Source organism: Citrus clementina, unplaced genomic scaffold (genome assembly GCF_000493195.1).
Source record: "Citrus clementina cultivar Clemenules unplaced genomic scaffold, Citrus_clementina_v1.0 scaffold_8, whole genome shotgun sequence".
Taxonomy (NCBI): Eukaryota; Viridiplantae; Streptophyta; class Magnoliopsida; order Sapindales; family Rutaceae; genus Citrus; species Citrus x clementina.
In genome coordinates this window covers 3358489-3430577 of record NW_006262022.1, presented here as the reverse complement: position 1 = coordinate 3430577, position 72089 = coordinate 3358489, and the positions used below count along the sequence as shown (strand labels likewise).

The 72089-nt window shown below is 33.5% G+C and overlaps 4 protein-coding genes and 5 pseudogenes across 4 annotated transcripts; 3 read left to right on the top strand and 6 right to left on the bottom strand.

The window, feature by feature from the left end:
- Positions 1-1785, bottom strand: part of LOC112096191 — a 6148-nt pseudogene extending 4363 nt beyond the window's left edge.
- Positions 1786-5693: 3908 nt separating this feature from the next.
- LOC112096151 (probable carboxylesterase 2) lies at positions 5694-6062 on the top strand. Its single transcript, XM_024179084.1, has one exon. It carries the CDS (start codon positions 5694-5696, stop codon positions 6060-6062), a length of 369 nt encoding a protein of 122 aa, XP_024034852.1.
- A 906-nt stretch (positions 6063-6968) lies between these two features.
- Positions 6969-7905, top strand: LOC18033738 (60S ribosomal protein L14-1). The gene is made up of 3 exons (XM_024179438.1): positions 6969-7015; positions 7152-7253; positions 7510-7905. The coding sequence occupies exons 1-3, from the start codon at positions 7013-7015 to the stop codon at positions 7765-7767; spliced, it is 363 nt and encodes a 120-aa protein (XP_024035206.1). The 5' UTR covers positions 6969-7012; the 3' UTR covers positions 7768-7905.
- A 7763-nt stretch (positions 7906-15668) lies between these two features.
- Positions 15669-16865, top strand: LOC112096187 (probable carboxylesterase 5). The gene has a single exon (XM_024179304.1). The coding sequence runs from the start codon at positions 15843-15845 to the stop codon at positions 16758-16760; it is 918 nt and encodes a 305-aa protein (XP_024035072.1). The 5' UTR covers positions 15669-15842; the 3' UTR covers positions 16761-16865.
- Positions 16866-33227: 16362 nt separating this feature from the next.
- Positions 33228-34354, bottom strand: LOC112096491 (annotated as a pseudogene).
- Positions 34355-35484: 1130 nt separating this feature from the next.
- LOC112096490 (probable carboxylesterase 12) lies at positions 35485-36854 on the bottom strand. The gene has a single exon (XM_024179962.1). It carries the CDS (start codon positions 36789-36791, stop codon positions 35826-35828), a length of 966 nt encoding a protein of 321 aa, XP_024035730.1. The 5' UTR covers positions 36792-36854; the 3' UTR covers positions 35485-35825.
- Positions 36855-47074: 10220 nt separating this feature from the next.
- On the bottom strand, positions 47075-47982 carry LOC112096250 (annotated as a pseudogene).
- A 6997-nt stretch (positions 47983-54979) lies between these two features.
- LOC112096150 lies at positions 54980-55943 on the bottom strand (annotated as a pseudogene).
- A 15323-nt stretch (positions 55944-71266) lies between these two features.
- Positions 71267-72089, bottom strand: part of LOC112096149 — a 1149-nt pseudogene continuing 326 nt past the window's right edge.

Here is a 72089-nt window from a genome sequence, read left to right as displayed (position 1 = left end):
TCATCAGACACATGGAGTTGATTACACAGAAACATTCAGTCCAGTTGTTAAAGCATCCACAGTCAGAGTTATTTTAAGTTTGGTAGTCATGAATAAATGGCAGCTCAGACAAGTGGATGTGAATAATACTTTTTTGAATGGCATATTAGTTGAAGATGTGTATATGAGACAACCAGAGGGTTTCATTGATCCATCTCGACCTCTTCATGTCTATAAGTTGAAGAAAACACTCTATGGTTTAAAACAAGCCCCCAAGGCTTGGTTTGAGAGACTGAAAGATGCTTGGTTATGCAATGGGGATTCCACAATTCAAGGTCAGACAACTCTCTCTTCTACAAATGGACAGGTGGTCATGCAATCTTTGTTCTTGTCTATGTAGATGATATAATCATCATAGGCTCAAGTGATCAACTGGTGCAACAAGTGGTTACAAATATGCAAAATGCTTTTGCTTTGAAAGATCTGGGCAAACTGAGTTATTTCCTTGGGATAGAAGTTACCAAAACAACATCAGGAATGTATCTCTCGCAATCAAAATACATAGCTGATCTTCTAGCCAAGCACAATATGGCTGACAGCAGTCCAGTTCCTACTCCCATGTCAACTGGTCACTATCTAACAAAATGGTCAGGCAATGTTATTTCAAATGCTTCAAAATATAGAAGTGCAGTTGGAGCTTTACAATATGTGACCCTCACTAGGCCAGAAATAGCTTTCTCTGTAAATAAACTTAGTCAGTTTCTAGCTTCACCAACAACAGAGCATTGGGAGGCTTGTAAGAGGCTTCTTAGATATTTGAAAGGAACAATTCACTTTGGATTACACTTTTATCATTACGGCACTATGCAGATAAATTGTTTTAGTGACTCAGATTGGGCATGTGATAAGGATGATCGCAAATCAGTGGCTGGTTATGCTGTTTATCTTGGTTCAAGTTTGGTTTCCTGGTCATCTAAGAAACAGGCAGTAGTTTCCAGATCGAGCACTGAAGCTGAATACAGAGCTTTGGCTCAAGCTACAGCTGAGGTCACTTGGATTCAGTCCTTATTGAAAGAGCTACATATTCATCTTGTCACAGCCCCCATAATGTGGCGTGATAATCAAAGTGCCATAGCTTTAGCTCACAATCCTGTTTATCATGCTAAAACTAAGCATGTTGATTTTGATATTCATTTCATCAGGGACAAAGTAACAGCTAAGCAAATTACAGTTCAGTTCATTCCCAGTGAAGATCAAAATGCCGATGTTCTTACCAAAGCTTTAACTTTCAATCAATTTCACTACCTAAGAAGCAAGCTGAATGTCCATCCAGGTCAGTTCAGCTTGAATAGGGATGTTACAGAGTATGATAATATGGTACAGATGAGAGCATCTGATTAAATGGAGCTGCTGATAATGCTTACGTGTGTTAGTTAGTTATCTAGCTCAGCAGCAAAGATAACGAACTGTATTGCATGCATATTAGATCCAACAAACTGTCAAGCTACGAGATTCCTCTGATCATTACTATAAATAACAAGTTGTAATCATTAGTTATATATAATAATAAGATGATCTTTTTCAGAGCTTTCGTTTATGATTTTCTTTTATTTTCTTGTTAGTTTCTCTTAAGCCAAACACTGTCAACAAACTCTTTCAGGAATCAACGCTTGTTTTTGGATCAAAGGATGGGGGAACTATCTCCTTGCCTATAAGCCTCTCCACTATGCCGTCTTCGTATATTTTAAACATGGGAGACACGTCCTGGGCTACTTCAGCTGCTGGCTTTGAGTTTGAGGAATCCATAGGAAAGATTAAATTGAGCTGAAAAAAGATAATAATAATATAGGGAGGCTTTTGTACTGTGACCTATATGGTAGTAAAGAGAGAAAGGAAGATGCTGTATTTTGGAAAAAAATAATGTCAACTGTTGATACTAGATTTTTTTCCAGTTTGGGGTCGAACTAAGTACAATAAATAAAGGTGGTAGGCAATCCATATCGGTGGAAGATTATTTGCTTATAAGTTAACGTCAGTCTTTATAAAGGATGAGGGACATACATATGCCGTTGTCATTGATGCATGTTTACCAAGTAGCATGACTGACGAGGGACATCACATGCCATTGTCATTCATGCATGAGTGATGAAACAAATAATTCATTAACTAAAATGGAACAGCATGGTTTGATGCATGCTAGACGACGAAGACGTCACCTATATATCCAATCCACGAATGATTTTTAAAGATTAATACGTTAAGAGGAAAAAATTGACCTTTTGGCGGGTGGGCGCGGGGGGATGGTGGGTGGGCGCGCGGGGGAAGGTGGGTGGATTTGGATTCAGTGCGTAATTACACAGCCACATATGCTTGCGTGATCAAAATTATGAAAAGCCAATAGTACAGGCATGGCGGTGGATTCTGCACTTGGCTTTTCAATAAAATGCATTTGGCTTTTCATAAAATGCCGTTACAATGCATTTTAATTTATCAAAATTGTGAAAAACCAAACGCATTCAATAACCGAGAGTAAAATATTAATAACCAAAAAATAATTTTCGACATAAATAGATTAAATTGAGATTCAAGAAATATAAAGTAAAAAATACAAAGAAGAGAAAAGAAAAAAATTGATATTTACTCCACTAATAAACTGTCTTAATCGTAATAAGTTAAATCTTTTAAGATGATTTATATAATAAATCAATGAAATTATTCGCAAATACTAGCAAGATGTGCTTTCATAATCAACCATCCATTTCTCAGCCATCCTCATCAAGTCACACGGCTTAGACCCACCAAGAAGAAAACACATGCATGATCGCACACATTCTTATCATGATACAATAAATTAAAATTGTATAAATTTCAAGATGGGTGGTGGTCAGAGATGGGGCAAAATATCTAGTAACAAGCATATATTTGTTATTTGTTTAATTAAACCAAAATGAGATTGTGAAGAAGCAATAAGACAATCTCAAAATGATAGCATATACTTCATGACTAAGATTACAGTTCTTTCACGTTCTTGACTTACATATTGCATTCATTCAAAATCCTGATAGCAGCTCTATCAATATTTCGCCTTCTTAACTTACATGTTGCATTCATTCAAAGGACCTGTTTTGGGATTACTTTTGAGAGATTTAAAAGTTATTTTGAAAGATTAAAAATTAATTTTGGTGTTTATTAAATTTTTTCACAAATCACTTTTGACAAAATCAACACATCTTATAAGAGATTTTAAAAGAAGGGAAAGAGTGCTTTTCAAAATCTAATTTTGAAAATTAATTTTATACTTAATATAGTTCATGTATATCCTTATATATATATTATAAAAATCTAAAATTATCCTAATCAATTGGAAAATAAAATTGTTAACTTTAAAGAGATCATCATCATCATCATCATCATCATCATTATTTCTATAGCATATCCAACAACAATAATTTTAAAAAATACAATATTACCAACCTGGCCCAAAGTCCTAGTATCAACTCGATTTAAACGCAATAACCCATGAAGGAATACCTAATATTTCAGTTTTCTGACAATAAGCATGTTTTAATGAACCGATTATTTACGTTATTATGTAATATATATGCTCTGCAATTCTTTTTTTTTTCATATTATAATAATATGGAAGCAACAAAATTAATGAACCAATTATTTATGTTACGATGTAATATATATGCTGTGCAATTCGTTTTATTTTATTTTTCATGTTATAATAACATGGAAACAACAAACTTTATTAATGCAGCTGACAATACGTGAGAACTACGAAATTGAGGGGGTAAAAAATAAAATTTACCTAGCGAGTAATTTTTAGGGACCTACCCTGAGGTTTTGCGTATTAACATTGAGATGGAATGTATTGATGTAATTACAGGTAGCTCCCTTGTCGTTAGTTTCTCATTACATTGACTGTTAGTAGACTGTTTAAATTACTAAAATACCCTTCCTGCCAAAATGATAAATTATTAAACAAAGCTTTGAGAACCAATGACAATAAGATTACTTGGAATCACAAAATGTTTAATAGACCAACATAGTCCTCCATGTAAAGCAATTGATATCGCCTATTAAATAAAAAAATTTCTAAAATGCAGTTATTTCACTTAAGAGAATTTCATAATATTGAATCACAACTCAGTAAAGAACCAACAAGACAATTTAGAAATCATATTTCTTTTTCTTTTTCTCACATAATGAACATGCACGTCACCTAGATCAGATCCCAATTTCAAGTACATCTAAACAAACCTTACAAACCCACCCCAAAAAAAAAGAAAAGAAAAACAAAACGTCTTCATCTAGTAAAATTAAAAGCCTAAATCACTAACTAAACAAATCATATAGCACCAAAATCTACTGACAAATGCAGCAAATTTCATTTAGAAAGAAGCAAACTTAATAATAGCCTTGGTACCCTTGGCCAGCTCACCAAGAAGTAAACGTCTCACAATATGGTCTGAATTTCCCGAGATGTAATCGTCGGCTTCTTCTTGTACCTCACCAGCCTTGAAGCTTCCTAAGCAAGCTTATCAAAAATATCGTTGATGAAACTGTTCATGATTCCCATGGCCTTGCTTGAGATTCCGATATCAAGATAGATTTGGTTTGGGACTTTGAAGATTTAGATCGTGTACGTCTTGATGCTCTTCTTCTCGCACTTCTTTTTCTTGTCGCCAGTGGCAAATTCCTCCGGGATTTCTTCCCAGCCTTCCACTTCTTCTCGGCCAGCGGCATTATGGAAGACTTGAGCCAACACAAAAATTGAAGGTAAAATCTTTTTTAAACTTGATTTCTTCACAACTTTAGAAAAAAAAGATCGGGAATGGTATTGGGTTTTTGCTTCTGTGAAATAGAAAGATAAGTGGATGTTTGGCTTTTGCTTATGGTATTGAGTTTTTGCTTATGTGAAAGAGAAAGATAAGTGCATTGGTGGCTCTCTTTTGTCTGCTGGTTATTTTCAAGATATGGTTAATAAGGTGTAACATTTAAGATTTCTCAACATCGAGCTTCACTTTAAATTATTTTTTAAATTTAAGTATGTATTTACATGTTTATCCTTTTATACTAACGCCATACATATTTTATATTAACGAGGAGGGAAGTATCTGTAATTAAATCAATACATTTTATTTGAGTGTTAATATGCAAAACCTTAGGGGATGTCCCTAAAAATTACCAAAAGAAAATAATAATAATAGTGAATGAAAGAGAAGACTTGGGTTTGTTTATGGAAATTTGCTATTTTACTTTTCTAATTTAAGAAATAGATTTTCTAAAACGATTTTCACTTGTCTCAAGAATTTCAAAAAATTTAAGAAAAAAATGAGATTAGAAGAAGATCCGAATTCAAATTGATAAAAAACAACCATCTCCGTACATAGGCTAAATCACAGTATTTAAACTACAATGTGGTGTTGAATTATATTTATAAAGTAGCGGATTTTCTACTTCCCCCGCATAGCCAGACTTAATATCTATTGGAGGTAAATCTAGTTTACTTAGACGAATTTGATTTTCCTCAAATAATTTTATTTAATTTTAGATTTAACATACACATTTAAAATAATTTTGGTGAAGAAAATATAAGAACTTATTTTTTCATTGGTGGGGACAGTGCAGGAGGGAACATCGCACACACTCTGGCGTTCCGGGTCGGATCAATCGGGCTACCCGGTGTGAACTTGGTTGGGGTGACGATGGTACACCCATTTTTTGGCCGTACGGAGGACGATGAGATGTGGTTGTACATGTGTGTAAGTAATGATGGGCCGCAGGATCCTAGGATGAAACCGCCCGCAGAGGATCTGGCTAGGTTTGGGTGTGAGAGGGTTTTGATATTTGTGGCTGAGAGAGACTACTTGTGTCCCGCTGGGAAAAATTACTACGAGGAGTTGAAGAGTGAATGGAAAAGGAGAGTGGAGCTCGTTGAGCATCTCGATGAGAAGCATGTCTTTTATTTGAGAAACCCTACATGTACAAATGCTTTGGAGTTGACCAATAAATTCATCTCCTTCATCAAGCAAAATAATGGTTCCCTCAGAAATAGTATTGAAAGCAAATATTAATTGTCAATTGTGGTTGTTTTATTACTTTTCATGTCGCCATACTTGTGATTGAATTGGTATTGATATAACATAATTAACTGATTAACAATTCAATATTGAAGAGTTATAGAGAGTCGTTGAATCGAAATCCTGAAATATAAATTCCAATATCTGATTCCAGTTTGCAACATATATAAAGTATTTAAATTCATTTCTTTCCCATTACATAGTATTTTACTACGGGGTGTGTGGCTTACCATGAGATTTTGTCTAAAAAAGTACAATTGTGTCTCCCATTGTTTTCACTTTTCACATGTTCAACAGAAATTTCCTTCCCAAATTAAAAAAAAAAAAAGATTAAGACTTTTGACACTCCTCAAAATTCCTAATAAACTCCCCTTTTTAGTTAAAATTACTTAAATAATTAAATACAAATTAGTTCATTTCTTATTTTAAATGAAAGTTCATACTACTAGAAAAATAGTCTTTACTAATACTTGTCTTCTGATACTTTATTTAAAAGTATCAGTATATACATATATTTGGATCAGTTTCCGCGTTTAACAGATATGTATCACTAATTACTAATACTGAAGTATCAATAGCTTTAGTAATAGCGATCAATGACGCTTTGGTATCAGCAATTAAAAATTATCATTTTAATTTTGTTTTAGTCTGAATTCGAACCCAAGACCTCTTAAACCTAAAGCTTCTACATTGAATCAAAAGACCACTAGGCTACGAATTATTTTTAATTTTTTTAGAGTTGTGCTTTTTGAGTGGATAAAAACAAAACAACAAATGGATCTTATCCAAAATATAACTTTTCAACCCCCTCTACCAAAGTATTTGTTCCCTCCTAAGCTCCCCAGATCTGAAAACTCCCTAACATCCAAATTGTCAAAAAGTGGCCTCTTGCCTCATTCATTCATCTCCTTGCTCCTCCGGCAGAGCCTTGAATATCTTCGAAAATGGTAACCTCTTCGCCACTAATGGGTCCTTCTCAGATCACGAATTAACCAACACAGTGATTAATTAACTTGAATCTGTCGTAGTTTTATGTTTTTCAACAAGTAGTTGATAATTGAAAGTTTATGACCTTGAGTGTAGCCGTTCAAGAGGTACGTGGAGATAGGAAGAGTTGCTCTCGTTAATTACGACAAGGACTATGGGAAGCTTGTGGTCATCGTCGATGTCCTTGATCAAAACAGGGTACCTTTATTCACTTTATGCTTATGCTTTATTTGAGTTGAATCTTATAAAATTGTCACAAGAATTCTGAATATTTTGGTTTAGTTGATGATAACTGGGTACCCCTTCTTTATTTTTCTGTACAAAAATAGCAAATTAGAAAGTTGATGTGCTTTTGTAAACAGAGTGATTTTAGCTTGGATTTCTTTGAATTTTGAACTGTTTCGTTTATTTTTTAGTTGTATACAATTGTTATTATTTTTGTGATGCTTTATAGGCTCTTGTTGATGCCCATGATATGGTGAGGAGCCAAATGAAGAGGCTTTCTCTCACGGATATTAAGATTGACATCAATCGAGTTCCCAGGAAGAAGTCTTTGATTGAAGCCATGGAGAAGGCTGATGTGAAGAACAAATGGGAAAACAGCTCCTGGGGCAAGAAGCTGATTGTCCAAAAAAGGAGAGCGGCACTGAATGATTTTGATAGGTTCAAGGTCATGTTTGCAAAGATCAAGAAGGGTGGACTTGTTCGATAGGAGCTTGCAAAACTCAAGAAGGAGAATACAGCATAGAATTTCTCTCTTGTGTTCCCCTTTCTGGTTTTTAGTTCTTACAGCTTCAATTTGATTCTATTAATGTATTGATTAATATGAGAAAACATCAGCTTGGCGTTTTTGGGTTAAAAAAAATTGTCAAAAAGTGCTCAACCATGATCCTGTCAAACCGGTGGCACAGGTTCACCATTTGCCTTTAAAATCCTAACTTCTTATTTCTTTTCTTATTTTATGATTTCGGGTCTCTCTTATTGTCATTAGATCTTGAGTTTTTTTTTGTTTTAATTGTTCTTTTAGGTTTAAATAAGTGATTTGGAGAAGAGCTTCTATGTTTCTTTGGCTACTTGGAAGAAACTAGAAGGTATTGTTTCTTTGGCTACTTGGAAGAAACAAGAAGGTAAAGATTTAGCTTTTATTGTGTTTTTTTCTTTGCTACTTTCTTCTCTTTTATTGGCACCAAATAACCTTCATTATATCTACTTTGGAAAAATATTGTGTTTACCATATATTTGAAAGAATTAAAGTTAAATGTATATGTTTCAGTTCTGGAAATTTTGTAATGATGAATTGGGTCTATAACTGATTTTTAATCGATTTTTCAAAATGGTTGGTTGCTGTCCAATCTTTCATAAATTACTCATGTATCATCTTTGGTGGTACAAAACGATAGTCTAAACATATCTGAATGAGCTGAAATTCGGAGAAACTAAAGTTCTATATGCATATTTCAAATATGAAAATTTTTATGTTGATTGAACTTGCAAGTTATTTTTAATGATTTTTTTAAACTCTGCTGCTCTGCAGCAAGTTCTTTTGACATAATTATTTATTAACTTTTGATCTTACAAAACACCAGCATAATAATATCAGAATAACCTCAAATTTTAGTATGTTGTTCATTCATATGTGTTGTTAAAAACTGAAAAATATCATTCCAATGTATTAAGTATCTTAAATTTTATAAGATTCATGGCCAAAATCATAAGACTTGTTTATAAGTAATGATTTTGGAATGAACTCTCAAAGTATTGAAATATTTTGTCCAAACTTTACCATATGTTTGAAATAATTAAAGTCAAATGTGTATGTTTCAGTTCAGGAAATTTTGGAATGAATTGGGTTTATAACTGATTTTTAATCGATTTTTCAAAATGGTTGGTTGCTGTCCAATCTTTCATAAATTACTCATGTATCATGTTTGGTGGTGCAAAACAATAGTCTAAACATGTCTGAATGAGCTGAAATTCAGAGAAACTAAAGTTCTATATGCATACTTCAAATCTGAAAAAGTTTATGTTGATTGAACTTGTAGGTTATTTTTAATGATTTTTTGAACTCTGCTGCTCTGCAGCAAGTTCTTTTGACATAACTATTTATTAACTGTTGATCTTACAAAACACCAACATAATAATATCAGAATAATCTCAAATTTTAATATGTTGTTCATTCATATGTGTTGTTAAAAACTGAAAAATATCAATCCAATGTATTAAGTATCTTAAAATTTATAAATATGTATTTAAGTACCAATTACTATTGTAATTGGAGCCCAAAAATGAATGGTTTTAGGACCAGCCGGGTGGTTCGAGAAAGCTAGGAGCTTGTTAGCTATTCTTTTTAATTGAACTAATTTAACTTAAATATTAGCCCGATTATTGATTTGTATGATTTGCGATTGATTTGAGTTTGACATTCTTGTTTTGTGTTGGTTTGAGTTTGACATCCTAGTTTAAGACTTTGAAGGCTTCCAATAAATGATTTTGGATGATGAGCATATGAGTAATAGTTTGAAAATTAATTTACTGTATCAAATATATACTTAGTGTAGCATATTAATTTTAAGAACTATGGATTATTCTATGAATATTCTAGTAAATGGTCTTGTTATATATGCATGTCTTAATATATAATAATTATATTTTAAAGTTTGTTTTTTTTCCCTTTCTAGGTTTAGGAAAAATGTTTAAAGTGATTTTGGGTTATGATGTCAATCAAGTTAAAGCAACATTACTTGTGAGTGGAAATATATAATGATTATATTTTTATTCTACTTTTTTTTATCTTCTTAAAGTTTTATAATTAGGCCAAATTAATGAATACTTAATTACAATTTAGGGTGATAATCTTTAATGGTTCATATGAATAGATTTAAGTAGTATAATAAATCTCATACTCACTTTATAAAGGCTTAACTAAGTTTGCAAATATTATTTCTTTTAGTAGTAATAATTTTGGATCGAACTCTCAAATTATTGAAATATTTTATGTCCAAACTTTATTATGCCTAATATAAATATGAAGATTCATAGTTATTTTATGCCCAGTTTAAGGAAACTGCAGTTTGAGAACTTATTTTTTGCCTTGTTAAATAAGCTTTTAGAATGAATAAATTGAGGAAATGAGTGGTGATTTATTTATAATAGAGCATTTGTGATAGCTTTTAACTATGCACAAAATTCATTTGGTATATGTAGATAGAGTAACATACTTGTGTTGAAAGTAGATATTACATTAAAAACTTCTTGTCTGTTATAGTTTGCTATATATATAACCTTTACCAAAAGAGAATAATTGAATTTATTTATAAATAGCTTATGAGTATTTTTTTCTTTAGAACAAAATAATTTTATTTCTGTTAATTGTTGTTTCTCTAATGGCTGGATATTGGCAGCTATTTTTTTTTCTTTTCCATGTATTCATATGCAGATTTGATCAATGTATTTGAAGTGTTTATTCCTCAACTTCACTTATATCCTAACCCATACAGTCTATTGAATGGAGAAGCTGCTGGTGTGATAACACAATTATACTACTCATATTCAAAGAGTGAAAGGCAGTCATCCTTCTCAATTTAGCTTCTAGATTTATTAAATTTAGCCACAAGTAGTAGGCATTTGATTGGATGGTAGAAATTTTTATGTATTGAATTTGGATTATTTAGCTATGAGAGTAGGATATCTCATATTTTTGTTATTGAAGTTTTTGAATTTGTAATATATACTAATAATATTTAAATGTGAAATGAAAGATTTTGTGATATAAATCAATTTCTTTTTGTTATTGTGTGGTGCCTTTTAATTTTACCAATAAATCAATAGGCAATGATCCAATTCAATTTTTTATTTTTTTAAAATAAATTAACTAGTGATACCATGTAACAGTAATCATAGACACTAATAAAATATCAATAACTACTAATACTATGGTGTCATAATATCGGTGATACTGTAGTAATAATAATTACTGACACTACTTGCAAGTGTCATTATTTTTCTGACTCCCAGATTATTGACACAATTAACAAGTGTCATTGAAAGTAATTTATGACATTATTCTAAAGTCAATAAAGACCATTTTTCTAGTAGTGTCAATTAAACAATTAAATGAGATTTTCTTTTAACAAAATTTTTACACCCATCCCATTTCATAATTTACACTTATATTTTAGATTTTTGTTGGAAAAATATTTATTTTCAAAAACTGAAAATATAATAATTCACTTAATGTCTGTTGATATTTACAAATCTTTACATGTGTACGTTGGCTATGTTAAAACTGAAGAGAAGACGTTGACCGAACGTGCCCATACGGCCATACCTATTCCATTATTGGTGGCAATCGTGCTCCTCCAACACATACGGTATGGACTTTTAATCAATCTCTTAGATATCTACGTTAGAATGAAATGTGTGCTTTCAAATATAGGAGGGAGGAGGGAGAAGGGAGGAGAACAATTTTGACTTTTACTTAGCAGCATAATCGTGGCAGTCTATGTGACAGCGGTATTCGTTTTCATGCTCCACTAACTATGTTGCTTTATTTTCCTTTTAAGTAGCCGCACAAATTTTGAAAAAAAATCAAATAATGATTATCAATCTATCTATACATATATATAAAGCTGGAACTTGAGGAGGTGATGTGACATCATCATTTTTCATCTTTGTATATTCTCTATTATCTAATAAATAGAGAAATTTTCTTTTAGATTTGGCTTTTCATCTTCTCATAATTAATTTGATTGTTATTACACAATAACAATTATGTAAAGATTTTAATGAGGTATATTCTTTGTAATGAACATCTAAGGGGAAGTGTTATAAATTTATTAAAATAAATGTAGATGTTCATAACATATATCTCTTAGTCTCCCCACTATCTCCCATTAGCAACCTTTAGCTTCCCTATAACTCCCACTATCTCACAAAGAATTATGATCCATAATTTTTCATTAATTTCATGGAGTGATTATGTAACTATAAAAGGAGAGCTCATCTTTTTGTTTTGTACACACACAATTGAAATGAATAAAATCAATCTATAATATATTCTCTCATTTTATTCTTTATCTTGCGTTGTTTCTTTATTTGTATTGCTTGCTAATAGTTTTTTTTTATAAGGTTGCCTCATCTTAAAAAAAATTAATTCATATTTTTTATCCGTTTCATCAAGTGTAAAGTAAAAAAAAAGAATAATATTAAATTCTTTTTTCAAAGTCGCTTGAAGCGCGGTTCTATTTTCTAGTCCTATAATAAAGATGGAGCAAGTCAAGTCTCTTAAAAAAATATTCTTAATTTATACTCAATTAATATTCGATTTATTTAAGATAAATTGATGATAGAATTTATTTAAGATAAATATTAAAAATATTTAATCCCTCATTCTCTGTTTTATTCTTTTATGAGCCGTTTCTCTCTCTGAATTCATCTCGCTAAATGTTTGAAAGCATAAAAGATTTAGTATATTGTTGTACTTATATATATATATATATATATATATATATATATATATATATATATATATATATATTTTATGGGCTGTAAATTTTCCCGAAGGAGGCAACTGCTCACAATTCCTTTAAATTCAAAAGGTGGTTGCAGGGCTTCAAAAAGAGGTTGATTCCCTGTTCTTCATTCTTTCTACATTTTGGCTGACTAATCTAATTCATGTGTATTCATTTATGAGGGGTAAAACTAAAATTAACTGTAGAAAACAAAATTCAAAAAATTATAAAAATATGACAACATATCAAATCTTGAGAGAGTAAAGAATTTTTTGTGATTGAGAAAAAAAATCAAACCAAAGTGAGGGATTAAAAAGCTAAGAGAAGAGAAGATAGAAAGAGAGTGCAATGGCAAATAAAAAAAAAAAAAGAGGAGAGAAAAAAAATATGAGGTCGGGTCTATATATAAAAATAAAATATTAAAATTTTTAAATGTTTAATTTTAATAAATTACATTATTGATATATCTTAAATTCTTAATATGTATAAAATTAAAGATATTTTTAAGAGGACTGTTCTTGATCTGCTTCCGCTGCAAATATGGATATAGACTTGATGTCAGTGATGACGACATAATTAATAGAATGATGCTCTATTAGCGCAATGTTTTAGTCTAGAAAAGTGACATGGTGGCGTAAATTTCAAAACTCATTGATTTGGGTTACTTAGATTTGTTGTCCATTGTGAGTTGATGCCTTCCACATATGCAACCACTGATTACTTTCTTTTTCCTTTTATACCGGAAAAATAGCGTCATCAAAATTATTATTTCTGTTTGAAAGCTGCAAGCCTTCAGCTTTGTTAAAGATATACTGAATCATGATAATGATGCGTGGAGCCGCTTTTTAAAATTCTTTTTAGAAGTAAATAAATTTTATATAAAAGCATATATTATCATGATAAAAGAGAATTAAGAAGGTGTAGGAGATAAGAATTTTCTACATTTACAATGAGCTCTCGCATGCCCTAATTCTGCAAAACTTACTCTAGCTCCTTACGACGACTAAAAGGTTCGAAAGAGTGATGAACTTAGTGGCGGCTTCATGAAAACAATTTATCAGAGGTTAAATTACATACTGATAAAATATAAAAACTAAAATTTTATAGATTAGTGAGTTTGTAAAGGTTATTTTAATAAATTTAATGGGCTTAAATTAAATAATAGTAAAACCTGTTGAAAATTCCTTAATTGTGTCAATAAAGTGTTTTTTTGTGGTCCTAGTCTTTTGGAAGTTTAGTAGTGTTATTTGCAAAATTATGTTTACCTTGTCTTTAGGTTATTCTTACTGGAGAGTTGCTGCAATATTTGGTGGATAATGGCTCTTATTATTTTCTTAAGTTTGTTCATGTAATGCCTAAAAAAGGCAACTTCAATATGAATAAAGTATGCAGTATTTTCATCCATTTATCTTTGCTTTGGGTGTGCTATTTCTAATTCACTTATAAAACACCCATGTGAGGGATTGTAGGGGCGGATGCAGCTTGTGGCCCCCACTGGCAAAAAAAAATTTTAAAAATAAAAGAGAAAAATATTTTAGCTTTTTAATTAGCCCCATTAAATTTATTAAAATAGTCACTATAAATTATAAACCCCATAAAATTTAAACTTTAACTTTTAAGAATTATAAAAATCTATATCTTAATTAAAAATAATGATAGCCCACCACCCAAAATATTTTCTATTCTAAAAAATAGTATTAATTCTTCCAGTTTCTATAATAATAGTAAAGCGAATGTTTTCAATAATGAAACTCATAATGAATCATCTTTGGAATCAGATAGAATAAATGATAGTTTGGTTACTTATATAGGAAACAATCAATTTAATAATATTGATAATGAGTCTATTGCATAACATTTTTAAAATATGAAAATGCATAGAGAATAATTATAAATGTATTAGCAAATATTTTATATATTCAAAATCTTAGTTTTTTATATTTTAATATTATCTAATTTAGCCCCCCGTAAATTATTTTTCTAGATCCGCCATTGAGCGATTGTCTCTTTTATTTTTAATTAAAGTGTGGATTTTTATTTTTTCAAAGTTAAATTTAAATTTTGGATAAGGTTTTCTCCTGATTTGATCTTTTATTTGAGCAAATATATTTTATATGATTAGTGGTAAATAAATGAGAATATAATAATTAAGTAAACTTTGACCATACATAAATAATAATGTATAAATGTTAAAAGATTCTTGAATGTTCAGATATGATCATATCATGAGAGGATCTTTATCCTTAAATTAATTGGGCTTATAAGTTTATGGGGTTATTTTTTTTAAAATTTAATAGGGATAATTAGTAACTCAAGTAATTGTTTTAATTTTTTTTGAAATTATTGTCTCTAATGGGGGTTTAAACCACCACGGGTTATGAGGTGGATTCATTGCCGGTGATTTTAGTGTGTGAAAAAAAAAGAAAGATTTTCTAACTCCAATAAAATAAAGACAGAGATCGGAAAAAGAAATAAGAGAGTAAAAATTGTTAGATAAGAGAAATAAAAAATAAAAAATTAAAATAATCCTGACTATTAATTCTATTTTTAAATAAAAACTCAGCTCAATACTAGATCCTAATTCTTCTAATTCATTAATCCTTCGAATAATTTATTAATGTTGGGAAGAATTTTAGAATACATTAAAGGTAATAAAACTAACTAATACATGCATAATATGTGTAATTAAATTTAATATAATTACTATTTACATATTAATTTTTAAAAATAAAAAAATATATATCATAACATCATTTAATTATTGTGTATTATTGTGTAGTTGATATAATAGCTCAAAACTTATCCTTATAACAAGCATGCAGTGGTGCAGAAATAGATTGTTTATTTGTTTTCCTCTCTCCCAACAGATGATCAGAAGAGAGGAAAAAGAAGAGTTGGTGACTGGTTTCTTTCATTTGTTGGTTTGGTTGGCCTAAAAAAGGCATTCGTGTAATCCACTTAAATCCTTTATCTATCGGGTCCGCATTTTACAGGGCAGCTGTAAGTTGCATTAACTGTAACTATTTGGAATATCAACGTCATATTCGTATATCGTAAATATTTACTGATAAGAAAAAGGTATGAAAAAAAGAAAAAATAAATGTCAAAGAAACAGATACTTATGGGCGAGAAGATGCTGTGAAAGTTAGGTGACCACGTACGTTCCCATATTATAAAGCGTTTGATGGCTCTCCCTCTTTCACCAAACAGCACAAACAGAAAGAACCCTTCTTCTCTTTTATGATTATATTTCAAACCGAAGCTTCAAATTAAAAACATGGCATCAAGCGACTCGGAAATTGCAAAAGAATTCCGATTCTTCCGGGTTTACAAAGACGGCCGGGTTGAGTTATTCGAACCCGACTGCGAAAAGATCCCACCCTCCGATGACCCCACCACCGGTGTCCGATCCAAAGACGTTATTATTTCGTCCGAACCACCCGTATCTGCTCGTATCTTCATTCCGTATGAAGCCCAAAACCCTAACCAGAAGAAGCTCCCTCTCTTATTCTACGTGCATGGCGGCGGATTCTGCAGGCGGTCAGCCTTTGGTCCGCGGTATCATAATTTCTGTAGCGTCGTTTCTGCACAAGCTAATGCTGTAGTGGTGTCCGTGGAATACGGGCTCTTCCCGGATCGACCAATACCCGCTTGTTACGAAGACTCGTGGGCTGCACTCAACTGGGTGGCGTCCCATACCAGCAGAAATGGACCCGAGCCATGGTTGAATGATCACGCTGATTTTGGGAGAGTTTTCATTGGAGGAGGCAGTGCTGGAGGGAATATTGCGCATACTCTGGCATTTCGGGTCGGGTCAATCGGGTTACCCTGTGTAAAGGTGGTTGGGGTGATCATGGTGCATCCGTTTTTCGGTGGCACTAGTCCTGAAGAAGATGAGATATGGTTGTACATGTGTCCAACAAACGGAGGGTTGCAGGATCCTCGGCTGAAACCTCCCGCAGAGGATCTGGCCAGGCTTGGGTGTGAGAGGGTTTTGATATTTGTGGCTGAGAAAGATTATTTGAAACCTGTGGCTATGAATTACTACGAAGACTTGAAGAAAAGTGGGTGGAAAGGAACGGTGGAGCTTGTTGAGAGTCACGGCGAAGGGCATAGCTTCTATTTCGACAACCTTAAATGTGAAAAAGCTGTGGACTTGATCAATAAGTTTGTTTCGTTTATCACCCAACTTTAATTAATTAGTACGGTGTTTATGAGAGGAATTAAAGGTATGTTTTGCTTTTGTTAGCATATTTAGCTTCTATATTTATCTTGGTGTAATGCATATGTTAAGGCTATTAATTTCCTTTTTTTTTATAAAAAAAAGATGTAGTGAAATTCAAAATTCCTTTTCATACTCTAGCACTGCAGTACACATAAAAAATATATGCAAATAATTATATTAATCTAAAAAGAATGATACTAAATACGTAATAAACTAAAATTCTCAAAGATAATGAAACAACAATCAACGATGAATGCAGAGAGTTGTAAAAATTAGTTGCCCGTCAGAAGATTGTATTAGAAAAGAGAATTGTAAATGAAGATTTTGAGTTTTTATTTTAAGTATTGAAGGGTTTAAAAGAGAAAGAGAACCATTAAAATTGGACGATTTGAGTACTATGCTCTACATTTCATTTCCAAAATTTTAACGATAATTCAATTAGGATTCATATGTTCTCTTTTTTTTAAAAGACAAAGAGAGAGTGAACAATTTTATGAGTGTTGGGAAAGACTTAATGACCACTCCTTAAGTGTCCCCACAATGGTTTTAAGAAATGTAAACTAGTAGAATACTTTTATAATGGATATCAAATTGTTGTATGGTAGAATCTATGAATGGTAGCAAGTTTTTACCTATATGAAATGGCTGCTTTGGGATTTCTTCAGTTCACTTTTTAAGAATTCTTAACAATGGGATATTTTAAATCAAAGAGAAAAATAAGTCCAAGACTCTAGAAATGATTGTAACACCCTAGGCGAATCCCACATCGGCAAAGAATGGGGGAGATATTGCCTTTATAAGGAGTGATCCACACCTTAATTGACAAAACGTGTTTTGGCGTGTATGTGCGTCCCATGAACAAAATCGTACGGGCCTTGTTAAGGTCTAAAGCGGACAATATATTGCCAGGTCTAGGTTGGGTCATGACATTATGGTATCAGAGCGGCTTCGCGTGTCCTCTTGAACGATGATGGGACAAACCTCAACGAGGACACTGAGTCCCCAAGGGGGTGTTTGTAACACTATAGTTGAATCTCACATCGGCAAAGTATGGGAGAGATGTTGAGTTTATAAGGGGTGTGAAATACAAGTATGCAACTAGGGATGACAATGGGGAGGGGAGGGGAGGGGATCAATCTCCCCATACCCATCCCCGATATTTTGTATATGCCCCCGTCCCCTCCCCGAATAATAACAGGGGATCTCCGAGGGTCCCAGGTCTCCGAATAACTAATAGTCTAATACATTATTTTTATTTTCAATTTTAAATTAATCATATTAAAATAAAAAATTCAGATAAAAATAAAGTTCAAAATATATCTTACATTAATATTGATCCATTACAAAGTCACATTCAAAATATAAATTATTAAAATAATTATAAAACAATGAAAATAATATAAGTAAAGTAACTTATAAGTGCAAATATTAATAACTGTATAATATAATCACAATGTAAAATAAACTCATACTGTTATTGTAAGCTCGTAACCAACTTTGACAGCACATTAAGGCCTCCAATGTGCTTGGATGAAGTTTGTTACGGTGTGGGCTCACAACTCTACCACCGGTGCTAAAAGCTGATTCAGAAGCAACTGTTGTAATTGTAATTGCCAAAATATCTCTAGCAATTCGAGCTAATGTAGGATACCTATTAGCATTTAATAATATAAATATTTTGATATTTATTATTTTTAACAATATTTATAATTTTGTTATTTATTTATTAGTAATTTTAAAAATAAAAATTAAATTAAAAATTAAAATGGGGAAATGGGTAGGGGATGGGGATTCCACCTCATCCCCGTCCCCTCCCCGAATAAAAAATTGGGTAAAAAATTTTCCCCGTCCCTCCCCCGAATAAAAAAATTGGGTATAAAATTATCCCCGTACCCTCCCCGAATGGGAAAAATCCCCGAGGGTACCCATCCCCGTGAGGATTTTTGCCATCCCTATATGCAACCCAAGAGGGGGGGGGGGTGAATTAGGATTCTAAAAATTATTAGATTCTAAAACAAATTATCATGCAAATCTAGAATGAATTTAATGGAATAACAATTAAATCAATTACAATATAAAAAGATAAGGGCAGAGAGATTCAAACACGAAGATTTTTACGTGGTTCGGCCAACCTCGCCTACATCCACGCCTCCAAGCTTTTCGGGCTTGAGGATTTCACTAAGCAAGTCTCCAAGGCTCCATGCTTACACTTGACTTCTAAGGTGTCAATGAACCTTTACAACAAGAGATTATCCTCAATCTCTTAACCCAAGTGTATCTCAATACTTACAATCACTCAAAGTAGAAGATTGAAAATTATTTTTCTCTCACACAATATTTAAGATTACAAATCAATGCCCAATGTGTGAATAGATGAAACAAGAATGTGTTTTAAAGCTCTATGAAGATTGTATTCTCGAATATAAGCTCAATGGTCGTGTTGTGATCAACCTTGTTTGAATTTGAATGAGCTTATTTATAGTTGGAGCTGAAAACTAGTCGTTATTAACTTTCTGCACACTGTCGGATCGCTGTTAACTAGATGTCGGATCACCGTTTGACTGGTCAATATGACCGTTGGGATGATTTTTCAAATTGTCGGATCGCCGTTATCTAGATGTCGGATCACCGTTTCGGTCCAGAGGCTAATCTTTAGTTCTGTTCAATATCGGCGAGCCGTTTATCAGAATTGTCGGATCGCCGTTTAGGTCCAGAGACTAATCTTCAATTCTGTTTGATATCGGCGAGTCGTTTATCAAGATTGTTGGATCACCGCTTTCTACAAAAACTGCTGCAGTGAACTATTTTGCAAGATAACTGTTTGTCTCCAAATCTTTATAAAAGATTAATCAATCTTAATCAAGTTTGTTATCATCAAAATTAATAAAGAAATATTTATGTTAACAATCTCTCCCTTTTTGATGATGACAAACTTTTCAAGAAAATACTTGTGCAATTTTGCTCCCCCTAAATATGTGCTCCCCCTAAGTGAAATTTTTAAGGAATTGTTAACTTCCCTTAAATATGTGAATTTTTAGTTTTAATCTCAAAAATAATTTTAAACAAAACAGATTGATTTGATAATAATTATCTCCCCCTTCATCATAAAAAAGAAATAAGCGCGAAAAGACTAAAAATTGAGGTTGAGGGAGTACTTATGTTGGAAAAAAAAAATTTCGACAGAATCTCCCCTTAAAAATAAGCATATCGTTAACAATACAAAGAGTTAAAAGAAACACTTCCATATATATATGCCAACTTATCAACCAACCTCTATGTCAACAATCAAACAGATCAGCAAGATAATCAAGATATTATCAAAATCAACAGAAAACATCATAAGCATAAACAAGAGACAAATATCATCATAATAACTACATGAAATGAGTGATGTTTGTGCGAAAATCAGAGGGGTAGAAAATTAAGACGGGGCTGTGAAGAAGAGCTGCCTGGGTCATAACCAAAGTAACTGAGAATGCGGCGCTTACCAGCAAGTAACTTCATCTGCTGATCTGAAATTTACTGCCGAAAGGTCGCAAAATCAGATTGAAGCTACTGCTGCTGCTGGGACAGGACATCCACTTTGTCAAACAGTTGCTGAAAGCGATCCGCAGGGACGGTCGATGCTGCAGGAGGGATGGCGGGCTCGGCTGGCTCGTCATCCTGAGAGGAAGCTGCTGTTGGTGCTGTTGATGCTGCTGCTGCTCTGCGAGGGACATGCGGTCTAGCCCCAAGGCGGAAATCAGGTAACTCATCCTCAGAATAGACGTCATTTAACATACGATCATCCTCTGGTGCAAGCAGTGTATCTTCATTCTTAGAGGATGTTCTCTTTTCCTACTTCCCACGCTTTTTAAAAAATCCGATCGCAAAAATAATCTCTCGACCGAGCCTTCGGGTCTCGAGATAAACGGGCTCAATGATAGGGACTCGAAAGTATTTCAAGATCCTAGTAATGATGCTGCCATAAGGAAGGGATCAGTTGGAGACTCTAGGCGTGGACATCATATAACAAAGAATAGTGTAGGATAACCTCACATGCCGTCTACGGATGAAGGAATGTAATAAACCAACATCAAGTCGAGTTACCTCATCAGTGTGACCCTGTCTAGGGGTGACCATGTGTTGGAGAATGATATGAAGTATTCAAACTTGGAAATGGAGGAGTTGAGACCTAAAGGACAAAGAACAAACGTCATCGGAAAGATCCCGACGCCTACAAATGTTCCGTACACCATCCACGTGACAGAAATCACTAAAATCAAGTTCTTTCCTAGCGGTGTAAATATCTAAACCTCCATAAAAAATTCCAAGAATATTACATAATTCTGGTTCATCAAATGCAATGCGAATTCCTCATACATAAGTATACAGTTCAACATGACGAGTAGAGGAGAGTTCCATATTTGAATAAAAGACATGGACTAAATTTTCATATATGGGCTCTTCTATACTTAAGGCTTCCTTCCAATGGCTAAGCAATTGAGAAATAGTACGACCACAAATGGTAATATCCGAAAACTCCGAAATGTTAAGAGAAAATGAGGGGGTTACCGGTTTGCCCATGAATTTGTCACGAAATCGTTGAGCAGAGGTATCATTGGAAAAATGGAGGCTCTCGAAGTCCTAAGAGGGAGGTCCGGAGGGACTGGAACGACGCGGAGCAGTGTGCTTGGTTTGAGCACGCCTCTGTGGTTGTTCTGTCATTGATGAGTTTGAAAAAAAAATTGAATTGATAGAAATAAAATTTGAGTGATGAGAGAGTAATGACAAGTTGAAATGTGATTGATAATGGAAGAAATTTGGTTCAAATTTGGTGAGAGAAGTGCGGCTGGTTCTAGGGTTTAAAATTTGGGATTTTTCAATTTTTGAAGAGAAAACCGATTTTAATCGGTTAAAAATGTGCTAAAGATGATAATGATGGTTTTTAATGCTTCAATTTGGTGAAAAATGACAAGAAAAATGATGGATTTGAGAGAGAAATGAAGTTGCAGTCACGGTTTGGGAGAGAGAGAAAGTGAGCATGAACAAAATGGAAAGAAAGACGAATGACTGTTCACTTATCGCGCGATAACGGCGAGCCGACAGTGTCCAGAGAGCTTCCCAAAATTTTTCATCAAATGGCGAGCCCGTTATAGAGATATCGGCAAGCCGACAGGGTCCATAGAGTTCCCAAAAATTTTCATCAGGACGGTGAGTCGTTTATAAGGATATCGGCGAGCCGACAGAGTCCAGAGAGTTCCCCATTGTTTCTGCCCTAAAACGGTTAGTCGTTTATTGAAATAACGGCAATCCTTTTTCTACAACGTATGATTTCTCACATTTATTTTAGTATATGACCAACAATTAATACATTTCAAGATCATTTCATTGATCCAAAATGATTTAAGTGCCAATTCAATGCATAATTCATGAACATGAATATATTTCAACAATTTATTCATACATTGTTCAAAAATACACACACTTCACATGTATATTGAGCATTCCATAGATATTAAAACATCAAATCATAAATCAATCAATTTTAATAGACTCAATAACATGTATCAAGATGTTAATGAGAAAATTTCATCATCCTAAGTTCATGCCGAATTTTTGAAAATTGTTCTTCGCAAAGTGGTTTTGTAAAAATATCGGCAAGTTGTTTTTCTGTAGAAATAAACTCTAATACAATATCTCCCTTTTGAACATGATCTCTTAAGAAATGATGTCTTATTTCTATATGCTTGCTTCGGGAATATTGAATGAGATTCTTTGAAAGATTTATAGCACTAGTATTATCACACTTAATAGGAATTTGTTCTAGGTTAATACCATAGTCTCTAAGTGTTTGTTTCATCCAAAGAACTTGTGTACAACAGCTTCCTGCAGTTATATATTCAGCCTCGGTAGTTGAGAGTGTAGCAGAATTTTATTTCTTACTAAACCATGAAACAAGTGAGTGACCTAGGATATGGCAAGTTCCACTAGTGCTTTTCCTATCAACTTTATAACCAGCAAAGTCCGCATCCGAATAGCATGTTAAATCTATATAAGTTCCTTTAGGATACCAAAGGCCAATATCTATGGTTCCATTCAAATAACGGAAAATTCTTTTAACAGCAAGCAAATGAGATTCCTTGGGACATGATTGAAATCTTGCACACAAACATACACTAAACATGATATCGGGTCTACTTGCAGTCAAATAAAGTAAAGATCCAATCATACCTCGATACATTTTGATATCCACTTTTTTGCCTTTTTCATCTTTGTCGAGCTTGGTTGTTGTGCTCATTGGTGTATTTTTAGTCTTTGAGTCATCAATGTCGAATCGTTTGAGTAGATCTTTTACGTACTTGACTTGATTTATGAAAATTCATTCCTCGTTTTGTTTGATTTGGAGTCCAAGGAAGTACTTCAACTCTCCCATCATACTCATATCAAATTCTTTGCTCATACATGATGAAAATTCTTTACACAACAACTCATTAGTAGAACAAAAAATAATATCATCAATATAAATTTGAACAATAAGTATATCTTGGTTCTTATGCTTAACAAAGAGAGTAGTACCGCTTTACCCATGGAAAAATCATTTTCTAACAACAAATTCTTAAGCCTATCATACCATGCTCTAAGTACTTGTTTTAATCCATACAAGGCTTTAAACAATTTATAAACATGATTTGGAAGTTTTTCATTTTCAAAACCAAGGGGTTGTTTTACATATACTTCTTCCATAATATACCCATTTAAGAAAGCACTTTTCACATCCATTTGAAATAAGATGAAATTTTTATAACATGCAAATGCCAACAAAATTCTAATTGATTTTAGGCTAACAACGGGTGCAAAAGTTTCATCAAAATCAATTCCTTCTTCTTGGTTGTAACCTTGAGCTACTAATCTAGCTTTATTTCTTACAACCACACCGGATTCATCCATCTTATTTCTAAATATCCATTTAGTACCTATGATAGATTGATGTTCCGGTTTAGGAACTAATTCTCACACATTGTTTCTTTCAAATTGATTTAACTTCTCTTGCATTGCCATAATCCAAGATTCATCATTTTTCGCATTCGCAAAGGATTTGGGTTCAATTTGATAAATGAATGCATTATGCTCACAAGTATTCTTAAGTGATGATCTAGTTGTAACACCTCGTGAGGGATCTCATAAAATTACATCTTTAGGGTGAGAAGAAACATACCTCCACTCCTTGGGGAGTGTTTGAGAAGTACCTTTATGTTGCTCCATATTTGTTTGCTCTTCTTGTTCATCCTCTTGATTTCTTTGTGGTGCATTCTCTTGATTATCCTTTAATGGTTCTTCTTGTAACTCTCCATCTGCATCATCATAATTTATTCCTTTCTCCGCAGAGGAAGGGTTAGACTCATCAAATGTAACATGCATAGATGCTTTTACAACTAGTGTATTTTTTTTATAAACTCTATAGGCTTTGCTTGAGTTTGAATATCCAAGAAAAATACTAACATTAGATTTTGGATCAAATTTGCCAAGATTGTCTTTTGTGTTCAAAATAAAACATTTGTGTCCAAAAACTTTAAAATAACCAATATTGGGTTTTCTATGTTTCCAAAGCTCATATGGAGTTTTGTTAAAGTTAGGTATAATCAACACACGATTTAAAATATAACAAGCGGTGTTGACGGCCTCGGCCCAAAAATACTTAGGTAATGAATTTTCATTCAACATAGTCCTAGCCATTTCTTGAATGGATCTATTCTTTCTCTTAACAACTCTATTTTGTTGTGGAGTTATAGGTGATGAAAATTGATGCTCAATGCCAAGATTATTGCAAAAATTCTCAAATGCATGATTTTCAAACTCTCCTCCATGATCACTCCTAATGCATGTAATACTATCCCCTTTTTCATTTTGTAATTTCTTACAAAGCACTTTAAAGGCATCAAGAGCATCATCCTTATTGACTAAGAATAATACCATGTATATCTAGAATAATCATCCAGTATCACAAATGCATAATATTTTCCATTTAGACTAGCATATCTAGATGGCCCAAATAAATCTATGTGAAGAAGTTGAAGTGGTTTTGAAGTAGAAATATGATTTTTATTTTTGAAAGATGTTTTGATTTGTTTTTCAAATTGACAAGCTTTACAAATCTTATCTTTTTGAAAATCAATTTTCGGAAGACCTTTAACTAAATCATTTTTTGAAATTTTTGAAATCAAATCCATACTTGCATGTCCTAACCTTTTATGCCATAACCAACTATCATCATGTAATTCAGAAAAGCATTTATCAAGAGTAGATGCACATTCTATGTCAATGATATAAACATTACCACATCTATTCCCAACAAATAAGATCTTGCCATCACATGAATTCTCAATAACATAACTAAATTTATCAAAGATAACTTTGTAACCTTTGTCACATAATTGACTAATACTAATTAAATTGTATTTCAAGTTCTCAACCAAACATACATTCTCAATTAGAGTTGAGGAAACTTTACCAACATTTCCAATTCCAAGAATTTTTCCTTTTGAGTTGTCTCCAAAAGATACGTCTCCACCATTTTCAATTTTGGTGAAGCTTGAGAACCATGCATAGTTTCCGGTCATGTGCCTTGAACAACCACTGTCCAAGTACCATTTATTTTTCTTCTTCTTTAAGCCCTACAAAGAAAATCTCAAGTTTTAGGTACCCAAATCTTTTTGGGTCCTTGAGAGTTAGCAATGGTTCCTTTTGGAACCCAAATACATTTGACACCATAATATGCATTCCTTTTCATGGGACATCTATATTTCATGTGATCGTTTTGATTACAGTAATGGCAAACAATCTTATGATCACTTGTGGAGGTAGCTTTAACAAAATAATTCTTATAATATTTTTGCTTCAAGTTAGGCTTATACCTAAGTCCTCCTTTATCATAAACACATTTTTTTGAGTTAAGCATATTATCCAACATCTTTTGCCCATTTGTAAATTTCAAAACAATCTCATTCAACTCATTGCTCTTTTTCTTAAGCATTTCGTTTTCATTTTTCAAATAATCTATGTGTGATTCTAAATAATCATGTGAGATACTAGGTTTCCCATTTGATAATGTAATTTCATCATGCAATATTTTGTTCTCTACTTCTAGGCATGCAATTTTTGCATTTAGAGATTCATTTTCATTTTAAAGCTTTGTCATTTCCTTTTTAAGACATACATTCTTTTTACCAATCTTCATCAACTCATTATACAATTCTTTAAAAGCATCATACAATTCATCATAGATGGGATCACTTACTCATTGAGATCATCATCCCCTCCTATTGCCATAAGCGCTAGGTTTGATACTTCTTGCGACCCTTCTTCATCACTTGAATCTTCCTCGCTATCATCCCAAGTTGCAACCATGACTTTCTTCTTAAGTTTGTTGATAAGTGGGCACTCCGATCTTATATGGCCAGGCTTCTTACATTCATAGCATGTGATTACCTTTTTCTTCTCCCTTTGGTTCTTGAAGTTTCTGAAATTTCTTCGTTCTCCGATTTTCTTGAAGAATTTTCTGAACCTCCTTGCTAGTATGGCCAGCTCTTCATTATCCGGTTCACTCTCCCCATCACTCTCATATTTTGAAGCTTTGAGAGCAATGCTTTTCTTCTTCTCCTCATGCTTTTTTTCTGCTGCCAAATCTTCTTCATATGAAATGAGAGAACCAATTAAATCATCAAGAGGTAAAGTATTTAAATCTTTGGCCTCTTCAATAGCGGTTCTTTGAGGTCTCCATTCTTTTGGAAGTGACCTAATGATTTTCTTAACTTTCTCGTTATTTGATAAGGCTTTTCCCAAAGCTCCTAGGGTGTTCACTATGTCCGTAAATCTAGTATACATAGAATACACATTTTCATTTTGTTCCATTTGAAACAATTCATATTGACGAGTGTATCTACTAATTTTAGACTCTTTAACTTGATTTGTCCCTTCATAGACAACTTCAATTTTATTCCATATTTCTTGTGCACTTTCACAGCTAGATACTCTATGGAATTTTTTCTTATCAAGAGCACAAAATAAGGCATTTATTGCCTTGGAGTTTAAGGACATTTTTCTCTTTTCTAACTCACTCCATTGACTTGCTGGTTTAAGAATATCATCTCCTACTTCATCTTTAAACATAGGCATGAATGGACCATCACAAACAACTTCCCAAATTTCATAATCTAAAGCTTGCAAATAGATTCTCATTCTAGTTTTCCAATATGCATAGTCATTACCGTCAAAGAACGGTGGTCTAGTTGTGGATTGCTCTTCTCTAAAGGTTGAGTCATTTAGGGTTACCATGGATCTTTTACTCTAGACGATTAAGTCCTAATAAGAGAACAAGTCTCTAATACCAATTGAAATATAAGTATGCAACCCAAGAGGGGGGGGTGAATTGGGATTCTAAAAATTATTAGATTCTCAAACAAATTATCATGCAAATCTAGAATGAATTTAATGGAATAACAATTAAATCAATTACAATATAAAAAGATAAGGGAAGAGAGATTCAAACACTAAGATTTTTACGTGGTTCGGCCAACCTCACCTACGTCCATGCCTCCAAGCTTTCTAGGCTTGAGGATTTCACTAAGCAAGCCTCCAAGGCTTCAAATGCTTACACTTGACTTCCAAGGTGTCAATGAACCTTTACAACAAGTGATTATCTCCAATCTCTTAACCCAAGTGTATCCCAACACTTACAATCACTCAAAGTAGAAGATTGAAAATTATTTTTCTCTCACACAATATTTAAGATTATAAATCAATGCCCAGTGTGTGAATAGATGAAACAAGAATGTGTTTTAAAACTCTATGAAGATTGTATTATAGAATATAAGCTTAATGGTCGTGTTGTGATCAACCTTGTTTGAATTTGAATGAGCTTATTTATAGTTGGAGCTGAAAACTAGTCGTTATTGACTTTCTACACACTGTCGGATTGCCGTTTGACTGGTCAATATGACCGTTGGGATGATTTTTCAAATTATCGGATCGCCGTTATCTAGATGTCGGATCAATATCGGCGAGCCGTTTATCAGAATTGTCGGATCGCCGTTTAGGTCCAGAGGCTAATCTTCAGTTCTGTTCAATATCGGCGAGCCGTTTATCAGAATTTCGGATCGCCGTTTAGGTCCAGAGACTAATCTTCAATTCTATTTGATGTCGGCGAGCCATTTATCAAGATTGTCGGATCGCTGTTTTCCATAGAAACTGCTGCAGTGAACTATTTTGCAAGATAACTGTTTGTCTCCAAATCTTTATAAAAACACTTTATAAAACTTGTCAAAATAGCTGAAAATTATTTTGAGCTTTTAAAAGATTAATCAATCTTAATCAAGTTTGTTATCATCAAAATCAATAAAGAAATATTTATGTTAACAGGGTGATCCACACCTTAATTGGCAAGACGTATTTTGGGGTGTATTAAAGCCCTGAGAATAAAACCGTGCGGGCCTTATTAAGGCCCAAAGCGGACAATATCTTGCCAAATTTAGGATGCGTCATGACAATGGTCTACATGAAGTTAATGATGATTTTGATGTGAAATCAACTCTAGCTAATCTTTTTAAGAAAGTAGAAGTCTTAACTCTAAACCAATCAATAAATCATCATCCTAGTGTAGCTAATGAAGTTTGTGCTCTTTGTTCCAACTTATCTCATATGGCACATAATAGTCCTTCATTACCAGCCTATCAAAGACTTATTCTGAACTAGTACATGCATTACAATTATATGGAAATTCCTCTAATAGTCCATATTTACCCACATATAATCCTAATTGGAGAATCACCCTATTTTTTTCTAAAAACAAAATCAAACAATATCAAACAAAGGAGGACAACAATTTAGCATGCTCGATAAAGAATTTGTCCCTCCTAACCAAGCATATTCTCTTGTTCAACAACCTATGTCTCAATTTGCTGCACGACAACAAAGAAGACATTTTTTTAGAGATACACTTCAAAATTTCATTCAGTCAACCCAATAAGCATTACATTGTAACACTAAAGCTATTTTAAAGCTTGAAATTAATTGGGTCCATTAGCAACTACTGTAGTTGAGAGGGAGAAAGGAAAACTACCTAGTCAACTAATTCTTAACCCTAAAAGTCAATTTGAAATAGGATCATCATCCATTTCTAATATGCCTAATGAGAAAGCCAAATCTATAACTACCCTTAGGTTTGGAAAAACAATTGATAATCATTTGAAAGTTTTTGAGCATTGGAAAGAAAGTCAACCAAGTTCAATTGAAAAGCAATTACCTAGTAAACCTAATGAGAATGAAATTCAATCCAAGCCTTATGTTCTCAAAGCTCCTTACCCATAACATCATTTTGCTTGATGTTATTCAACGATTATCAGCTTATGCTAAGTTCTTAAAAGATCTTTGTCTAGTAAAAAGGAAAAATAATGTCCCACAAAAGGTATTCCTAACCGTAAAAGGTTAATAGCGTTCTCCTGAACAAAATTCCTACTAAGTATAAAGACCCCAGTTCATCTGCAATTTCTTGTGTTATTAGAGACCATGCATTTGATAGACCTTTACTTGATTTATGTGCCATTGTTAACTTGTTGCCATACTCTATCTATGAGAAATTAGTATTTAGAGACTTGAAACCTGCTCATGTATCACTCTAATTAGTAGATAAATCTATCAAAACTTTTAGAGGGATTATAGAGGATGTTCTTGTCAAGATAGATAAATTCTACTTTCATGACGACTTCATAGTTCTTGACAATGAACCTGTAGAGAACCCATGTTCTCAAATTTTTATTATTTTAGGTTGACCTTTCTTAGCTACAACAAATTCTTAATAATTGTCATAATGATGTCATGAAAATTTCATTTGGGAATATGACTATAGGACTCAATGTGTTTAATGTTAGTAAATAACTTTCTACTATAGAGAATTTTAATGATGACAGAGATGTCAATCTAATAGAGAGTATAATCAATAATTCCTTTAAGCTTTTCAATGGAGATGACCTATTAAAAGATTATTTAACTTATTTTAGCATCGACATAAATGAGAATACTATGATTAGTGAAGTAAATTCTTTACTAGAGTCTACCTTATTAATGGATCTTAATAAATGGATAGCTAAAGTAGACTATCTTCCACCCTCTAAGTCTGTACCTCCTCCATCTATAGAAAAACGACCGTTATTAGACTTGAAACCATTACTTGAGTCATCCATTTCTTTGTCTTAAGTGTCTTTAGAAAACTTCTTTGTTATTTTAGCAACTAAATAAAATAAACATGTTGGTAAATTAATTAATGATTTTTAATGAACATGAAGAAGCCATAATTTGGATAGTTGCAGTCCCTGGCTCTATGCACCTATGATTCTCTTTGAGAATGCTTTTAGCCATATGCTTGAGATAATACCAAATCCAAACCCTATTGTGAAAACGGTTGGTAAAAGCGAGGTCACTTCCATTTTTCTTTCATAGATCATATGCTCAAGAGGTTCAATAGTCTTGTTTTTTGTTTTCTTAATAGTCGCTCTAGGTATAACCAAATTCTTTTTTATCAGAGGACTTGTTAGTGTCATTATTTGAGATTTTTTTTTATTTCACATGATACTAAGGACTTTTGTTTATTTTTGTTTCCTAATATTTTTATTTTTTTAACATTTTCTTGTTTTTTGTCATCTTCTTTTAAACTTTTGCAACCAGCTCAAGTATGATCTCTCCAACTTTTTCTTTTATTCTTCATGATTTCTTTATCTCTTTCACCTTTTTGTATGTATATTTTTAGATTATGAAATATTAAGGACAATGCTCAGAATAGGTTTGGGGGCGAGAGTTAGTATGTGTTTTAATTATTGTTAAGTTAAAAAAAAAACACATCCTTTAAAAATTTCTAAAAAATGAAAAAAAATCCTTAAAAAAAACTATTTGTTATAAATGTGAAAGGCCAATGGTAAGAACTTGATTCGCAATTAATATAGTTCTTAGAAAGGTTTGTATATTGTCTTAGTTTATACTTGATTTTTATGTTAATTTTTTAAAGATAATGAATGCTAACATCAATTCTTTCATAATTTTGACTTGAAATTTGAGATTAAAGCACTTTGATTTGAGAATTTTTAACCAACAATACAACCATATCATACACACACCAAATCAAAGTCTGAGTGTGAAACATATATACAGATATGAATTTAGGAAAATACCTATCCTTGCACGAGGTGAGGGCAAAAAAAAAAAGAGAGAAACGTTATAACCTTGGAAGTGCTGTAATTTCCAGCAGATCAATTACGGTAGCTTATTTGAACAATCCATATAAGAAATTTAGGTCTAAATCTCGTTGAAGAAGGAAGCAATCTTCTTCCTCATGGCCACAGCACTGTCACAAGTGGGATTGAGCAAATAGAAGATATGCAGCTCTCCTTTAGACTCAACGATCTCCGCTTCACCTCCCCAGCCACTTTCCTTTAACTTCTCATAATAAAACCATCATCTATCTCTTATCAAATCCTTCTCTGCAACATGAACCTACACCCTTTTGCACCCGAGGCTCGCTAGACTTGAACCGACGAACGGATTAATTAGCGGATCATCGCACCCACTTATACTAGGACAAGCAGCTCGCCATATCTTCTCTATGGATGCTCTTTTTTCGGCATCAGTTGTCTCATCACCAACATGTTCTTTTCCCCAAAAATAGGTATGAGCTAAAACAATACCAACACCAATAAAATAATGATAAAAATAATAATTAATAAAAATAATTAATTTATCATTATTAACAATATTATCCTTATTGTTGTTATTATTATTATTAATTTTATTGTTATTAAATTTTATTAACTTTATTATTTTAGTTATTATTAATTATTGTTATTATTATTTTTATTAATATTATCATTATTAACATTTATCATTGTTATTAATAAAAATAATAATAAAAATAATTAATAATAACTAAAATAATAAAGTTAATAAAATTTAAATTTAATAATAATAATAAATGTTAATAATGATAATATTAATAAAAATAGTAATAACAATATTTAATAATAAATAAAATAATAAAGTTAATAATAATAATAATAATAAATGTTAATAATGATAATATTAATAAATAATAATAATAATTAATAATAACTAAAATAATAAAGTTAATAAAATTGAATAATAATATTATTTTTAATAATAATAATAACAACAACAACAACAAAAACAATAATGATAATATTGTTAATAATGATAAATTAATTATTTTTATTAATTATTAATACTATGGGTATTTTGGTAAATTGATTCTCATTTCCATTTATTTTGCCAAGTAAACACATTAATAGCATTCCAGCACATTCACATTCCCATTTATTTTTGCCAAGTAAACATTGAAATCTCATTCTTATTTCTCATTCTCATTCCAGTCCATTCTCATTCCCAGCCCATTCTCATTCCACCTCATTCTCATTCCCATGAAGTAAACGCACCATAAAAGTATACAATTGTTTGTGATAAAAAAGAAAAAGAAAAAGAAAAAAAAAGTCTCATTCTTGTTCAAAGAATAAAAATATGGATTTAGTGGTGTGCAAAGAAATCCCTCCAAAACTGAATTTGATAAGTTCATGCTCTGAACTTGCGGTGTTGAATAAGTGCAATCACTATAAATTTAAAATGAAAGAAAAATGTCATTGAGTTTAGATAGAGGTGGCAAAAATACCCGCCTGGTCCGGACCCGGATCGTACCCGGGCATTGCGGGTCGGGTAATACCCGGCCCGGGTATGAAGCCGGGTCGGTCTTGGGCATCACATGATAAACCCGGAACCCGGATTTTATTAAAAAAAATTATAAAATATATATTATTTTAAATATTTTATATTTATTTGACTTATTTATTATACATATATAAAGTTTTAAACACTTAAAGTTTATATTTTCATGTCAAATTTTATTGAAATAAATTTAAAACTTATAAAATTACCAAAAAAAAAAAATATATACACATAAAATATTAAAAATTATAAAATCCGGGTACCCGGATTAAAACCCGGCCCGGACCCGGACCCGGACCGGTTGCATCCGGGCAGGGTCCGGTCATGGCAATACCCGGACCCGGCCCGGGGTTTTGCCATCTCTAAGTTTAGAAGAGTTTCGTAGAGAGAGAGATGAGGTTCACTGAAATTTTCTTGAGAAAAATAATTGGAAGGTTATTTGTGGAATTAAATAGAGATTATTCTTAAAAGTGGTTGTACGAGGGGCATTCGAGGGATGGCAATAGTCCAACCCAATATTAATTTCTGTGTTCAATTGATTTTCTGAGAATTGTCATACTTTTTTTAATTAATAGATTTCATTTGGACGGTTGAAGTTGGTAAATATATATATATATATATATATATATTCCCGTAAAAATAGCAGCTGACAGAAAAAAAAAATGGAGAAAAAAAGGAAATCGAAAATTATAAATATAGTTAGAGGCATATGAATTCAGGCCTTCTCCTGATGATTCAAGAAAGAAGCAGTTCTCTCAAGCATGGCCACAGCATTTTCACATGTGGGATTTATCAAATGGAACACATGTTGCTCTCCTTTGGACTCAACAATCTCCACATTGCCCCTCCACCCGCTCTCCTTCAACTTGTCATAATAAAACCATCCTCTAGATCTCAGAAAATCATTCTCCGCAACAAATACCAGCATCCTGGCGCATCCCAGGCTCGCTAGGTCCGAACCCGCAACGACAGGATTAATCCACGGATCATCACACCCACTTGTGCTACTTGGACAAGTCAATCTCCACAATCCCGCGACTCAGTCTCTTGTCTTAGCGTCTGCTGTTTCATTACCAACAGCTTCTCTGCCCAGAAAATACGGATGAATTAAAACAATGCCAATAACATTAACACCATCGAGAATTTCTCGACCATGTCTCATGCCCATGTGATGAGCTATGTTAGCGCCAGCACTGTCACCAGAACAAAACACTCGCTGGAAATCAGCGAAACAGTTGAGCCAATCTTCAGGGCCTTCTCCGTTAACATGGGAAGCAACCCACTTGAGTGCAGTCCATGAATCATCATGAGCGCAAGGGACAGGATTCTCCGGGGCTCTCCGATAATCAACCGAGACTGCGATGACGTTAGCTTCAGAGACTAAGGTGTTGAGGTAATTGTGGTAAGTGGGAGAAAAGGCGGTTTCGATGCAAAAGCCTCCGCCATGAAAATAAACAAGAAGGGGAAGTTTTTGGTTTTGGTTTTGGTTTTGTCTTTGGTTTGGAATGTAAAGCCGAGCACATAGATTGTTTTCTGGTGAATACACAATGTCTTTGGAATGAACGTTTGTTTTGGGATCAAATGATGCAGCAACGATGTCGTTTCCTTTGAGCCTTTCTACTTTGCCATCTTTGTATACTTTTATCGTGGGAGAGAGGTCTATGGCTATATCTGCTGCCGGCTCTGTGGAATACATGGGTAGAGAAAAAGTGCCGAAAAATATTGACGGGCTTTGTTTGGTCTGCCGGAGAAGGAGAAAGGATAATGGAGCAAAAAAATATGTAGAGATGAAGACAAGATTTGGTATGTGGAAGACAGCAAGAGTGGATAACGTTACAATTTTTAAAAAAAAATGACAAGGAGAAAGGATAAATCAAGACAAATGTTACGATAACTCAATTCAGAAAAAAATAAAAAAGGAGTTATGAAGTGAAATACATAATTAAATAATTAACAATAATTGAGCAAATTAAAAGAGTTAGTAGAGTTTATTATTGACACGTCACCTTGTAATAGTTTTGTAAGTGCCAAACCACTCTCTTTCAATTTTTTGTTTTTTTTTTGGGACAAGATAATATGAGGATTGGTAAGATTTTAGCATCAGGTTACGGTGTAACTTGTGGTACCGTGCCACAGTTGTATCTAACCATTAGATGCACTTAGATTGGTGGGATCCACTGGCATCTAACGGCTAGATACAATTGTGGTACGGTACCATAGTTACACAACAGGTTTCCTCAAGATTTTAATCCTTTGAATTATCATAACCGAAACTGTAATTTCAAAAATGGTATCAGTTTTTGTTGAAGATAGTAGAAAATTTTGTTTGGTAAGGACTGCCTTCTTTGTGGATTTATCTAAACCACGCTCTTTATTTCTCACCAACTCTGATTTGGCTTGGCTCCACGTCTCTTGAATAAGTGGCAAGCACATTATCCTTCTGATCAACAACCAAATTATTGCATATTTTATGCGTAGGCATTACATATCTTGATTGAGCATAGCCACAGCATTGCATGCGGCTCTCGTTTAGACTCTGCTGTCTCCAAATATTTGTATAGATATTTTTCGACTTCAAAGAAATTGTGGCATTTCCAATATAAAATTATTGATAATTTTTTTCTTGCTCCATCCAATAGAAGTCACAATTTTTGTTTTTCTTCTGAAAGACAGACATGACAAAGTAAATTTTCATCTTCATCACGTTGGCATGCAGAAATATTTATTTCTCCATATTTGTATCATAGATTATTGACATTCATACAAGTCATATTTATTTAATACTTTAATTTTACTTAACTTATTTTTATTAATTAATAAAACAATTATGAAGACCGGCAGTCAACTGTGTCCGACCGCTATCATGATCATCTTTTATCAGCAAATCACCGGATTAGTAGGATAACTTGCTAAGTGAAATGAATGAAGTTGCTAAAAATTGAAAGAAACAGAGCTCATATTGGATCTATTCTGATCCGAAATCAAAGACAAATCGATGGACTCCGTGAACAGTACTACTAATACATCAAGTTGTCTTAATTGATTTACGAATGAATCTAATTATTAATACATCAATGATTCCAGAAGGCCAAAACCTTTTCCGAATTCTGATTCCACAGAATCCCACTTGTATTTTGAGCCGCAATCAACCGATGCTTATTTCTTCTGAGGGAAAAAAAAAAAAGGAAAGAAAATCACACACACACAGTAGAGTTATAATTACCTTATTCATCTTTCCTCCCGAATATTTGCTGAACCAAAGCAAATAACTCTTCAGTTTCAAGGCTTATCCTGATTGAAGAAAGAACAAATTTTCTTCAGCATAGACCCAGCTTTTTCACAAGTGGGATTGATCAAATGGAACACATGTTGCTCTCCTTTAGACTCAACTATCTCTACATGGCCTCCCCACCCACTTTCCTTCAACTTCTCATAGTAAAACCATCCTCTAGGGCACAGGAAATCCTTCTCCGCAGCAAACACCAGCACCCTCGCGCACCCCAGGCTCGCGAGGCTCGAACCGTCGGCACACGGATTAACCCACGGATCATCGAGCCCGCTTGTGCTTGGACAAGTAAATCGCCAAAATCTCTCCGTTCCAGCTCTTATTTTAACATCAGTAGGCTCGGAACCAACAGGTTCAACACCCCAAAAGTATGGATGAATCAAGACAATACCAACAACATTAAAGCCGTCGATAATTTCTCCACCGTTTCTTATTGCCATGTGATGAGCAATATTAGCACCAGCGCTGTCCCCAGAGTAAAACACTCGCTCAAAATCAGCATAACGGTTGAGCCAATCTTCGGGGCCATTTCCGTCAACATGGGAAGCAACCCATTTGACTGCGTCCCATGAATCTTCATAAGCGATAGGAAGGGGATGCTCTGGGGCTCTTCGGTAGTCGACCGAGACTGCGATGATGTTAGCTTCAGAGACCAAGTCGTTGAGGTAATTATGGTAAGTTGGTGAAAAAGCAGTCTCGATGCAAAAACCTCCACCGTGAAAATAAACAAGAAGGGGAAGTTTTTGGTTTTGATTTGTGTTTTTCGGGAGGTAAAGCCGAGCAGATAAATTATTTTCAGGAGAATACACAACGTCTTTGGAATCAACGTTTGTTTTGGGATCAAGTGATGGGGGAACGATATCGGTGCCCCTAAGCCTTTCTACTTTGCCGTCTTTGTGTACTTTTATCAAAGGAGAGAAGTCATGGGCGACTTCTGATGATGCGTTGGTGGAATCCATGGAGAAGAAGCAGAGCACAAAATGTGGAGGGCGTTTGCTTTTGTAAAGATGATAATGAAAGGATTTGGCCTGTGCAGGACAGAATTACTGTTTTTATTTGACTGAGTCATCTGTATTACAATTAATTAATTGTTGTATGCATAGTTAAATTTAATATAATTATTATTTATATAATATTTTTTTTAAATAAATACACACGTATTATAATATTATTTAATTATTGTATAATTGATATGATATTTCTGATGTATTTTAAAATTTTTCTTAATTTAATATATTTAATTGATATATTAATTAATGTATTAGGGATAAAATTTTATTATTTAAATTAAAAATAAAAAATAAAAATTACTTATACATAAATATAAATATCTCAATTAAGTAAATATAATATTATCTTTAAATATTACTTAAAATATCAAGAATCCTATCATAAGAATGGAACTCGAATCCGTGAACCCAATATTGGGTGGGAATATGGGATGGGTACGAGTATAGTTGGAGCAGTCCACTCGATTGGCGTTGGTAGGGATGGCAATGGATTGGATCTGATCCAAGATCCAGGTGATCCAAATCTAATCGGATCGGATTTGGGTCGGTTTAAAATGAATTTAGATCGAATTTTGATATTAATGTGCGGATCTAAGACGGATCTGGGGCAGGTCTAGATCTATCATAATATCTAAATCCATATCCACCCACTCATCTTTTAATTTTATTTTATTTTAAAAGTCTCATAACAATTGTAGAATTATAATGATAATAAATTTTATTCATAGCATATTAGTGGTATTTATCATGCATTTAAACTCTTAAAACTTAAATGTTAGTTTTGTAAATTTAAAGGTTAGTCAACCCCAAAGTATGTACATGCAATATTCAAATTGCAAGCCAAGTAATACAACTTGGCAATTTATTTTACTATATTGGCCAAATAATTTTTAAGAAATATAGTTATTTATATATTTAGTCAAATATGGCCATAATAAAACACTGAATATAAATCATATTTTATTTATATGTAATTATCTAATATTGTAAGAATGAGGGTGGGTGTGTGTGGATATTAGAATGATGAAGGAAACGATAGAATATTATATTGATCTTACTTATGTAATTACTTTTGAAGAATATTTTATTATCTTTCTTATTTGTTGTTTTGGTGTAAAAGTATAAACTACAATATTTATTATATTTTGAGATAAATTATATAATTTATTTGTTATCAAAACATTTTAACCTTCAATTTTCATTCTAAAATATTATTACTTTTTTATTGCTGAGTTTTAGAATTCATGATGGATCTAGAGTATATTTGGATTTTAATTTTTTTTTCGAATTTATAGCAGATATAGATATTTATTTCTTTTTTTGATCTGGATATAGAGCGAAATATATGAATTTATGACGGATCTAGAGCAGATACGGATCTTGATTTTTATTATGAATCTGAATGTATAGCAGAGTAGATCCAACCCATATCTATTAATCTACCCCGTTGTCATCCCTAGACATTGGGTACGTAATTGGAGGCGATGGAAACAAAACCCAATTAATTCCTGTGCACATGCAAGAGCTTTTGCGAATCACAGATGTGACCTAATGAAAAGTGATAATGTGATAAGTGTCATTCAATTATTGATAGATACTTTGACATCTAGAAACATGTTGAAAAATTATGCATAATTGTGTGTCGTAGCAAATTACATTTGCAGTGTGGTCGCTTAAGTCAGTTCTCTGAAATAATGGGCATGGTGCATCCATCCATCTTGCAGACGGCGGAATAACAATGAAAGGTGAATTTAGAGCTAGGTTAAATCGAATCAAACTGTAGTTTCTTTTTCACAAATTGGCTCCTATACAATTAAACTCTTTAATATTCAATCCTCATTATTCATAAGCTTGATTAATTAAAATAGTTATTAAAAAGCCAAAAAAAAAAAAACAAAAGAGATAGAGAGAGAACATTGGAGTACAAGCAGATATATAATTAAATAACACTGAATATAGTTCATAATATATGATGGTCCAGTTGGTTAGCAGGACAATAAGAAAATGTTGGGTTGGACGGTTGGTGATGAAATAAAGAGTCATTAAATATGAATGAAAGAAAAAAAAAATATGGACGACATATGCAGTAGATGGATGATTTGATGTGCATATTTAATTACTCTTTATTTCATTGTCGTGAGTAAATTAAAAATTGATTTTATTGCCATTCAATTTGATAATTTTAAGTAATTTTCTTGTGCTAATCAACTAAATTTCGAATCTTAAAAACAATAGTGACTACAAATTAATTTGTATTTTGTTCATCCTATCTTTTAAAAAAGAAAAGAGACATGACGATAGAAAGTTAATTCGGTGAGCATGCTTACGCTGGTTGAACAGTGCATACAACCAGCTAAAGGTCTACGAGTCAGAATTTTGTGTTTTCTTGCCCAACCTTTTAGGGTTTGTGTAAATAAAAGTCATATAAATGAAACATTATCTTAATATTCCACTTTGACTAGCTAGTGAAACGCTGCCATTCCATTAGGAAATCTGACATAATTTTCAATGGATCACTCTCTCTGATGGCAATATTGCCCGCCAACCCAAAAATCTCATTCGTTAAAATTATGACTAATACTTAGTAAAAGGAGGAAAGGTAGTGTTAGTACAATCTGATGATTGTCACATATATATTAGTAAAAGGATGAGTACATTGATACAAATTTAAACTTTTTTTCCTTTTTATCCCTAATCACCTATTACATTATTTTAATTTCCAATTTTTGTGAAAGTCTAACGGGTTGTTGTCTCGTCATTATTTTTTTTATAAAGTCTTGTCATTATTTGGTTTCGAGTAAGAAGAGAGAAAGTTAGTGAGAGGATGAAAATTTTACAAAAACTTGTTACTGGCTGTGGTAATTAAGTAATTTGAATTCTTCTTTTTATTTATTTATTCACTCTTTCCTGTTTTAAAACAAATTATGAGTTTTCATGCTTATAATAATTCTTATAAACTTCATATGGTTTGGCATAAAATTAGGTAATTGGAAAGGCCCTGGTGTTGGATGAAATTATCAATTACGTGTAGCCCCTATAAAATCAATTGGAGACGACATTGTTACTAAAAAAACCTTATTAACACAGTAATAATGAATTAATCTTCTTTAATATACTGTTGTATTCCTACTTTATTTATTGAGTTTTGCAGTTTTTTTGGCACTATTTTCTCTTAATTTCATACATTACTTTTTACTATTTTCCAGTCTTTCTATGTTGCTTTTGGATCACTACAATTGCTGGTTGTGATTTATTTTAGCCTACTATTGTAGGTCTTTATAGTTGCCGAGTTTTGTTTATGTTTAGCTACTTTATTAAAGCAATTTAGCATAATGAAGTTATGGCTAACCTTTATTAAATACTTCTAACTTTTGTCGATACATTTTCTTTACTTTTATACTGAATATTTTTTTTTTTTGGGTTTTTCAAGTAATTTAATCCTTAAATTGATTTTCTAACAAAATCAATTACAAAAACGATCAGGAAAAAACAAGTAGAATCGTTGTAAACTGTCTTCTGTTCATCGTGGTTGATCAACTCTCATGTGCAACATCTAAATCCAATGGTACTTGAAACAAAAGAGACTTTGTTTTATGACTTCTATCTTTATATTTCTTTGCAAGGAACAATATTTATTTGGATTTCAATGTCATGCTTTGTATTTGAATCTTTTGGATTGTAATTACATATTTTAAATCCTTTTTCACGTGACTACAATTTTTTTGGTCACTAAATTTCAATTTATGCCACTACAATATGTTGTTGTGGATTTATTTTGTGTTTTAATAATGGTTGAGAAAAGTCACTTCAATTTTTTGAATACGATATAAACAGTAGCCAAATAATAAAATATATTGTGGTTAAAAATAATGTGAGACTACATTACATATATTTTGTATTGAAGGGTTCTGTCACAAATTGTTAATTTTTATGACTAAATGTAGTTGTTGCAAAGGTCATCTAAATGACTAACCAAATTCTCCCTAAGACATTAATTCTGTATCAATGGTTTGAGAATTAACAGCACAGATTATCGAGCAACAATCACACGCAAGAACCAAAGCATTAAAGAAACAATATGACGCCAAGTATAAGGGGTTCAGCACCAAGAAGTGGTGCTTACATCCACTGGAAACAAAGCAACAGTCTTTCACTAATTTGTTCACAAAACAATACAAGAATAGGATTTGATTTACAGAGAACAAGAACTTGTAAACCCTTTTTTCTCTCTATCTTCTCTCTACTCTCAGTGTTTACCAAATCATGTGTAGATGATGACCAAGCCTGCACCCTTTTATCCTCTGTTTCTGGGTTGTTACGCTAACTACCATTCCCGCCAAAACTATCCAAGAAGCTCTGCCTCACGTGCTTGTCACACGCTGATTTAAGTGTGATTAAGAAATGGCACTCAGAGACGTCGTTTCTTGATCCAAGAAAAAAGTTAGCTTCAACACACGTGCAAATCATGTGTACTACTAAAGGTAGAACTGACGATTGAGATTATGTCGGTTATGGCTTCAGGAACTCTACAAGTGACAAGTATCCGAGACTGAATCCTCTAAACGACTTGTAGTACTTGAGTTTCGAGTTCACTGTTTATCAATCTCCACCTTGAACTCAGAACTCTAGCTACTCTTGTTTACTTCATTCCCTTTCCTTTGCAGCTGATCAGAAACTGTAAATTCCTGCTAAGTTCAAACAGAGGTTGAGCTTGGCAGATGGCACAGCTTTAGTCAACATATCAGCTGGATTTTGATCAGTGTGAACCTTGAGCATCTTCACAGTTCCTTTTGAAACTTCAAGTATAACAAAATGCAGCTTTACATCGATATGTTTTGTTCTTTCATGATGGGTCTGGTTTTTACTCAGATGTATTGCACTCTGGCTATCACAATATACTTCAAATGTTTCTTGTTTTGATCCCAACTCTGAGACCATTCCCTTTAACCAGATAGCTTCCTTAAAAACTTCTGCAGCTGCTGTATATTCGGCTTCAGTTGTGGACAAAGCTACCACATTTTGCAGAGTAGCTTTCCAGTTCACAGTGCAGCCTTCCAAAGTGAATATAAAGCCTGTCTGAGACCTTCTTTTGTCAAGATCTCCAGAGAAGTCTGAATCAACATACCCCATTAGCTTGTGCCCTTCCTGTTTTAACCCTCCATATAGCAGACCAAACTCCATAGTACCTTTCAGGTACCTCATTATCCATTGGACTGGCCTTCAATGCTCATAACTTGGATTTGCCATGAATATACTCACTATACTCACAACATGTGAGATATCCGGTCTAGTGAGAACCATGGCATACATGAGGCTCCTAACTGCACTGGAGTAAGGTATCTTTGCCATTTTTTCTTGCTCTGCATCAGTTTGTGGACACTGTGCAGCAGACAACTTGAAATGATTTGCCAAAGGTGTTTGAACAGACTTAGATTCATGCATCCTAAATCTAACTAACACCTTTTTAACATAGCTCTGTTGGGTTAGAAACATAAGCTTCATTCTCCTGTCTCTGATAATTTCCATACCTAAGATCTTCCTTGCAGCTCCAAGATCTTTCATATCGAATTCACTGCTCAAGAGGTCCTTTAAATGACTGATTTCATCTATGCTGTGACATGCTATAAGCATGTCATCCACATACAGAATAAGATAAATCACTTTTCCATCACCAATGTCCTCAAAGTACACGCAACAATCATAATTGCATCTCTTATAGGCATGCTTTGTCATAAAACTATCAAACTTCAAGTACCATTGCCTAGAAGACTGCTTTAATCCATATAAAGATTTCTTTAGTAAGCACACATGATCTTCCTTACCAGACACCACATACCCCTCAGGCTGCTCCATTACAATTTCTTCTTGTAATTCACCATGCAGAAAGGCTGTTTTAACATCCATCTGCTCCAAGTACATGTCTTGAATGGCAACTAAAGCTAAGATGACTCTGATGGAGGCATGCTTCACAACTGGAGAGAAGATTTCATTGAAATCAATCCCCTCTCTTTGTGTGAAACCTCTTGCTACCAGCCTGGCCTTAAACCTACTAAGTTCAGCATCAGATATTCATTTCTTAATTTTGAAGATCCATTTGCAGCTAACAATCTTCCTTTTCTTTGGTCTAACTATCAGTTTCCAAGTTCCATTTTTCATCAGTGATTCAATTTCCTCATCCATAGCCTTCTTCCATTTCAGCTCATCACTGCTGTTTATAGCTTCTTTATAGGTTCTTGGCTTTTCCTCATTTACCTCTTGTGCAGCTGTTAATGCATAAGTAGGGATGGCAAAAATCCCCATGGGGACGGGTACCCTCGGGGATTTTCCCCATTCGGGGAGGGTACGGGGATAATTTTATACCCAATTTTTTATTCGGGGAGGGGACGGGGATGAGGTGGAATCCCCATCCCCTACCCATTTTCCCATTTTAATTTTTAATTTTATTTTTATTTTTAAAATTACTAATAAATAAATAACAAAATTATAAATATTGTTAAAAATAATAAATATCAAAATATTTATATTATTAAATGCTAATAGGTAACCTACATTAGCTCGAATTGCTAGAGATATTTTGGCAATTCCAATTACAACAGTTGCTTCTGAATCAGCTTTTAGCACCGGTGGTAGAGTTGTGAGCCCACACGGTAACAAACTTCATCCAAGCACATTGGAGGCCTTAATGTGCTGTCAAAGTTGGTTACGAGCTTACAATAACAGTATGAGTTTATTTTACATTGTGATTATATTATACAGTTATTAATATTTGCACTTATAAGTTACTTTACTTATGTTATTTTCATTGTTTTATGATTATTTTAATAATTTATATTTTGAATGTGACTTTGTAATGGATCAATATTAATGTAAGATATATTTTGAACTTTATTTTTATCTGAATTTTTTATTTTAATATGATTAATTTAAAATCAAAAATAAAAATAATATATTAGACTATTAGTTATTCGGGGACCGGGGACCCTCGGGGATCCCCTGTTATTATTCGGGGAGGGGATGGAGATTCTCTCAAGTAATTTTGACAGGGACGGGGAGGGGACGGGGACATATGCAAAATATCGGGGATGGGTATGGGGAGATTGGTCCCCTCCCCTCCCCTCCCCATTGCCATCATAAGCTATCAAATCTGCTGTTGCATACCTTTTAGGTGGTCTTACAGCTCTCCTCTTTCTATCCCTGACCAACTGATAAGAGTCATTTTCATTCTCAGCTGGCTCTGACTCCTGGACATCATCAGATCCATCAGCAACCCTTCCTGCATCTTCTTCAGTTTCTGATTCAGTCCTATCTTGCTCATGGGACTCCACCTTAAACTGAATACTCCCAGGTCTTGTTTCTGATCTATACTCTTTGGATTCAGTGGCTTTGGATTTGATCAAGATTTCTGACTCATTGAAAGTTACATCCCTGCTGATAATGCATTTTGGTGGCTTCATATCAATGCACCATAGCCTATAGCCTTTAACTCCATCAGGGTATCCCAGAAATCTACACTTTAAGGCTCTTGGCTCCAATTTGCCTTGTTTGACATGTGCATAAGCAACACAGCCAAAGATTCTTAGTTTAGAGTAATCTGCAACCCTTCCAGACCATAGCTCGATAGGTGTTTTGTATTCTATTGCTGTAGATGGGCTTCTATTTACCAAGTAGCATGCTGTGTTTAAGGCCTCTGCCCAGAGTGACTTAGGCAGCTTAGAGTATAGCAGCATACACTTCACCTTGTCCATTAAGGTTCTGTTCATCCTCTCAGCAAGACCATTTTGCTGAGGTGTGTGTATGACTGTTTTGTGCCTCATAATCCCATGTCTTTCACAAAAGTCTCTAAACTCTTTATTGCAGAATTCCATTCCATTATCTGTTCTTAAAGCTTTTACTTTCAAACTTGTTTGTGTTTCTACCAGAATTTTCCATCTTTTGAACCTTTCCAAAACTTCATCTTTGGTTTTGAGTACATACACCCAAACCATCCTTGAATAGTCATCTATTAAGGATAAGAAATATCTACAACCACCAAGAGAATCTACCTGTGCAGGTCCCCACAGATCAGAGTCTATATATGCAAGCCTCTCTTTGGTAGAATGAACTGCAGATTCAAACTTGAGCCTGGAAGCCTTTCCTAGAATACAGTCTTCACAGAATCCCAAAGAACTTAGCTTGTCACTTCCAAACACCCCCTTCTTTTGAAGCTCCTTTAGTCCTCTCTCACTCATGTGCCCCAACCTCAAGTGCCATAGCCTTGCTTTATCTTCACTCTTCTCAGTAACACTTGCCTCTCCAACAGTTGTATGTCCATTCAGCACATACAAACCATTTTGCTTGGTACCTTTCATTATGACTATTGAGCCTCTAATAACTTTCAATGACCCATTTTCAACCTTAATGACACATCCAGTTTGATCAAGCATGCCAATAGATATTAGGTTCCTTTTAAGCTCAAGAACATGCCTAACCTGAGTTAGTTCTCTAACCATGCCATCATACATCTTAAGGCTTACAATCCCAACTACTTTACAAACTGAATTATTTCCCATCAGCACCATACCCCCATCATAGGACTGATATGTTGTAAAGCAATTTCTATTTGGGCTCATATGAAAAGTACATCCAGAGTCTACTACCCACTGACCTTGAGTTTTTTCTTTTGTAGCATTGAGGACTTCAGCTGTCTCAAAACTGGTTTCTTCTGTGGCTATTGCTGCATTTCCAGATTTGTCTTTTGATTCCTTTTGCTTTGTTTTCCTCTCAGGGCAATCCCTCTTGAAATGCCCTTTTTTGTGGCAGTGAAAACACTTTAAGTGTTTTTGCTTTGACTTTGATCTTCCTTGCTTCTTTCCTTTGTACTCTCTTTTTTCAGGTCTGCCTCTTGCCATCAGCCCTTCACTTGATTCACTCTCTGAGTTATCTTGTTTGTCTTTTAACTTCTTGGTACCAAGAGCAGATTTTACCTCTTCCAAGGAGAGTGATTGCCTTCCATATAACAAGGCATCCACAAAATGTTCATATGATTTTGGTAAAGAACTGATCAACAGCAAAGCCTTGCTCTCATCACTTAGTCATTCATCAATTGTTTCTAGTTCATCACAAACTTTATTAAACTCATCTATGTGTTCATCAAGTGATGCTCCTTCAATCATCCTCAGTGAGAACATATTTTTCTTGATGTATAGCCTGTTTGCTAAGGACTTTGTCATATACAATTGTTCCAGTTTTGCCCAGAGCCCAGCAATAGTCTTTTCCTTGGCAACTTCCCTTATCACTGAGTCACCAAGACTGAGGATGATGGTGCTTCTTGCCTTTTTGTCAATCTCAGCCATCTGTTCTGGAGTTCTTGAAGAAGAAGCTTCTGCATTTTCATTCTTGATGACTGGATCAACGGCATCTCCCAGACCTTGTGTGATTAACAATGCTTCCATCTTGATCCTCCACATATTGAAGTCGTTCTGACCCGTGAACTTCTCAAGATCCACTTTGTTAGTCATTTCTTGAACCTTGATACAGAAAAGAGAGCTCTGATACCAATTTGTTGTGAATTTGTCTTTGATACGACTAACCAAATTCTCCCTAAGACACTAATTCTGTATCAATGGTTTAAGAATTAACAGCACAGATTATCGAGCAACAATCACACGCAAGAACCAAAGCATTAAAGAAACAATATGACACCAAGTATAAGGGGTTCAGCACCAAGAAGTGGTGCTTACATCCACTGGAAACAAAGCAACAGTCTTTCACTAATTTGTTCACAAAACAATACAAGAATAAGATTTGATTTACAGAGAACAAGAACTTGTAAACCCTTTTTTCTCTCTATCTTCTCTCTACTCTTAGTTTTTACCAAATCATGTGTAGATGATGACCAAGCCTGCACCATTTTATCCTTTGTTTCTGGGTTGTTACGCTAACTACCATTCCCGCCAAAACTATCCGAGAAGCTCTGCCTCACGTGCTTGTCACACGCTGATTTAAGTGTGATTAAGAAACGGCACTAAGAGATGTCGTTTCTTGATCCAAGAAAAAAGTTAGCTTCAACACACGTGCAAATCACGTGTACTACTAAAGGTAGAACTGACGACTGAGATTATGTCGATTCTGGCTTCAGGAACTCTACAAGCGACAAGTCATCCGAGACTGAATCCTCTAAACGACTTGTAGTACTTGAGTTTCGAGTTCACTGTTTATCAAGTACACACATTACTGAGTTTCCGGTGATCACATCAGAATACATTATCTCGATTTAATGATGAAGCTAATTTATCCATCAAGGGCACAGCCTCTTCAGAATCTAGATGGAACAAATAAAACACGTGATCGTCTCCTTCTGTCTCCACAATCTCAGTTTCTCCAGCCCATCCATAATTTTTCAAAGTCTCATAATAAAACAACCCCGTCTCTCCAATTGTCCTTCTCAGTAACACAAACAAGAACCCTGGGGCACCTCAGGCTTCTTAACCCAGAGTCAGCAGCTGATTTTATTCTCACATCATTGAACCCACTTGTATATGGACATACAAATTACCCAGCAGTTATCAACAACTCCATAATTTCTCCCAAAATATGGCTGAACCAAGCAAATTCCTGACAATTTTATCCCATTCAAGTCTTCAAAACTTGCTTGAAATGCCACGCTGTGCACAATATTGCCGCCTGCACTGTTACCGCGTAAAAACACAAGTAAAATTAGCACGAGTGTTTAGCCAAGTTTCATAACCATGAGCACTGATCTTAAAATGAGAAGCAACCCATTTGAGAGCAGCCCATGAGTCTTCATAAGCTGCAGCGACCAAGTGTTCAGGGGCTAATCTGTAATCAATTGAGACTACAATAACATTTGCTTTGGCTGAAAGAGAGCCGATATAGTTGTGGTACGTGGAACAAAATGGTGAACCCATGAATAAACCTCCGCCGTGATAATAGAAGAGGGAGCTTTTGGTTTGTTTTAATGGCGGCTGAAGGGATGAAGATTCTTGATGTTACGCCTTTCTCTGGCACAATAACTACATCTTTGGAGAAGACAACATTTGGGGAATCCATTGATGCTGAAACTTTTTCGGTGCCAAAGAACCCTTCCCCATGCCCATCAGTATGCACGAAAATATGGAAGAAACTCATGTGCAGATGCTCTTGTTTTGAATCCATTGTTGCAATATGATTAGAATGATAATATAACCATAAACTCTTATATAAATTTATCTTATACTGACATGACATAAATTTATTGATTGAATAAAAATATAAAATAATAAAAATAAATCACGTGAGTTAAATAATATTTAATTCAATTAATTTTATCATACCACATAATTTACACAAAATAAATTTGTATCTATTAATAAAGATTAGCAGTACAAAGACATTATGAAAAATTGCTTTAAAAAATATATATTTTGACAGTTTGGTTTCTGTGGTTGGTGATTTCGTGCTTTCTGGGACAGAAAAAGGACCAAGTTTGGTCGTGTTTGTCATAAAACTTCTTTGCTTTTATCGGAAAAATTGTAAAATGAAACAAAGCCACGCAAAACCGGCTGTACAATAGCATCACGGTTCCCAATGGACATCCACACGGTCCATCATCCATCATATGACTTCACATCCCGCTTTTTCTTTAAAAAAGTTTTTAGTTGGAAGGAAAAAAAAGTAATTATAAAATAAAAATTAATAATATATAATAAATATATTTTTAAATAATAATTTTAATAAAATTAGTAATGATATAATAAATTTTTATTATTCAAGTATAAAATTAAATTTTTTTAATTTTTAAGTTATAATAGTTAATATTTGTCAAATATTTGATACTATACATTTTAATTTACAATTGTCCAACCTTAATTTTAAATAATGCATTACTCTCAAAAACCAATTCTTAAAGTATGAGCATCTATGAACTTCACTTATATTGTCATCTACTATTTAAATTGTTATATTTAGCTCGTGGGGTAGGACTTAGGATCCCTATCTATTTAAAAAAGATTTAACAAAAATATATATAATGTTTATAAATCATAATGTCGATTTTAAAATCATGGCAATTTAATTTCTAAAATAGTGCAATTAACTATCCATTGAAGCAAACTTTGCCACCTTAAATTTTTTATTGCAAAAATCTGTAAGAAATCGAATTGAATTGAATTACAAAATTGGGATGATGATAGCGGCTAGAACATGAAAGCCAAGCATCTTACGTTTTTGCTAAGGAAATTCATTCGGTAATTGGCTATGTGTCCAGTTGTGAGTTTCGTGACACTTTTCCATCAGACTTTTAATGGATAAAAGAAAAAACTTTTGACAATAATAGTGGGCTTTACGTTAATTAATAGAAGAATATGAGTATTTAAGGGTCTGTTCGGCAACGTGTTATGTGCTCTATTTTCATTTTCCTTTTATGAATCTCAGTTAATACATGTTTGATGGTTGAAATTAAAAAAAAAAATTGTAAAACAAATAAGCTGAGATTCAATTTTATAACTATTAAAGTGAGAACATGTTTACCACGTATTACAAAACTAAATTAAAAAATAAAATCTAAAAGTCTCGGCCTTATCTCTTTATCCTTATTTCTTTGTCCAATAGCGCTGACTCTCGCTCCTTATCCCTCTCGATCTACTAACAGTGGTGATTATTCTCTCTCGGTGTGCCCAAATCAGCTATCGTACTCCATCTTTGTTGCCGCTGCTACTTCATCTCAACCACTGTTGTTCCTCCATCTCCGCCGAAGCTGCTCCATCTCGACTATCTCGTTTGTTGTTGCTCCTCTCTCGACTCCATCTCTGCTATTGTGAGTTATTGGTATTTATTTAGGGTAATTATTCACCATCCACCTATCTTTTTATACTTTTTTAAAAATACATAAATTTTATTTTTTTTCTGAACTTCACTTGACGTTTTATTTTTGTGCACATGTCCACTGCCGTCTTCAAACCGTTAAGAAAATTAACGAAATATTGTCCAAATTAAGTTTTTGAAGTATAGGTGAAATTATTATTATACCCTTATGACGTCAGAAAAGTTTTATTGGTTTGAAGACGACAGTGGACATGTGCAAAAAAATATAACTTCAAGTAGAGTTCAGTAACAAAAATTAAGAATTGTATATTTTTAAAAAAGTGTGAAAAAACAAGTGGACGGTGGATAATTACCTTTTTTTTTTTGTATTTGAGTAAATTTTTACTAATTATTATCATACTATTTTGTTTTGTTTTGTAATCATGATCATGAAATAAAAATTGTGGCTAATAAAGTCCGAGCCCGACCCGACAATATAAATAAAGGATCCGAACCCGATAAAAAGCCTGAATTTTCACTTTCGGAGACCCAACCTTAATATTTTTTTAATATTTAAATATTTTAAATTTACCTCCCCTAATATATTCAAATTAAATATAAAAATTACTTCAATCGATATCTCAACCATAAAATCATATAAATAACTAAACATAAACAAAAAAAAAACATGACTAATTCAAATAAAGTCACACAATTCAAATTAAAACACACTTTTTTTAATTATTAAATAATCGGGTCGAGTCGGGTTGGGTCGGCTAATTGTTAAGTAATCGAGTAAAGTTGAGTCAGAGTTCAGGCTTTTGATCGGGCTTTTATTTTTAAGTCTAAGCTTGAATTTTGACCCTTAACTTCGGGTCAAAATCCAAAAAATTCGGGCCAGATCAATTAGACCAAAATTCAGGTCGGGGTTTTTTGACATCTCTTAAGTGATTGTTTTGCTAGCCAAGCTTTCATCAATTCTATTCTAGGAGTTGGACTATAAAATAGGGACCGATTAAATATTTATTTTGTAAATATGATTTTGTTGTTCTTATTTGGAATTAGTTGTCTTTTTGTGTTGGAAAATCATGCAAAGGCATATTATTTACCATTTTGATGCGGAGTTTCACAGCAAAGCATGTGGGTGTTGTGAGTTATTGACAGTATTGGTTGTTCTTGTCTAATTCCATTGTCATTTCATTTAATATATCAAGGACCGAAAGCATATTAATGCAAAAATTGTAGAGATTAGCGTGAACTGATTGTAATAATATCATGTTGTATTCATTTAGATGCGATTGGTTTAGTGTACATTACCTTGATTGCATTTTTCTTAAATTTTTGTTATGCTGTGAAAAAATGAGTTAAAAGATAAAAACTTTTGACAAGAGCTTGGTCTTAATTTGAACTGGTCAATTTGTAGTAGAATATATTTGATTTTGATATGTTCAATTTTTAATCTATGATACATTACTGAAATGGCTTTCACACTATGTTGAATTTGATTAATTTTAAAAGTTTGAGCTATGTATGTGTAGGAGCAGTTTCTTTAATTTAATTAATATTTGATATATGTGATTTTTTTTAAAATTTTGTAGTAACACGATATGGATCCACGTGATGTTAATTGGTGAGCATAATTATAGTTTACGTAAGCAACGTCTAATTCCAATTTCATGTTGCGTTTTACATAATTTTATTCAACGAAAAAATACTAGTGATAGATTGTTTGAGGACTTTGATGTGTAAGATATGGTTACAAATGAAGGAGATATTAGTAGGCCACTTACTACTATTCAGTGTTGTAGAGATGAATGCTACAAAAGATAAAATTGCATTTTATGCGGCATGATTACACACGTAATGCATGATGCCTATCATGTAATTTTTATAATTATTTTGTTTAAATCATCTGTGTTATAATATCTATCTTAATTATAGTGTAAAACAATGATAATATAAAACTTTTTTTATTAATGCTAATATTAAAATTTTATCATCATGTAATTTTTTATAATTATTTTTGTTTAAATTATTTATGGTATGTTTGTGTATGTATTAGTTGAATAATTATTTTCTAACTACAAGTATGACTTAAATATTTTATAAAAACTATTTTTAAAAATGGTACTACCGAATATTTATTCATTGTTTTTATCATTTTCAATTGTGTCTATCAAAAGTATATTACTGTTTGTAATTTTAAAATACATGATGCAAAAAAATGATACTAGATGTGTACTAAAATTCGAAATACAGCAATTGCAAAACACTATCTTCATTCTCATTTTTTGTTTTCATAAAATACAAATTCAGAAACAATACTAAATAGCCCCTGAATAATTTGTGTCGCGGTCATGTTGGTCAGCCAATAGTGATTTTTCATCGTGGAAATTTTGCGGGTTTTCTAAGATTATGCTTTGATGAAAAAGGAGTGTAAGATACTGAGATGCATTTGACGTCACTCCAAAACGAAAAGTAACTCAATCTAGATTTGGATTAGAGGAGTCTCCAAATCCAAGACATTATAAATGTGAATCGATGCCTTCATAATTAAACTGAGTGTGTTTAGGTTGAGTTCAGTTCACCTACAATTCCATTCAAGCTCATTAATATCACTAAAAAATGAATAATGATAAAGTAGGGTTTGGATTCGTTTGGACTTGTTCGGATTTGGTTTTCCCATCATCGTTGCCATAGACGTGCTCTATTCCATCACCAATGATGTATTCCTTCCCCGTACTTCGTCACCATCACCGACAATGCTAATGTTGTGAAATTAAGGTGGCGTTTGTTTTTTAACTTAATGACTTAAAGTGACTTAACTTTATTAATTAAGTTAATTAGAGGTGTTTGTTTTTATAACTTAATGAGACTTTTTTTTTATAATTTTGACTTAATAAAATAAGCCAATTTTTTTGGCCTTTTACTTAATGGAGAAATCTTAATTAAGTCAATTACTTGCTAATGTAAAAAATATCTCTGCTTTATAATTTATTTTTCATGTTTATCCCAAAACTCACCCACAGACATTTACCCCACATAAAAATATCCATATTTTTTCTTTCTTATATTATATACGATAAAATTTGAAATTTATGGTATTTTATATATTAAAATTCTAAAATAATTATGTATTCACTTAATTATAGTTTTACTTATAAATGTTAAAATATTGTGGTATTTAATATATTATTTATTTGACATTCAAATTTAATAAGGATACAAATGTAAAAGTACATATTTTCAGCTTTTTAAGTTGAAAAAAAAAACAACTTAATACTTATTTTCCGAGATTCAGACGAAAAAAACAAACATATTATTTAGATTCAGATATTAAGATCTATTCAGATTTCAGACAAAAAAACAAACGCCACCTAAGTTTTGGTTTGTTAAAGTAGAGAACAAAGAGAATAGGGATCGTGAAATGTAGGGGCGTTTTAATCCAAAAGGATATTGTTTGGCTATTTATGATAGATATAATTTTGTGGCGTTAATTTTGAAATTCTATAATTTATTGGGATATTTTTATAAATTTTCTTAGATTTCTCCCTAATAATTGTGAGGGTAAATTTTCAAACTATTGCTCAACATAGTTAAATGTCGACAAAACATTGCGAACAAATAGTATATAATGAATTTGAAAAATAAGCAAATGCTTGCCTAGAACAATGTAAAGAGAACCCAACCAAATTGGCGTCTTTAACGATACTCCTAGTTTATGAAGCGAAGAATCAACTGTTACTTTTTTCCTTTTTAGGGATAATTTTAGATTATCTCCTCATAAATTTACTATCTTCAAATCTCCCATTATTTTTAAAAATCTCAATTTACCTTCTATTTTGTTAAGAAGACCCAAAAAAAAAAAAAAGCATCAACTCAAATTATTCTCTTACCTTTTGAATAAAAATAGGGTAACTTGAGATTGTAAAAAATAAAATAATAATTTAAGGATAGTCAATTTACAACGAGGTAGTTTACTTTATATATATACACTCATTCTTTAGTTCAGGTGTCGTCCTAATTTTTTTTTTTATGTGAACACACTTTTAAACCATAGAGTTTACTAGAGTCAAGATCTTAAATCTCTTAAATCACATGGTTTTATAACTCATTCAAAAATAAGCTTATAAAACCCTATGATTTAAGAAAGTATCTGTATTAGGGCCCCCGCATAATGATTATATATACAGTAAAATCTCTATATAGTCATATTGGTGTGACTGGAGAAATTTATTCTTATAAAGATGTTATAATTCAATAGAGGTGTAGTACAAAAATTATTCTCTTTGCTTAATTATCCCTAATGCAAGTGATATAGAGGTAAATCGTGTCATGTATTAATAAATTAATTAGTGAGTCAAATTCAATGTATAGACATAATAAATTAATTAGTAAGTGAGTCAAATTCAATGGATAGATATTAGTAAAAAAGATATATAGTTTCAAAAAACTAATACAAAAAGTTTCATGCCAAGAAGCTACGAATATACTTAAGAAGTTATAAATATTTTGGTTTCAACAAAAAGATGTATATGCTGACCAATTAATACATACCCGTAAGTTGAAAGGTGTGGTTGCAACTTAAAGAACAAATCATTGTCATAAGGAACTTTAGAAATATATTTTGTTCCATCTTAATTATTTAATGTAACATGGTATATATTTTTGAAATATTATTACTATGTGCAGGTAAGTTTATTATTGTATTATCTAGCAAATTATGCATTCGTTCTATGGTCTTGTATAAACTGCTACAGCCACTAACATAATTCGAAAAAAATAAGCAAAATAATATTTGCACCTTCAAATTGGCAACACCTTTGGCGCAATTTAATGAACCTCACTGCAGGGCAATACCTTATCGTGTCCCATTTCTAGCAAGCAAATGTAGATCACCAAAAGAAAAAATTCAAAATATGATTTCAACATGAGAGGGGATATTTAATACTTGAATCTCAAAACTTGAAGTTCATTACTCAAAATTCTGTCATGTTTGCAACAATTTCCACAATGTCATATCCTCATTCAGTAACATAAATGGCTTTAATAATTAATAACAATCCAAATATAAATTCCAAACTATAAAAAAAAACACATAAAACTTATGCCCAAATTGCTGTCATGCAAAATAAGTTTAATTTCGTCTAACGATATCACCTCTGAAACCAACTAACAGTTATACCACTCGTGGCTGATCTCCTCAAACAACTAAAGGTTTATGATTACATAGCAAGTACAATCACAGGAAGTAGATAATCATTGTAATTCATATCAAGTATTTAAAGCATTAATCGGCATATAAACTATTTGGTAGTCCCTTAATCAATGAAAATGGATTAATATTAAAATCAATCTTACCAAATTCTACTAGTAATGTACACACAATAAACATTCTCCCATGTCCAAGCATCCAAATCAAAGAAGTTCATCTTATAAGCCCATGTACATGTCTTTGGGTTAAACTTTGCCTCAATTAAAGGATGCGAGATATTCATGTACTGTCAATATCTATGAAATGAACCAGAATAAGTCTCTACTGTTCCATTCATTTTCCCATCCACATCAATCTTCTAAAACCCTGTTAGGGCATTTGTACCTCAATATCATCATCCAACAATAAAATCCTATGCAATTTTCATTACATCTCAGGCAAACAAAACCTCAAATGATTAAATATCGACAAGTATTTCGGATTCTTAAGCTTCATATTACTACCATCTTTCTTAGCATTCTTAGTCTACTTCTGAAAGTAAAACCTCTGCAAATGAGCACACTAGTTGTGGCACTTACCGTAGGGACATGTGACAAATTCAAAAACTTATAATCCTCCACAGCCATCGCGTCTATACGTGCCCCATTTTGATCTTTTAATTTACACATAATCTGCATTCCCCGACTTTCATTTTCTCAGTCGCAAAATTAAACACATGGGCACAAAAAAAATTACCATTATGATAAATTTTGGGATACTCGAATTCTGCAGCCGTGGGCTTCCCTTCGTTGTTATACTTCACCGGATAAACAATGCGCTCTTCCATCAACCTCAAAGCTAAACAATGCAACCTCGTAAGCATCAATTCCACAACACTCAAACTCGAAAAAGCTCTTTCCCTTTCGGAACCATTCAACTGTTCATTGCAAGTTAAAAAAATTACTCTTAACTTCTGAATCTTGAATTGATTATCAAAACACTTTTTGCCCGCCGTAATTATTTGGCGAGTCAATTTGTTTTTTTCCTTAACTTTCTTTTCGAATAGTCTCCATATTGGTTTGGTCAATTTTGAGAGAATCGAACTCCATTACAGTCCGATAGGTGGTTTAATAATAAGACCCGTGCACATTATTTCAGAGATCAGCAGAGATTCTAACCCGATTCGGATTTTCAAGGTTCAGTTTATGGCCGTCACCGCCACCGCTTGATCAACAGCGGCTTCCTTCCTAATTTAGTCCACTCGCGGATTCAGAGAATTGATTTCAGCGCCAATACGGATCTCGAATGGATGCGATTCCATGCGACCTTGAATTCAAACCCTAACTGGATATTTGGAGCTAACAGAACGCCCTTTCTTTATGCAATTTTCATCGCTGAATAAAAAATAAAAAAAGGGCTCCCAAAGTTGTAAGTTGCACCTTCAAATCGCCATTAATTTATATAAGCCGTTAGATTGAACTCTGAACCATCTAATGGTTAGATTGAAAAATGACAAAAATTGTTGTACAGTATAACAGTGGCAACATAGGCGGACCCTCCTTTTTAAAGGTTTTATTAAGATCGGATTTAGTGAGATAAAATGGAGTTAAATATTACCATTCATTAATTATTTCCCAAGATTTTCTTTAAACAAGGTCCAAAAGCTTACCTTGGGCCTGCAAAGATAAAATCATGAGAGGTGATATTTGGTCTCTTCAATCTATTTCATTAATTCCCACTTTTTAATTTATCCATTTATTTTCAAAATTACCCTTAATAACAAATTAAAATAAATGTTATTTTTATTTGTTTCTTTTGTCTTTGCAATCTTTCTCTTGCCCTGGTTGTCAATGATTAAAGGTCTATTCCAACTTTCCCATTTCTTTTGCTAATGCATGCCCAGATGCAACTGAAATTAAGGACATATAGTCCGTTTGAAAGTATGATGAGGTAGTTGAGCTGTCAAAGCTCATAAGGTGTTTGGTAACATTTGTAGTTGTGTTTTGGTAGTTTAACAATTTTTTTTTCTCAACTTCTATTCCACAACTATACATTTTACTCCACAACAGCTGCAGCTTAAAAACTACAACACCTCACTCCTAAACATATTCATAGTTTTGTCAATAGAACCTTTAATGAATTTTATTGTTAGGCAACTTTCTAAAGATGGAAAATTGTCTCTTACTTTGGAAGCTTGTTTTCTGGCTAAATTTTCTTTTCATGTCTGGAAAAATTGTTTATCTGGTATTGTATTTCAGACGCTGGGCAGTTTGGAATTTCTTCATGGAGCTGCCCTTTATCCTGCATTATTCCACCATTCTTTACATCTTTGGAGGTTCGCATGTTTTGTAGACCTTTATAATCTCTAGAAGTGCAAATTTTTATTGTGATCATTTGAGGATACATATATGTCTTTATCATCCTCAGTGTAAAATATATATTAATCGGTGGTGGTGATAGACTAGGTTTAACCGTTTAATTATGATACTAAGAGCGCAGATGAGAGAGGGTAAAAATACATTTATCGTTAATTATTTTTTAAATTTACAGAAATGATAACTTTTGAAAATAAATGAATTAATTGAAAAGTGAGGCCGATAAAATAAATTACCCAGTATATTAGAGAATTTTAAAAAATGGTGCGTGTGAGGACACTCAACAATTTACAAATTTCCTTTAACAGTGATGTTCGTTAATAAGATTTTAGCTTTTCCACGTCACTGACTTACATTTACATATGCAATTATGTATGTTGCATTCAATCAACCTGCACTTTGAAATAACGCATTGACGCCGCAACTTCCAGGAAATTTCTGGCATTAATTCCAAAGTCATCGTTTTTTCCGCAGCTTATTTTTCTTTTTTCTTTTCCCTATGTCTGTCTCCTCAGTAAATTGAAAGAGAAATTCTAAGCAAAAATAAACCAAATTCAAGTTGCATGAAAAGCGTTTTGAATGATATGTGTATATGTCCATATCCCGAAGTCGCACGATTTTCACCCACCAAGAAGAAAACACATGTACCACATATACTTTAATGATACAATAAAGTAAAGTGGTTGAAACTGCAAGGTGAGGGGTGGTCAGAGATGGGGCATAATAGCCATTAACAAGCATTTATTTGTCATTTGTTTAATGAACCAAAGGGAGATCGTGAAGAAGCAAGAAAACAATGTGGAGATGAAAGCATATACTTCTAACTAAGGTTACAGTTCTTTCACATTCTTGACTTACATGTTGCATCCATTCAAAGTCCCGGTACCAGCTCCATTTAAACGCAATGACCTATGAAGTACAACCCAATATTTCACTTTTATGACAATGAACATGTTATTGTGCTGATCCCTAAGAAATCAAAACCAGAGTCTCTTTCGGACATGAGGCCTATTGCGTTATGCAATGTCCTATATAAAATTGTCGCTAAAATGCTCTCAAATCGTATGAAAATTGTTCTGGGCTCTGTAGTGTCTGAATCTCAGAGTGCTTTTATACCGGGTCGAGCCATCACTGATAATATCCTTATATCCTCTGAAATCATGCATTTTTTAAAAAGGAAACGTCAAGGAAAGGTTGGGGCAACTGCTCTTAAAATCGACATGTCGAAAGCTTATAACCGTATTGAATGGGATTTCTTGGAAGCTATGTTGCTTAGGCTGGGTTTTGATGGTAAATGGGTGACCTTGATTATGCTATGTGTTTCTACGGTTCGATATCATGTTATTCGGGATGGGAAGGAGATTGGTCCTATTGTTCCTAGTAGAGGGCTTCGTCAAGGGGACCCTTTGTCGCCGTACTTATTCATCCTTTGTGCGGAAGGTTTAAGTGCTTTAATCCGCAAGAATGAGCGTGCTGGTTTGCTCCATGGGGTTAAGGTAGCTAGAGGGGCTCCTGTTGTTTCTCATTTATTTTTTGCGGATGACTGCTTTTTGTTCTTCAAGGCTACCAACAGTGAAGCTCATGTGATTAAGCGCATTCTTGGGGTGTATGGTCAGGGGTCAGGCCAGATGGTGAACCTTAGCAAATCCTCAATTTCCTTTAGTTCAAATGTTAAAGAAGACGTTAAGGAGCAGCTTTGTCATATTTTAGCGGTTAACGCTACTGCTAACCATGGCACTTATCTTGGCTTACCCTCTTTTGTTGGCAGGAATAAAAAGGAAGTCTTCAGTTATATTCGAGATAGGGTGTGGCAAAAGCTTCACAGCTGGAGTATGAATTTTTTGTCGGGAGCTGGAAAGGAAATTCTGTTAAAAACAGTGGCTCAAGCTATTCCCAATTATGCTATGCAGGTTTATCTTTTGCCTCTAGACCTTTGCAAAGATTTAGAAACCATGATGAACTCTTTCTGGTGGGGAAGCAGACGTGAGGGGCGAGGTGGTATTCGCTGGATGAAATGGAATTTGTTGTGTAAACCAAAGACCACTGGAGGAATTGGCTTAAAAAACCTTCACAATTTCAATGTGGCAATGTTGGGAAACAAGTTTGGAAGCTGTTAACGAATCCAAAATCTCTTATTGGCCAAATTTTCAAAGCTCGGTATTTCCCTCGCACATCTATTGTAGAGGCTGTCTTAGGTCATAATCCAAGTTTCATGTGGAGATCTCTGTTGGCAGCCAAGCATATTATTGTTCGCAGTAGTAGGATCCAGGTTGGCAGTGGTCAGAACACTCTCATCGGGTCGGATCCTTGGCTTCCTGATGTAGATAATGGGTTTATTTCCACCAGCTTAAATGAAAGTTTAGCTTCAGCTCCAGTCAACAGTTTGATGGTCCCTGGGCAGCGTAGATGGGACTATGAGGTAGTGGCAGATCTCTTTGATACTCGAGACCGAAACCTCATTTTGCAAATCCCGCTGAGTTCTCGAAGAGACAAGGATGTTTGATACTGGATGGCTGACCCCCATGGGTTGTATACTGTTCGGAGTTGTTATAGATTGCTTAACAACTATGTCAACGCCCCATCTTCTGGTATTTGGAGGAAAATTTGGAGCTTGGAGGTGCCTAGTAAGGTGAAGGTTTTTCTTTGGCGAGCTGCACAGAATGTGCTTCCCACCACTGATAATCTTATTTGGAAGAGAGTCGAGGTAATGCCCATATGTTCCCTTTGCAATCAGCAAAAAGAAACTATTGTGCATGCTTTGGTGAACTGTGTTTTTGCTCAGACTTGTTGGCTGACTTCTTCTCTTGGTTTAATTGGACCTCAACCTTCTTTTCTTAATTGGTTGGAGCTTGTTTTTTCTTGCTGTCATAAAGAGATGTGTAACCTTGTTGCCATGATATGCTGGAGGATCTAGTACCGGAGGAATGAGAAAGTTTGGAATAACAAAGTCTGTAGTGTTCGTCATGTCCTCAACTCTGCTGGAAATTATTTGTTTCAATGGCAAACTGCGAGGCAGAAATCTGATGTCAATAATGCTACTTGTTTCCAAGGCTGTCATGGGGCAATTTGCTGGACACCTCCTCAGTTAGGTTGGCTTAAGTGTAATGTTGATGCCGCAACATTTTCAGCTCAGGGAAAAGTAAGTTATGGAGGGGTCATTCGCAACTCTGATGGCCTTTTTGTGGCAGCTTGCTGTGTATCTGTCTTGGGTAGTTTTGGTGCAAGGGATGCTGAAGCGCTTGGTGTGTGTGAGATCCTCAGCTGGATTAAGAAGCGCATTTTGTCTTGTGTTGTAGTAGAAATGGACTGCATTCAGGTTTTTAAAGCTCCCACAGCAAGCTATTCTTGTCCGAATGGGTATGGTCTTATTCTTGATGATTGTCTAGCTTTAGCTAAGTCTATAGGAGATATTGAGTTCACTTTTGTTCGAAGGTCTGCGAACACTGCCGCCCATGTTACCGCTCGGGTGAGGGGTTCCTTGTCAGGCTTTGAGGAGTGGAGTCATGTTCCACCTCCTTGGTTATTTACTTCTCTGTAATCTTTGCCTTTTAATGAAGTTTCCAGTTTAAAAAAAAAAAAAAACATGTTTTAGTGGATATTTAAAAGCAATTTGGATGTTCTTAGTGGGGCTGTCCTTTATCCTGCATTATTCCACCAGTCTTTACATTTTTTGAGGTTCTCATGTTTTTTAGTCCTTCATAATATCTAGAAGACGAAAATTTTAATGTGATTCTTTATCATCCTCTGTGTAAGATACATACTGGTAGTAGTGATAGACTAAATCCAATTATGATACTGAGAGAGCAGATGAGACATGGCAAAAATACATTTATTCTTAATTATTTTTTAAATTTATAAAAAAGTTAATTCCATAAATAAATAAATTAATTAGAAAATGGGATTGATGAGATAAATGACATAGTATATTAAAGAATTTTTAAAAATGATCATTATGGTCCTTTCATTCACTAGACAATTTTCCTTTAATAGGAATTACTTATTAATAAGCCATAAGATTTTAGCTTTTCCACGCTATTGACTTAAATTTACACATGCAAGTTCCATTCAATCCACTTGCATTTTGGAATATATAACAAATTCACACCACTAACTTCTAGGAATTTTCTCGCATTAATCCCAAACTTCTCTGCAGCTTGTTTTTCCTTCTGTTTCTTTCTCCTATGTCTGTCTCCTTCAGTAATCTGAAAGAGAAACTCTAAACAAAAAAAAAAAAAAAAAAAGTTCAAGTTGAATGAAAAGCGTTTTGAATGATATGTATATATGTCCATATGTATCCTCATCAAGTCACTCGGCTGAGACCCACCAAGACAAGAAGAAAACACATGTACGATCCCACATATTCTTTCACGATACAATAAATTAAAATGGTAGAAATTGCAAGGTGGGGGGGTGTTCAGAGATGGGGCATAATAATAGCTAGCAACATGCATTTGTTTGTAATTTGTTCAATTTGAACCAAAATGAGATTGTGAAGAAGCAAGAAGACAAGGTCGAAATGAAAGCATATACTTCATGACTAAGATTACAGTAATTACAGTTCTTTCACGTTCTTGACTTACATGTTGCATTCATTCAAAGTCCCAGTACCAGCTCCATTTAAACGCAGTGACCTATGTCGTACCATCCAATATTTCAGTTTTATGACAATAAAAATGTTTTAATAAACCATTTATTAATGTTACCATTTAATATGTATGCTTTGCAATTCTTTTTTTTTTTTTAAGTGATAGTTGTTGTGCGCGGAATGCGGAATCAAGCGCACCAAATAATTATAGAAAAATAAAAGACACAAGAATTATGTGGTTCGGTAATTAAACCTACATCCACGGAGGCAAGAAAGAATAATTGTTTATTTAACAATTAATAGAGTACAATATTTGAGTAACGAATCTCACTTCCCAGAAACCCAAATATACCCAATACTCTCACACTCTGCAGGAAAGATAAATTCCCCATACACACTTCTCTCACTTCTCTCAAAAGCTTAGAAACTTATGAGCTTGACAATTTTAGGATGATTTCAAATGAATGAAATCCTTAACTATATATAAAATAAATGAATTACTATGCAAAGAATAAAATAATTAAAAATATAATGTTTAATTATTATTATTTTTCAAATTCATCCCCTTTGTCAATTCTTTCTTTTCGGCTACAAAATCAATTTTGATTTTGCTTCTCTACGATTGTTGGTGCAACCAAGAATTTGTTGACTTCAACAATAGTAGTATGGAAACAACAAATCTCATTCCATCAACGCATATATACTAGTAAGTAATGGCTCTTTCAAATCTGCTGAGTGCTCCGGTGACGGCGTATGGTGAAACCAGAATTTTCATTCGATGGGGGCGTATGGAAACACCAAACTTTATTAATGCAGCTGGCAATATGTTCGAACAATGAAACTGAGGGGGTAAAGAATAAAATTACCTAGATAAAGGTCATTTTTAAAGCTTGGTGTCCAGGAACTCCCCTAATTCCACTCCTCTGTACATGTATTGGTCATGGTGCGAGATATTAATTATCAGCATACAATTTGAATTATTCTTCTGGATTGGAGTTGAGAATTTATCCTTTAGGGGCTTGATAGTTTCTTTGGCTGGTTAGTTGAGTTCGAATCTTTGAGAGATAGGGGCTGAAAAATTGATTGAACTTTCAGTAGCAGCCCTGATTATAATTTTTGTTATTTTTTTGCAATAGACTGCACGCTCAAAACCTTTTGAGCAAAGTATCCCAATGCAAAAACACAAATTAGAATCTCTATCTCCATGGTTGGTGTGTAAGGGGAACCGATTCATTGACCTGTAGCTTTTACGTTAAGAGTTAAAACCAACCGGATCAGCATATTCAAATGACTGAAATGCCCTTACTCATGTATACATCATAAATCATTTATAACGGTTAAAAATTCAATATTATGAAGGCAGAGAAGTCGTCGACCTGTGTGATAGAAATGTTAAAACTAGGTTCTTGCTAATGTAGAACATTAATTAGGGATTAGGAAACACTAAACAATTGATAATCGGGGAGAAAACTTCACAAGTGCTGATGGAGATGGTTGGGGACTTGTTCAAAGCCTTGAAATTAAATGAAGGAATTTTGTTTTTCTTTTTTTTGAAGAGAATTTACTAGCAATTAATAATTTTGACTTATACAATTCAAAGCTTGAATTTTGGAAGTCTTTCCTTCCCAGTGATTGTATAAAAGGATTGATAGAATTGAATAATCCCCATTCATTTTTTTTCCTGTTTTCAAATAAGTAATATGTCAAAGTGTTATAGGAATAATGTTACAGTCTGCACTTTGCTTGTTGCCTATATGGTTATTATATCAATCAGTTCATGTCCCTTGGTAATAGAAGCAAGAATTCGGAATTTCTCAGCTATCCAAGGTGTGCAATTAAGAACATGAAATTAATTTTTTGATCCAATTAATTGAAGAACATTAATTTTATATATCCTTCTACTATTTTTGTATTTTTGTTTTTGCTTTTATTGCATTTTTAATTTTCTTAACCTTTGTATTGAACTCTCACTGACAGAAAGTTTAGTCCATAAAAGTACGACTGAAGGGTTACGCCATCAGAGAAGTCTGAGGAAAGTTCCTGCATATGGAAATAATCCGCCGCCACCAAATACACCCCCACACAATCAATAAGAATTTGCAAGGTGGGGGGTGGTCAGAGATGGGTCATAAAAATTGTAACGCCTTCGAAATTTTTCTTCTTTATTAATAATTATAGCAATTCTTAGATTGATAATAAGAAACGTTATTTCTTTTGATTGTTTATTAAAGGATTGTAGAGAATGATTCAAGGCTTTTCTAATTTACTATAATTATTTAGAATTTTTTAATATAACATTTATTAATTTTCGTTATTTTGGGATTGTATAATTTTGTTATATTATTCTTTTAGAATTAAGAATAAACTGAGATATTAATATTAGTTATAATATTATCTTTTGAGACTATTGAGATATCTTGAGTAAAACTCAACATTTTAGTTGAGGATGTTGATTATTGGAGTTTGTTGTATATTGAATTATTTTAGAAGTGTTTTTTCTATATTTTCAGATTAGGAGTGTTATACTTATAAAGGAGATTCTGTCATATTTTCAGTAGAATCCTTACTAATTAGATTATTATCAAGTTCATTTTGATGAGATTATTATACGGTAGATGTGTATAAACTGCCATCACAACCACAGCCCAACCCAAGGCGCTCAAAAAGATTGCTCAAACAACGGCAAACCGCCAACAATCCACTTACACATCTACCATATACACCTGTAAACCAACCCCATGCTGAACCACCACCAACATCCACTGTCTCTATCCTATCAAAACTTCAGAAACCTTCGGCGGTCTCTATTACTGTGAATGAACAAGAAGAAATGGCAGAAAACCATGACCAAGACACCCCATCCCTTCGTGCGACCCCACATGCACGTTACACAAACGTGCAAAATAGCAAGCATGGCGGCCAAGATGACCAAGAAAGCCGTGGTGAATAAACAAATCAGTCACTCCCACATCAAAGTGAAAACCGAAGTCAACCACTTGAGGAAGTGGAAGAAAGCCGTGACCAAAACCCCTCATCGCATACCAAAGTTTGCACCTCCAACCGTGAACAAGTTAAACATGGTGAATCACAAGATCCAGCCATCACAGCCCCTGTACAAGCTCAAAAACAACTCTCAGCTGTTAACTTTGCAACCACCGTTAATGGCCGAGATGAAGCTTCTGAACAGCCCCTTGATTACACACGTTTTGGTACACAAACGGCATGTACCAAAAGTCAGCCAAGACAGCCAGCTTCGGCCCAACCGATAAGCAAAAATTCAGAAATTCTCGACAATCCCTCACAGTTTTTGACCACACACACGCGGCCACGCCCATAACTCGCTTTCACAAAGTCCATAAAGTCAGCCATGCTCAAGTAATGTTGTCCCCTATGAGCTCAACATTTCAAAGCCTTCACATGCATTAAAGATTTCCAAAATTACCTTACATGCCTCCACTCACGCCAAAAATCAACATGCAGCCTCACAAAATACATGTACTCATAACACTTTTCCTATGGCATCACCAAAAAGCCAACATTCAAACAGTGCACGGGACCCGCTTCTGTCTCCCACTCATTCAAAATCAAACCCCTCAATTCCACCAATAAATGCACAACTTTCGGCTTATTTTTCTTCCCACCAAAATTTGTCTCCCCCTAGTACTTGCAATACCCACAGTAATCATGAAACCCTCCATAACCATTCAACATTAAACCCACAAGCCCAAATGCACTCGGAAGCCCATCCCATTAATATCCATAAATCCAACTTCAATTATCAAGCCCAAAACCAAATCAATCCATTAAACCACAAAAAGCCCAAACATCCAATATAAGTGTACAAGTCCAAAATCAATCCCAAACTAATAATTCATCGAACACCAGCCCAAAACCAACCTCAAAATCAGCCCACTTCCATCCTGACATACGCATCAGTTTTAACTTCAACTCCCAATCGAAATTTAAATATGCCGATAAAAAAATCCTTTGCTGAAATTATAAATGGGCCCACAACCTCGATGGTCCCCGTCAAGATAGTCTCTTTGTATGAGGATAAACCAAACGTGTAGTTTTCCGTAGAGGAAGTCAAAGTGATGGCTATTCCATTCAAGTTGACATTGGTCGGTAAACTTTCTTACAATCACCCTCGTATGAAACTAATTAGAAAATTTTTTAGCTCGTTGGAATTAAATGGAAATTCTCAAATTTCTCTATTAGATAATCGTCACATTTTAATTAAATTGAATGTTGAAAAAGACTACACTCGCCTGTGGGTTAAGCAGATTTGGTATGTTAATGGGAGTGCCATGAGAATTTTTAAATGGACTACAGATTTTTCGGTGTTCTGAGGAGTTGCCCATTGTTCCTCTATGGATATCATTTCCTTATTTGCCTATCCATTTTGTGCAATGCAATGAAGCATTATTTTCTATTGCGTCAGCAATTGGGGAGCCGTTACGAATTGACCAAGCTACTACCTCATTAGCTCAACCCTCTATAACTAGAGTTCTAGTAGAGCACGTCACTCAACCTCCTCTACAGGGGATTCAGATCGGTGTGGGCAATTCTGGTTTTTGGCTAAGTGTAGAGTACGAGAAAATTTCACTATACTGTGCTTCCTGCAAGCACCTTAGCCATGCATTTGAGACATGTTATATGGCTAATCCAAGACTTCACCCCCAGCAGTTTAATAGAGCTCGACAAACTAATATTGAAAAGGGTAAGGAAACAAGGGTTTCGCCTTCAAACACTCCACGATACACTTCAGGCCCAAACCCAGAGCATTCGAACTTGGCCCCGTAGGTCGTGGACATTACATCTCCAATCACCATGATTTCACCTATAGAGAACCAAGCTAATGATATGGGCCCCACAGTCACTCAAGAATTGATCCTTGATTCCTAGGATATTAGGACTCAAGATTCTAGAGCACAGTTTGAGCCCAGTGATCATGGTATATCTCCCCAGCATAGCATTGAGACTTTAGATCATCGGGTATCTACAGGATTTCAATCTTATCAGATGATTTTGGCATGAGGGTTGTGGGATTCAAAACCCACTCTACCGATATTCCCACTCAATCTGACGAAGAGATCAGTGGGGATGAGAACAAGCATTTTAGGTACCTTGTGAACTATAAGTTTCCCAGTTATGAAGATCACATTTTAGATGAGTACCCAGAGGATGATGGTTTTGTCTACACCAGAGAACACCGGGAGACAAATATCCAAGCCCTGACTTTAGTGTTATTGGGCAGTATTCTAGGAAGGGCTTCAAATTACTCACCGGTCACAAGTATGGTAAACAATTTTCTGGCAGACCTTGCTAGTTATCTATTGCTTATTGTATTGGTTTTCTTTCCTGTTGTATTGTTTCTTTAAACTTGAAGTTTTGGTTTACGTACCCCTCCATATGTATTTTATCATTTACTGATCTATATTACAGGTAGGGGTTCATGCCTCACCCCCCACCTCACTGGTGGATTTAAAGAAAAAAAAACATAAAGATTTACACAAACTTTTAAGTTATTAGTTACACAAATTTTTATATTACTATTTTACTTTATGATTGATTTGATAAATTAATTTTTTATAAAATAATTATTCGTAACATTTTATAAGTATATTAAGAACACTGCTTTAAGTTGTCTAATATTAATTTATTTATAAACAATTATTATTAAGATTGCTGCAAAGGTACAAAAAATAATAGTTGTTTTACAATAATATTTATTGATTCATTCATTAATAAATAATTATTGGTTAATTTGTTATAGATAAATTAATTGATGCCAAGAATATTGTTGGAGGGGTATTATTATTAAAAAAAATAACAGTCAAAATATAACATATTTAACTGCAGAGGTGTTTTGACTTTTTTTTTTTTAAATATAGGGACTAAACGAGTACTTAAGTCAAAATGTAGGGATTAAATGAACATTCACCCTTTTGACTTCTTTGTTTTATATCTAAAATCTTATTGTAAGATATTTTTATGTTAATAAAAAAAAGTAAAATTTCTTAACCTTTATATGAGTGATAAAATGACTAAATAGAAAATCAAATATCTTTCTTCATAAATGCCCTCATTATATTAAAGGTACTTATTTCCTACTTATTATGTAAAACTTAATAACCCTTTGATTTTTTTTCTCTATTAGGTTGGCTTACTTCCATGCTCCAGGAGAAAGGCGCATCGCATGGGTTCCAAACCTTGCTTTTTTTAGAATATTCCATATTTTTTCACGTCGCCGACCAGCCTTACTTGACAGTGTGCTCGACGATTTTGGACCTATTTCACCTACCTAGGTAAATAAATTTAGCATGTTGAGGAAAGTTTTGATTTATTTTATTTATATTTTAAAATTATTAGAAATAAGTTATTTGAAATGTAGATTTTGTTTGAATTACATATGGTTAATATAATTTATTTTTTATGGTATAGAAATGAAGGATTTGGATAAAAACTACGAAGTCGAAGATTTTGAAGAATTAGATGACAACAATTTAGATGAAAATAATGAAGAAACTGGTAATGCTGTGGATGTGAAACCAAAAAAGTATGAGCCAAAGTTTGGGATGTTGTTTGATAAACACCATTATCTTCTTATAAGCCAAAAAATGAAGAATTAGATGACAACAATTAAGGTAAGATTAAACTACTTAGTTAATTATTCTACAATTAATTTAATTTTAATTTTAATTTATCTTTTTATGGATTTATAGGATTCAAATGTACAAACACTATTATCTTCTGAGGTGGATATTGTAGTCCCAACTCAAGAAAGCAATAAGGATCCAGTAAGTTTTATGTTCTTTGATGTAATAGTATTTAATTTTTTAAATTTTTTAAATTTTAGTGGTCACTAAATAATGGTCATTATTTAGGAACCTGTGTTCGCATACCAATCACAAGGATGTAATATTTATCCATTGTTTCCTTTTGATTCTTACATTATAAGTTATAGTCCAATTTCGATATTTATGCCTAATTAATTTAGTATTTTCTGGAATGTAATATGGTTCTTATTTTGTGCAAACTAGCAATCTCCAACACTCCCATCGCACCCATCTATGTTGCCTTATTCTTCATCTTGGATATCATATAAAGGTTCTCAACAAGGGAGTTTTCAACAATTGCTACTTCAACAAAATGATAATGACAGAGAAGTTTGAAGCAGACTTAACAGACTGATCATTGATTTATTCTTTTGTTGTATAATTTTAGTTGTGTTTTGTGTATTAGTTGGTTGGATGATATTACTCTAATGCTCAATGATTGAACGTGGAAATATTTTGAAGGTTTTTTTATCTATAAATTCAAAGGTTGAGTGTGTCAATAACCATTATAACAATAAGAGTAGTTCGTGTAGAAATGCCAAATTAACCAAAAAAAAAGGTACAATTATTCACTTAAACAAATGTTTCTATGTCAATCTTCCTAGCTTCAAGGGTAACTGAACCAGGCAATTAGTTGTTCATCTTCCTCTCACAATTGTAAGTATTGTATGCTGATTCGACATCCACCAATGATCTGTAAGATTGGAATGAATAAAATACATATTAGCAACATAAAGAGAAAAAGAAAAGGATGGATTCTATTTTTCTAGAATAAAAATCAAATACAAGTCACGTTTGGCTTGATTTTAGAGGAGGGTTAATGAAGCAATATATGCTTTATAGAAAATAAAGAACCTTAGAATGAAGCTGCAATTACTGGATTAGCAGAAGGAAATTAGGGAATTCTATATCGTAAAGAACTTAACAATGCAGCTAAGATAAAAAACAATTGCCTCATCTAAAGAATTCACAGAAACATGTGATATATCAAACTACCCAGAATATGTTTGAAGAACAACTTGAAAATCTTAATACACACCATATATGCAAACTTCAAATACCAAAAAAAAAAAAAAAGAATGCCAACAGTCGTAAACATATATAAGCAAAAACATAATTACAACCAAACCATAAGCTTTAACATTTCACAAAGTATCACACTTCAAATAACTTCTTTCTAGTAATTTTAAATATAAATACGAAAAAAAAACCCAAATACTTTTCTAAGCAAAGTATCACATACAAGGTTTCGTAAAGGCCGTGTCAAAAGAATTTCCTTAACTGATTAAATATACTAATTTTAGGTGACAATAATCTAATAATATTAAACTAAATTAACTTAATTTCGCAAAAAAAAAACGCATAGAATTACGGATCAAGTCTAATTAACAATCAAACGTAGTAACCGAGATCCATTTATGCCAAAAAGAATGTTCATAAGACTACACAAAACCACCCAAAAAAAAATTATAAAATAATAAAAGCAACAGCTGCGATAGATTTTGCCAGAACAAGAAACACAACAAAACAAAGAGAATAAATCAATCAAGGGCATAAATAGATTGATCAAATATTCTCTTTCTCATGGTTGATATTTTAGAGACTTTTCTTTACCATCTTACTTCTAATATGAAATACTCCACGTACCAACTCAATTATCAAATGTACCCAGTGTAAGTTAGGTACCCTCTGTGATTATTTTTAATCATAAAATTTTTCATCAACACATAGTGCTACATTATTGATTTTCAATTTCTTCCCCAAACAATATCCTTTCTAGTACAGACACCCTTTTATAAAATTAAGCAATGGAGCTATTGGCACCCCTTTAAAAATCTGAGCAAACCCTTAATTTGAATTATTTTATATAAAATTTAATTAAATGCACCCATCTTCTTCAAGAATATTGTCAGCAATCATGTTTGTTGTTTATGACCTATATATAGAATTTCAGTTACAAACTATTCATTGTCTATCATCAAACAAATTCTTCAAAAGAATAATTTTAAATAAAAGACAAAGACTAATGTAAAACAAAATAACTCTAAAAGTATACAATTGTTTGTGATAAAAAAGAAAAAGAAAAAAAGGTCTCATTTTGTTAAAAGAATAAAAATATGGATTTAGTGGTGTGAAAAGAAATCCCTCAAAAACTGAATTTGATAAGTTCAAGCTCTGGACTTGCGGTGTTGAATAAGAGCAATCATTATAAATTTAAAATGAAAGAAAAATGTCATTGAGTTTAGAAGAGTTTCGTAGAGAGAGAGAGATGAGGTTCACTGAAATTTTCTTGAGAAAAATAATTGGAAGGTTTTTTGTGGAATTAAATAGAGATTATTCTTAAAAGTGGTTTTACGAGGACATTCGAGGGATGACAATAGTCCAACCCAATATTAATTTCTGTGTTCAATTGATTTTCTGAGAATTGCCATGCTTTTTTTAATTAATAAATTTCCTTTGCACGGTTGAAGTTGGTAAATATATATATATATATATATATATTTATAAATATAGTTAGAGTTGAAGTTGGTAAATAAATTTCCTTTGCACGGTTGAAGTTGCTATTCCGGTAAAAATAGCAGCTGACAGAAAAAAAAAATGGAGAAAAAAAGGAAATCGAAAATTATAAATATAGTTAGAGGCATGTGAATTCAGGCCTTCTCCTGATGATTCAAGAAAGAAGCAATTCTCTCAAGCATGGCCACGGCATTTTCACATGTGGGATTTATCAAATGGAACACATGTTGCTCTCCTTTGGACTCAACAATCTCCACATTGCCCCTCCACCCCCTCTCCTTCAACTTGTCATAATAAAACCATCCTCTAGATCTCAGAAAATCATTCTCCGCAACAAATACCAGCATCCTGGCGCATCCCAGGCTCGCTAGGTCCGAACCCGCAACGACAGGATTAATCCACGGATCATCACACCCACTTGTGCTACTTGGACAAGTCAATCTCCATAATCCCGCGACCCAGTCACTTTTCTTAGCGTCAGCTGTTTCATTACCAACAGCTTCTCTGCCCAGAAAATACGGATGAATTAAAACAATGCCAATAACATTAACACCATCGAGAATTTCTCGACCATGTCTCATGCCCATGTGATGAGCTATGTTAGCGCCAGCACTGTCACCAGAACAAAACACTCGCTGGAAATCAGCGAAACAGTTGAGCCAATCTTCAGGGCCTTCTCCGTTAACATGGGAAGATACCCACTTGAGTGCAGTCCATGAATCATCATGAGCGCAAGGGACAGGATTCTCCGGCGCTCTCCGATAATCAACCGAGACTGCGATGACGTTAGCTTCAGAGACTAAGGTGTTTTGGGATCAAACGATGCAGGAACGATGTCGTTTCCTTTGAGCCTTTCTACTTTGCCATCTTTGTATACTTTTATCGTGGGAGAGAGGTCTATTGTTGAATTAGCTGATGAAGCTGAATCAAATGCAACACACGTTGGAGTGCCAGCTG

Coding starts and splice junctions, on each gene's coding strand:
- LOC112096187 (XM_024179304.1), top strand. CDS start 15,843: ATGGCATCAAGCGACTCGGAAATTGCAAAAGAATTCCGATTCTTCCGG.
- LOC18033738 (XM_024179438.1), top strand. Junction 7,254..7,509: donor ATGTCCTTGATCAAAACAGG/GTACCTTTATTC, acceptor GATGCTTTATAG/GCTCTTGTTGATGCCCATGA.
- LOC112096490 (XM_024179962.1), bottom strand. CDS start 36,791: ATGGATTCCACCAACGCATCATCAGAAGTCGCCCATGACTTCTCTCCT.
- LOC112096151 (XM_024179084.1), top strand. CDS start 5,694: ATGGTACACCCATTTTTTGGCCGTACGGAGGACGATGAGATGTGGTTG.